The following is a 72,089-nucleotide window of genomic DNA, read 5'->3' as shown; positions in this document are numbered from 1 at the left end:
TGGATATAAGTAACTGAAAGCACATAACAAATAAATGGGAAGGCTATAGCTAGAGCTTATATTTTAACCCAAAGCCTACTTTTCTGTTTTTTTTTTCCTTGCTCCAGAATTGTCAACAATAGTTCAAGCAATCTTTTACAGAGCACTTTCTATGTCAAGCACTATGATGAGCTCTGGATACTCCATGTCATTTAATCAAATTTTTTTGTGCTTCTCACTTTGTCAGAGAGCAGGAATTGCTATTATTTGCATTTACTAAGCAAAGAATCTAAATCTTAAATAGAAGCAAGAAAAAAATACATCATGCTCAGGGTTACTTAGCCATCAACCAGTGGAGCTCAGACCTACAGCCACATCTGCCTGTGCTGAGCCTCTTCTAACCCTTTACCCAGGCAGCTGTTGTCTCTCTGGCAGTTGCCATTTACGAAGCTTGCCCTGCGAGAAGATTTTATTGAACCAAAAAGCAGCTTGACAAAAATAGCAAGGCAGCATAATAAAAGATCATGTACTATTGCTTTTAAGCATTCCTACATCTAAGATCAGAATGTGATATTATTTTATATAATCTATCCATGATGAGTTTAAATTCCATGCACAATGTTTTAGAGTATAGCTCGCTCAAGCAGTTTTTCCCAATTTCTACCTCATGGAATAAACAAAATAACAGTGTGATACTCTCACTTTCTCCCTCTCTGTCAATATCTCTTCTCTCCTCTCCTCTCCTCCCCCTCTCTCTTCTGTATTTCACTTATTTTATATGCTTACAAGACTGCCACTCAAGACAATGAGAAATATTATTCTAAAACTTTCACACAATTCAGATTGCCCTAATACATTCCTATTATGTATACATTTCATTATATATATATATATATATATATATATTCAGAGTGTGCAACACTTTTATAAAGCATTAATTTTATTTCCTACTACATGAACTCATTCATCCCTCTTTTCTATTTTTTCTGAACGTCTTTCCTCCATTCCTGTATTCTTTTCTTGCTTCTTTCTTTTTATATTACCAAAATTCAGTGTAGCCACAATTACAGACATGACCTTGGGAAACTCATTGTCCAGTGAAGTAAGAGACCATAAATGTGTTAAACAGCTATCATATAAATGCATGACTATGTATCATGGGCCACACATAATGCATTTATGTAAATTCACCATGATATCAAAGAAAGCTGTCTAAGAAACACTTGAACTCTTGAAGAGAAACAAAATACTTAGGAAGACTCAAAGAGAATGTTTTGTTAATTTCAAAAGAAAATCAATAAGTTAATATTAATTCAATCACATCTATGAGCAAATCATCCCTCCCACTTAAAATAACCACAGACCATAAGCAATTCTGCAGTTTAACATGTAGCCTTGCTGGTCTTTTTCTTTGCCTCTGCTGCCCCCTCTGCCTGGAATAGTGTCTCTTCTACTGCTCAAACCTTTGTGACTTTCTGTGAAAGTCAGCTCAAGGGTAAGTGAATAATTTCCTCTGTGAAGCCTAGCTAGTCTCTCTCGGTGCTTTGCACATAATTCCAGTTTTGGCGTTCATTACTTGCTGTGGAAATGCCTTCTTGTGCTGTCTCTATTTGTTGTCTAAATCCCAAAATATCAGCAAAGGAGAATACTTAGTAAATATATGCTCCAAGAATGACTAAATGCTATAAAAACATTTGTGAACTTTGTTATGTAATTTCTGTGGTAGCACAGAAGCTGTTAGAAATTGCATTTAATCCACATAATTCTTAAAAATATTTACTCCATAGCTTAATCACAAGAATTACAAAGGAAATTGTTGTGAATGTGAGAACCCACAGCAAGAAACAGACTATACCCAGTGTAAACAGCTAAGTGAAATAAAAATGCACACAGAAAGAGATAAATGAGGCATTCATTCAACAACAGTGTCTGGTTCCACTACAAGTGGGTTATGATTGCAGGGCATTGCTGGAGCAGCATGAATAAAAGATTAAGCTGTGTGTATTTTAGGTAGGTGGATGGGTGGGAAGTACAAAAAGTTGGATAAAAAAGCATATTCAGATTAGGTAGTCAGAAATATCTGATATAAATAATTCATTTCACACTGAATGTGAAGCCCCCCAAAAATGAGAGTTGCCAATAGTATATTTACCTGACACTTTAAAGAAAATTTGTTCAGTCTCCAGAACTCAAAAAAAAAAAAGAAATTTTGTGTAACTTCTAAAAAATGAAAGACAGAATATACACTAAATGCAAAGGATACTTCCTTCATGTATTAACAAGTATACGGAGACTGTGTCGAAGTGAGAAAGCTCATTCCCAGCCTCAGGGTAATGTTTACCATAAAACAGAGGCTGAAATAGGTCCAAGAATCCTCGATGCTTGCCTTTCCAGTATCACTGTGGTGAGCAGCACCTGGAGATGCGGCAGTTAGCGTGAGGAAGGGGTAGACTGGCTTTGTTTGCCATCCTTTTTTCAGATAAGGAAGCCTTTCAGAATGTAGAAAGATAAAGAAGCAAACCCCCACAGACCAAGAACTGCAAATGGCAGAATTGGAGCTAAAACTCAAGATGCCCAGCTCCAGCTTTAATGCTGTCTCTTACACTAGGCTACATCAAGATCCACTCAAAAATACTAAAGCTACTAGGCTTAACATTTTAGGAGTTTCTACAAGCAAATAGGTTTTGCTCAGTGTTTCAGTTCAGGTCTTTGTTTCCTTCTTGTTTACAGAAAGAACAGCACATTATAGTCTGTTAGTGACATCTGGTGGCTAAAATTAAGTCATACAAAATACAGGAGAAAAAAAATGCTATGCACTTTTGTTTTTAGTGAGCATTTCTGTAAGGTAAATGAATCCAAAGCTTGAAAGAAATATTGTACCATTTAGGTAGAATTTCATGTTTCAGCTCTACCTTAACATGTCTACAAGCACGGTAGTGTTTTTAGTAACTCATTTTTGTAGTAATGATAAATTATTGCTAATTATATGACATAAAAACCTAAATTATATAATCTCTTCAACAAAGATTTATAAGAATCTGTTATGTGACAGATGAAATTATAACTACCAGACACACTGCAATTCATTTATTCAGGATTCTCACACACTGACTGGCAAAATATACCCATCACAAGGGACTAGAAAATAACCTGATAACGGTTACAATTAAAGTATGTACAAAATATGCTGAGAAAGAGATCCTGGGCAAGAAATGATGCAAAATTCACTGATGTCTGGAAAGTCATGAAAAATTCTTTATTAATAAGACCTTCTTATTAATATGATCTTAACAAGGGATTTGGAAGGAATTCATCTGATTTAAAAAGAAGATCCAAACTATTCTTTAAATGTAACAAAAATGTAACAAAAACATATTTGCACTAAAAATATAAATATCCCATAAGTATGACAGTCAATGACATTTACTCATTATTAATTAATGTTCCTTGTAGAGAAAAAATATATACTACTGTTTCTGGTCAGCAACCTAGGGATGTAACCAATAGTCTCAATTTCTCTCATTCCTGCTTCTACTAAGTAGACCTGAGGAAAGGCATACAGAGACATCTGACTATGAAGTATTCAAATATTACTTATATGTGTCTTTTATGTATCAATAATCTTCATGATACTGGAAATAAAACAGCAAGAAAAAATTATGCTGTCAAAGCGTTTACATCTAGAGGGGAGAAAAATCAACGAACAAGTATAATATATAGTATGTTACATGGCTATATGCATCACATAGAAAATTTGTGCAGGGATGGGGATATTTAATAGTGAGAAACCATATAGAGTTTGGGGTACAGAGAAGATGTGACCTTATTTAACACAGCTACTCTGTTAACAATGGATAGCATGAGAGCAAATGCTGAATCAAAGTGATCAGAAGTCAAACACCGTATTTATTCATAAAACAGACTGGCCACCTGGGGAAGAGTTAGAAGTGAGAGTGGTATAATCAGATTTTTATACATTTGAAGGTATAATTAACATGATGTATTAATGGATTAAATATGCATGAGGAAATGAGAAAATTGTTTGGAAGGTCAGTGAGTCGTTTAAACAATTGGAAGATACTAACATTCAATGATAATTAGGAAATGTGAAGCAGTGAACAGATTGGGAAGACCAGAATCCCAAGAGTCCAAGTTAGGATACATTAAATTTGAGCTCTCTATTAACTGTGCAACTAAGATGGCTAGTAGTACCAACTGAATAGAATCTCAATTCAGGGAGGAGAGCATTTGAGGATTACCAATATCCAGTAGCATTTAAAGTCATAAAATTGGCTGACGTCTACTTGGCAGTGAGTGTGGATAGAGAAGAAATCTAACGACTGAATCTCAGTAAACACCAGAGGACAGATGAGAAGAACTAGCAAAAGAAACCTAAACGAACTTCAGAGCTGAATAGAAGAACTTGAATAACTTCCAAAGGTTTACAGATAAAAGTGTTTCAAGGCAGACGGAATGAACCACTAAATCAAAGCAACTGAAAGGTTAATTAAAAAGTGACTTACCATGTACTGTGGAAGTCATGGATAATCTTCAAAAAAGTTTCTTTTATCTTTTCTTCCTCTTTTTTATGTATGAGAAACCTTTTAGAGATAGATTCAAGTGAGAATGGAAGGAAAGAAAGGAGAATGAGTGAGTATATTTATGAAGTCTCAGATTTTGTACCTAAGGAAGCAAAGAAACCAAGAATTGAAGGTTGAAGAAGAGGGTTATTGATTTGTTTTAAAACTGTTAGATTTTTTTGGTGCAGTTGAGAGACAAAGACAGAGATGTAAAATGAAACAAAACAAAACAAAACTTTATAGTGGGCTGCAGGAGGGCTGCTCTGCTGGGGACTGTGTGGATCCTCAAAAGAAACAAAGCCAGGGAGTCGCTTTTATGGGATTGGGACAGGAGTGGAGACTATGTGAGGGGACAGGTCATCATGTTGGGAGAGGTCTGGAGGGCCTTTTGGTGCAAAGGGCAGAGACTACTTGAGTGGATGGTGTCAGGAGGGGGATTGGAGGACCTTTGGCACCCAAGAGAAAGCAGGCAGAAAGTTTTTTGTTTGGGGGCCAGAATATGAGCATGGGAGTTAGTGTAAGACAGATATGCTGTTATTTAAGGGGCCAGCACCATGTTAGGCAGGTGCCACGCGGAGCCTGGCGGAGTCTCATACTAGCAGAACCCATCAAAAACTATTAAAACATATTTACACAATTATTAGAATTATTCAATTGAAATGGAAAACTGTGTATAAGAAATAGTGGAAATCTAATTGCTGAAGTGAGAGAGAATGAGACTCAGTGTATCAGTGTTACCAGATGGGATCACATACAGTTCACCAAGAGTAACAAGAAAGAAGAGACCACACGCGTTTAGGTAGGACAGTTACTTAAAGTGGTGGTGGGAGGATGTCAGAGTTATCTGCACGTGGCCTCTATTTCCTCACTGAAAAGGAAGCAAATCCATAAACTAAAGTGAAGAGGGGTAAAGCAGCCTGGAGGTTCCGGAAAATCAGTGTTAGAATTGTGAAGGAATTGCAAGGGTCAAGTCCAGTTAAGGACTGAGCATTTAAACCCTGGGTTGAGAGACCAGTCAATGTTCTCACTTTTCTTTTGTAGAATAGCTGCAGAGGCTCCAGAAAAGAGTAACTAGGAAACTGAAAATAAATAACAGAACCCAGGCTTTACAAAACTAAAAAAAGTAAGAGAGAGCAGGATGCTTTCAGAGAGACAATGGATCATAGAATATTAAGTCTGAACAGACTTGTGAATCTTGGGCGTTAAAAAGATTTGGAAGAAGTGCAAAAAGCTAAAGAATTATAAATGCAGTGGAATCAAAGAATGTTTGGAGTCAAAGTATGAGAGGCAAGAGCTGAATTGCTAGGAAGTGACGACTGGTGAATAATATGCTGGAAATTACAAAGGTAGATGTGTTGGCACAAGCCTGTAATCCCAGCACTGTGGAAGTTTGAGGCAGAAGGGTCACAAGTTTAAACTCAACCTAAGCCACTTGGTCACTTAAAGAAAACTTCTCTCAAACAGAGTGGTTTTGTTGTTTAGTTTTGTTTTAAAGGGTTGGGGATGTAGTTCAATGCAAAATACCTGGACTCAATCCCTAGTAACAAAAAGAAAAAAAAAATCAAGGGCACAATTAACAACAATGAGACCTTCTAAGCGACAACCAATGACCTGATCAGGTGAAACAGAACTGAAGTTGTCTGCAAAGCAGAACATCATGAATGTCATAGGTTAGAATTTTGGAAATTTAAATCATTGACATTTACCAAGATTTGTGGCAGGAATGGTGTTGAAAGATTGGCAATGAAATACAAACAGTAAAATCTGAAGCAACAAGGAAAGGTTGTACATAATAAGATCTAAAGCAATGGGCATTGGGCTGAGAGATTTGGGGGAAAGTGGGAGAAATGACCTGGAGATATCCAACAGGAGAAAGAACAACCTCCACATCTCTAGATCTAGTGATTCAAGATGTGTTGGAAACAAAGCACAACCACTTGAGGGCACACATCCCCCATATTTGTTATTGTATTTGTATTTCTATGTTTATTGAACCACAAGCCCTACTTAGATCAAGAAATGTGAGCCTCTTAAATAAGGACTCCCACACTGTGGAATCCCACCATTTATTTTGATAGATTTTGTCTCACTCACATCGGTTGGTATCTACAGACATTTTAGGAAAAAATGGGCATTGGTATCCCTCTGTTTTATTCAATTTCCAATGCAGAAAACCACAATGTCTTTGTTCTCTCTCTCCCTCTCCCCCACCCCGGCCCCTGTCTCTCTCTCCTCTGCCTCTGCATTTGTTGGGATAGTCTTCTCTTGTGGATAAAACTTGTGAAATCTGATCTCTAATTTCAAATTATAATTATGCCTAGGAATAAGTCTGGGTAGCATGTAGTATGGCCTAATATCCTGAGTTTAAACCTGTGGCTAAGCAAGCCTCAATAACATCCTGTGTACACTGGAATGACCACAGGTGTTCTCAAAAATACGAGGATAAATGAAATCATATAAATCTTTATTCTAGCACCCGGCACTTAGTAAGTTTCAAAAAACTATAATGATCACTATTTTTGTACTTATTCTATTTCTCTATACTTCAATGAAAGAAACTACTAATGATCCAGAAAATCTTTCTCCACTCCTTTCTTGACCAAATAAAATGTTCTTTCTCTTTGCCTTCTGTTAAAATCTACTGCGCCTTGTAGGTTGAGCTCAAGTGCATTCTCTTGATGGTTTTCCCACATTATCCTTAGCCAGGAATTAATTGCTGTTGCTGCTGCTTTTTGCATACAGCTATTTCTCTCTTACTTGGCAATTATCACATATTTGTATGCCTGAAATTACTATTATAAAAATGTGGCTTGCCGTCTCTTCCTTCACACCGCCTATCATAATATGCAATCATTTTCCTTTCATGTGTGTTTTTAATGCCTCCACTCCCTGCCGTCTCCCATGGGGCACTGTAAGAGACAGGACACTCATGTCATGTCCAGCTTGTCATGGCCACTGTCCTGAAAAGTACACACTACGTAATTGTATTAGGCACCCAACCAATATTTGATTTTTAAAAAATGGATCTTAAGGCAGGCATCAAGTCTTATACTTGTACCCTTTACAAAAGGGCCAGAGAGTGTGTAAGGGGCAAGGCCATTTCTCAGCATGAGTATAGAGTGCAGTGTGAAAAAGATATGCCAAAGAAAATAAATCTGAAGTGAAAAAGATGAATTGTTGTTTTGTTTTGTTTTATCTTGTTTTGTTTGAGACAGCATCTCTGTGTACCACAGGCTGGCCTCAAACTTGCAGTGATCCTCCTGCCTCAGCCTCTGGAATGCTAGATTACAAGTATGTGCCACCATGCCCAGCCAAGAAGAGAAACTGTTTTAATGCAAGTGTTTTTGGAGTTTCCTAGGACTATCATAACAAAGTGCCACAAACTGAGTGCCTTAGGACAACAGAAATTTTTTATCTCCCAGTTCTCGCTAGAAGTCTGAAAATCAGTGTTAGCACTACTGGTTCCTTTTAAGAAAGAGTTGTGAAGGTAAATCTGTTCTGGGCCTCTTTTGTTGATTTGAGAATTGTCAGAAACTCTTATATCTCTTTGCATCATTCTCCCATTACCGATCTCAAAAAAAAAAAAAAAAAAAAAACTTTTGTAAGGACATCAGCATGGTGAATTATGAATTCACACAGATAGCCAGGTGTGGAGGTACATGCCTAATATCCTAGAATTATGGGAGACTGAGAAAAGATGACCGTGAGTTTAAACCTAGCCTGGACAATTTAGCAATTTAAAGAGGCCCTCCTTCAAAATTAAAATTAAGAAACTAAAAGAAGGAGGTGGATAGAAGTAACTCAGTGGGAGACTCTGTTTTTAAATTCCAATACCATAAAAAGAAGGAGGAGGAGAAGCAGCAGCAGAAGCAGAAGGAGAAGGAGAAGGAGAAGGAGAAGGAGAAGCAAAAGGAGGAGGAGGAGAAAAGAATAGCACTAATGAACTCACTTTTACTTGACTACCTTGATAGGTCCTATCTCCAGGCCCAGAGCTTCAGCACAGTGGCATAATCGCCTGCCTGGCAAGCTGAGGTCATGAGTTTGATCCCTGGTACCAAAAAAAAAGGTCCTGTCTCCAATAAGGTCACATTCTCAAGTGGCAAATGTTAGGACTATAACACATCAATTGGGAGTGCATTTAATGCATAATAGATACATATAAAATTGGCTGGAACATAGAAGTGACAAGTTTCTAGATCTAATAAAAAATGTGAGGTGGCTTACAAAAGATGTATAAAGCATGACAGAATGAAAACTAAATGATGCCATAAGATGTGTTAAGTTATGCTTCTCTAAAGTACTTTGGGATATTAAATGGTGTTAGAATTAGTAGTCAAATGTAATCCTAAACATTTTCACTTAAGTGGTGAACGGCAAATACCAGGCATCCACATTTCTGTCTGATAGGAGAAACTTGAAACCTCCATGAATCATATAACCTTTCTGTGAAGAGAGTGCCATTTTAAATCGTGTAGGCAGAATGGTGATCACATGCACACACGCATATATACAAAATGAAACCACTTAAGATGAGAGGGAGAGACAGAGACAGCGAATGAGCCAGAGGGAGAAAGTACAGTGCACACAATGAAGCGACCAATTGACAATAAAAAAAATATAGAATCCATTGGAAGAAATAAAACCTCCTCAGGAACAGAGGTAACAAATCTCGTGATATCTACAGTGCCCTTTGAAAATGGTTCTTTTTTTAGTACGAAACATTTAAATACAGATGAGTGTGGTTCAAGAACACAATATGAAGATAGGTAAAAAATTAGCAGGACTAAGTTCAGTGAAACAAGAGGAATTCAACCAAACAAAGCCCAGAGCCCAGAAGCTCAGTGTGAAGAGCTCAAGTTGCTCAATCCACACCGAATGCTGTGTGCGCCCACGGGGAGCTAGGCATGGCTACAGCCCACCACACAGCATCACCACTGTCTCTGACTATTCTGAAAATAATATTTTTAAAGTATGCATTTCAAACATTTATTTTTAAAGCGTGCATTTTAAACATTTATCATTTTCTTTAAAAGAAAGTAATTATTTCATTTTCCTTTGTAAAAATTCTAATTTTTAAATAAAAGCCTGAGTTATTGAACTACATGTGTTAAGTGGTGACAACCTTACCTGAGAATGTAGAAATATAAAGTAAGCTACTCACAAATAAATGAACAGGGAGTACAGCACTTGTTAATATAGTATGACAGAGCACAAAGACCTTTGCTGCTTGCTTATTTAATCAAAATTAATTTTCTGTGTGCATTTTAATTAAATGAAAGAGTTTAGTTTGGACTATGGTGGGCCTTTCTATTGATAAAACACTGTTTACTTGTGTGTAAAGTCAGTCAGTCATTACAATGAAAAAGAAGCCTTTATGACCTAAGTGTGAGTCTCTCTCTCTCTCTCTCTCTCTCTCTCTCTCTCTCTCTCTCTCTCTCTCTCTCTCCCTCTTTTTGAAACAAGGTCTCACTATGTAGTTCAGGCTGGTCTTGCACTCACCTTGTAGCCCAGGTTGGTCTTGAACTCCCAACAATCCTCCTGCCTCAGCCTCCCAATCTGCTGGGATTACAGACATGCAACTCCACGCCTGGTTTAACCTAAATCTCTTCTGTGGAAGGAAGAGGAACAAAACCTCAAAACTTTTCTGTCTTTTTCAGACTCTGGTTACACACCCCTAATGAAGGTGTGAAAGTTTCCTCTTCTGCTGCTTCCATTTCACCCTTTTATAAAGGAGCTGCTTTCTCCAGCATGCCTGACTGAGGGCCACGCCTGGGTGAAGTACCTACCCTGGGTAGTCCTGAAGGGTCCGGGCTATCGCACTCCATTTTATTCACATATGGACTCTATCTGCTTTCCCCGGAAGGCAGTCATTGAGAGCTCATTAGAACATCTGGAAGGATTAAATGATTTTTAATGAACTGAGGTTAAAGGGTTATTTTGCAGAGAAACCCTGGTTCCACTTCACACCAACTTCCTTGTTACTAAATTTTCTAAATGGGGTCCTCCTGGGGCTTATCTTCTTAGGGATAAACTGTTTCTCTATTTATTTAGATTTTAAATCTGGCCGTAATTTTTCTGTAACCTTAGGTAGGTCAAACCTACAATTCTTTAACATGCAGCAATTAAGTCAAAACCCTTTTGAAGGAAGAAAATTTATAAAAGATCAGAATAAAAATACATTTTAAAATGATCTGTATCCAAATTTAAGTTCTCAAACTGTGTTCTGAATGGTTGGCATAATTTTCCAGTGTTTCTGGAGAATGTCACCTGGAAATTTCCCTTTCTCTACGACTCCCTGCTTTCTTGACTTCCTGCAGAGAGCAAGAGCTACATCAGAACAGATCATTTCCTCACCAGAATGAGCAAGAAATCACAAACTGGATTACCAGCAGCTGAAAAAAGAAAGCTTATGCCAGTATCACTTCATAGGGTCATATCAGATTCACAAGTGGCTGGGCTAATCCTGCCAAAGGCACCATCTTCCTGCCGCTTCTGAAGGTAAAGTCGTCTTTCTCCTGCAAAGCTGACCTACCTCATAATCTTACTGGGCTTTGAGAACTTTTTTGCATGTTACAACTTAGTACCTTGAAATATCTACTTTTTTTAGCTCATGGTAGAAGAGAAGGCAAAAATTCATCTGGAGTTTCTTACGTAAGATATACTCCATATTAGAAATGAATACTATCATAGAATAGATATTTCTAATAATAATAAACTATACTATATACCAGAAATAAAATAGAAAAGTATATAGTAGCTGACAAACAATAATAAGTGCTCATATTATTGCTTAATAAACTCCCACACCTACAGAAATTCCCTAAAGACCTAAATAATTTGCAACAGAGCTCTCTTTGGAAAATACCCAGTAATATTGGGTTAAAACCAAAAATCTCAAGTTGATAGGTAAACAGGTTTCTCTCTGTGTGGGGAAGTTAGAAATCAGTAAAGGAGAAGGTGGAGCTGAGGCCAAGAAAGAAAGTTTATACAAAGAAAAAACAAACAAAGAGAAACAAAGAAATGGGAATAAGAAGTCTCAGGTCTACTGCCGTATTCTGGCATTGTCACCTAATTTCATTCCTCCAACACACCAAGATCTTTTCTGCATAACAGTTGTGCATTTAGCAACTTCTGCTAGAAATAATGTTTCTCTCATTTCTTAGTCTAGACAGGGTATGCACTGGGCCCAAATAAAGTGAAGCTTTGCAAGGAAAATCTTCCATCTCCAAGAAGGTATGCCACTGACAAGCCCACAGGCAGCTCTCTCATTATATCCTCTATCTCCTCCACAGCACTTCTGAAAAACATTAATGATATATTTACTTGTATGACTGTTTTCTTTTTGTGACTATTTTCTCCATAAATGGTCATCCTATTGAGGTCAGAAAACAGATCTATTTTCCTTACTATTATATCTGCTGTACTTGTCACAGTTTCTGATGGACAGAAGATACTCAATAAATATTTCATAAGTGAATAAATTAAGGTCAAAGGAGCTATTGTTTCCTGACTCCACTTCTTCCTCACTTTAAGCTATAAGTTTATTAATGCTATAAATTTATTATGTCTAAAATTAGGATCAAGGTGTAGTCAAACTAATTCCTGAATCTCATTGATAGCTTTGTTGTATAGCATAATCTATTTAACTAGATTCCCAAAGCTTTTCATGTACAAAAGACTGTCCAGCCATACAGCTGATATAAGGTGAACGTGTAACACATATAAAGCATTTAATACAGGGCAGGGCTCTGTGGTTGATGATTCAGTTAATATTAGTTGTTAGTATTATGATTTCTAAAGAGCATTTAAAAGTATTGAAAGAACAGAGGCATCAATGTTTTCACCATATAGGGTCACAGGAGATACTGTAAAGAGGAAACCCAACTCATTTTTCCTACTAAATTCATGATTCTCACTGTTAATCTCTTGCCTGGTCATATGAAAATGTTATCAGGGAGACAGAAAATGTTATCAGGGAGACAGAAAAGACAGAAAGATGGATAGATAACAACTGTCTACAGAGGCTCCCTGAGATAGTCAACTTAGAATTCAACATAATACAGAGCGGGGAGCCCCAAACAGAGGGAGACGAATTCTTTCATCCCAAGAACTTAAGGTGAGAAGAACAAACCAAATATACAGCCTGAGTGCTATCATTGGGACTGTTAAAGGTTCAGTGTTCCCACTGCAGTGGGCAACTTGCCGACCATCTGAGGTTCCGCCACTTCGACTCACTGGAGGTGCAATCACACTGAGGTCGGAGGTTGGCCAGCCAAATGGAGAGCTGAGCTGGCAGAGAGCCTGCATAGACCTGTGGTGATGGGAGTGGAATTATTCCCCAGAAAGGAGGGCTCCAGTGGATGACATTCTAGGACCAGGCAGGCCTGGCAAGTACAAGGGACAGCAGTGACTTCAGTCAGTTGTTCCCTTCCCAAACGGGATCGATGGAGTGAGCTAGGCCTGGGTCATGCGACCTGGCTGAGATCCAGTAGGTTATCCAAAATCAAGTCCCCACAATGGCAGTGCACACTAACCACAATAACCCAGTGAAGCCTCAGAAGTTTGACTGACCCAGAGGGAAGGTGCAAAGTAATACAGTGCAGGCCACAGCAGCTTGACTGGTCCAGAGGAGAGGTGGCACAAAGTAAAACAGTGCAGGCCACAGCAGCATGATTGATCCAGAGGGGAGGGGCCAGTAAACTCTGTCCCTGTCTGCAACTCACTAGCACACAGCAGTGGGAAGGGTCATATAGCCAGCATGCTTTAGAAGAATTGTAACCAACAAAGAAAGAAACTGGTGCCTCCTGGAAGAAGCAAAAAAGATGGGAAGAGGAAGCAACAACAAAAAGTCCCCAGGTCCCAACCCTGAGAACATTGGCCCAGGACAGGTAAATACAAAGGAGAATGAGAACAGCAAACATGCGATATCAGACATGGCACCAGTGGACATAAAGAGATATATTTGGGACCTCATAGACAAGTTCAAAAGTGAATTATTTAGCCAAATAACGCAAGATATAAGAAGATTAATAAAAGAGATACTAAGCACCCCTCAAGCAGACACAGACGGAACACAGAAACTCAAACAAAAAGAGAGAACCATTTGATGAAGAATATAAAAAAAATATAGAATACATGAAGCAGATTCAAAGAGATTACCAGGAAATTAAAAACTGTATGGAAAGATGGCAAATCTGCTTGAAAGAAACTAAGGATAGATTATCCAAACGGGAGGACAGTTTTTCAGTGTGGGATTATGAAAGGGAAAACTTGAAAAATAACAAGGAAACAAGCAGTAACAATACAAAGGCTAGAAGACAAGAGCGTCTACAACTTGAGAATAAAGAATGTGAACGAAGAAGCAGGGGTACAAACAAAGGAACTACAAAGGCTATTCACAGAAAAAATTATAGAAAACTTCCCAAACATTGGAAAAGGAAATGATATTCTGATATATTAGGCATACAGAACTCCAGCCACCTACAACCAACACAGAGCTACACCCAGGCATATAATAATCAAGATCCCAGAAAGTCAAGGTAAGAACAGAATGTTAAAAGCTGTTAGAGACAAGAAACAGATCACCTATAAAGGAAGGCCCAACAGAATAACAACAGACTTCTCGACACAAACCATCAAGTCAAAAAGAGCCTGGAGCAAAATATTCCAAGCCCTGAAAGAAAATAACCTCCATCCCAGATTGATGTACCCTGATAAACTGTCTCTAGAAATTAATGGAGAAACAAGATGCATCCAAGACAAAGAGGAACTTGGGAAATTTGCAACCACCAATCCAACTCTACAGAGAATACTGCAGGTCATTCTAAAGAGAGAAAAGTACTAAGATTCCAGGAACAGTGGCAGAGAGGCCTCAATGAATGGAGCAGAAAACAGAATGAAAAAGATAAGCAGAAAACTTATGGCAAAAAAAGAGCATAACAGAAATGAGGCAGAGAAAATTTTATTCAAAACTGATATAATTGATAGTATCAAGTCTGAGAGTATAGGCAACTACACTGAAGATCACAAGACTCTACATTCTGGTTTGATAACTGCCGGTTTTTGAAGTTCTATACTGTATACAAAGTTGTTTTTTCATTAATACTGCTATGTACTGATATATTCAATTATACTATGTCTGATGATATAGCCAATTCTATTGAAGATAACAAGAGACAACACAGGAACCACAGGAGAACTCTTTGTACAATGGTCTTATATGTTTTTTTCATTTTATGCATTTATAGGAATATGTTTTGTTTTGTCTTGCTTTGTTTTGTTTCTCCCTCTAATATAGAAAGGATACAAATACATGTTAAGACTCATGCATGGGTAGAATCTATAAACAATTTATGAGAACTGATCTTACGACACATGATGAAATGAACAGATACTTCAAAGAAAAAGAGACACTAAAGTACCCAGTGCTGATCCTGGAGTGTCACAATGTGAACCCCAGCAATAGTATTATTCTTTGTTCAGAGTGATCTTAGCCTGCTTGCATTTGTTCAATCTCTACATAATTGAAGATATGTATAACTTCATGGATGGTTAAGTGTATAGGATTGATAATCATATTTCTAAGTTTTTGCTGGATAATTGAACAGAACTTGTTGCAGTCTCACTGTTTGAATCCCCACTTTATGTACTCTTCTTTAGTATCTTGAATAATTATTTGTAAGAAGATACTCTGTAATCATCAACTAGTGATTTCTTCCTGTTTATTTTTTCTTTGAAATTATGTATTATTTCTACCCATTTTGTGTTTTGTTTAATCTTTCTATAAATTACATTTTAAAAAAAGACATTACAGTACCCAGTACTGATCACGGATGTGAAATCTAGCAATATTATTATTCTTTGTTCAGAATAATTTTAACCTGCTTTAGTTTGTTTAATCTAAGCATAAATGAAGATATGGATAACTACATGTATGTTTAAGTGTATAGGATTGACAACCATGTTACTAAGTTTTTGTTGGACAGTTGAACAGAACTGTTTGCAGTCTCACTGTTTGAATTCCCACTTTATATGTTCCATTTTTTATTTTGAACAACTATTTGTAAAACGACAATATGTAAACATCACCTAGTGAGCTCTTACTGTTTATTTTTTCTCTCAGAATATATGTATTATTTCTACCTATTTTCTGTTTTGTTTAGTCTTTCTTTAAATAAAATTTTTAAAAAAATGTTATCAGGCCAGTTTTTAATGAAATGAATTGCCAATAAAAAGTATTCCAGGTCATCTTTTCCTCAAGTAAATAATTGGACAAATCAAGCCAAAAACAGTGCCAGATGTTTATTTGGAAAGTGCGGGGTAAATGAGTAATGGGAGAAACCAGCTCTGGAGGGTGAACTTGTGCAAAACAAGAGAAAAATAAGGTAGAAGCAAAAATAAAAATATATGATTCATCTGGGAAGTACAGCACTGGCTACCTTGGGAAGTCATGATAGTGAGATCCCCAAAGCATCTGGTCTTCTTTTATGTTGTTCACATCTCATGGGAGCTCACAAGAAGTTCTACATGTGGGGTCTTGGGATTCCCCTCAGATTTGGTGATCCTCTTGTCTCAGCCTCCCAGAGTGTTGGGATTATAGGCTTACACCACCACACCTGGCATTAGGTATTCTTTAAAATGGGTGATCTCTGGAGAGAATGGCTATTATCAAGAAATCAACCATTAACAAATGCTGGAGAGGAAAAGGAACCCTTTTCCACTGTTGGCAGAACTGTACACTGGTACAACCACTGTGGAAATCAGCGTGGAGATTCCTTAAAAACTAGGACTAGAGGTCCCATTTGACCCAGGTATTCCCCTTCTGGTTATCTTCCCAGAAGAACTAAAAACATCATACCACAGCAATAAATGTGCTTCCATGACCACAATTTGTAACAGCTAGAGCTTGGAAACAACTTAAACATCCATTGACTGGCGAATGGATAAAAAGATGTGATAATCAGTTTATAATATCTAAATCTTGGAAGCAATTGAAATTCCCATCAACTGCAGAATGGTTTAAAAAGGTGTATTTTTATACAATGGAATATGACTCAGATATGTAAAGGGATAATCTTGAGGCTTTTATAGATAAATGGAAGCACTTGAGACAATACTCATAAGTGAAAAAGATCAGACTCACATTTGTAAATATTGCATTGTCTTGCTAGTGTAAATAGTAGTAATAAACTGAAAGAGTAATAAGATACAAAATATAAAATAGATATTGTAATAATAAAAGAGAAAGAAAATGCTCAAAAGGAAAAAAAACTGGTCTAGAGGAAAGGAGAAAGGAAGAAAAGGAAAGCATTATATGCATGTAGGTGTACACATGTGTCTGTATGCATGTATATGTGTGCAAGATAGACAACCATACTACTAATTCCATTAGTTTATCAAAAAGAACAGTTTGTACTGTCATTGTTTGATTGCTTGATCATTTTTATGCCTACACCTTGTAATCTGATTAACTATTTCTAAGATAACAATATGCACTATGTTAAGTAGTGCCACTTTCTTTTTTTTGAAATTCTGTATTATTTCTATTCTTTTTTCTGTTTAGCTTTAAGATAAAAAAATTTTTAAAATATGTGATATACAGTGGCTGGGGATTTAGCTCTGCAGTATAAGTGCCTATCTTGCAAGCATGCGGTTGTGAGTTTGATCTCCACTACCCAAAGGGGGGGAAAAAGATGTGATAGTTTTATATAATGGAGTACTACTTAGCCATAAAGAAGCATAAACTGGCAACTTTTATAAGTGAACAGATGCAACTTGAGACCATACTCATTAGTGAAATAAATTATACACACATGTGTAAACATTGTATTGTCTCACTAGTGTGTGAAGCTGAAACATACACATATCTGTGTATATATATGTATGTCTGTAAAAATAGTTAATATAGTTATACTACTTATTTCTCTGAGTTTATTGAAAAGAAAGATTGTGCTGGTACTGTTTGGATGACTGAATTCCAATGTCTTGTGCCCTGGAAGAATGATTTGGGGATGACAATGTGCAGTGTATGTACCATTATTGCCTCCTGATTGACATGCTTTGAAATTTTGTCTTGTTTTTTGTTTTTTTCTCTTTGAAGTAAAAAGGATTTTTAAAAATACACAGTAAAAATAAATAAATAAAATAAAATTGGAGACCTAAAACGTTTTGACTAAAATTATTCTTTAAACACTTTGAATCCATTTCTCCAATTTAAGATCAGATTCCTACTCTTTATCTTATCATCTAAGCTAATTTATGGATCTACAATATCTTTAAGGGGCTTTTGTGTGATGAGTCTGGAAAGAAACAAGCCTCATGAGTAAAGATCTGGAGCACAGATACAGGCAATCCTGATTAATTGAGTGTCCTGAAATTATTGCCTTTTTAAAATTATGATTTTAAAATTATAATTTTCCTTGTCTCCTTTCTATCTTTATTTCCTTTATCCTACCTCATCATCCTACCTCATAATCAGAAATTTTAATTATCTCTAATTGTTTATCTTTTAATCCAGTATGACTGACAGCAGGAAGAGCGACTTCTGAAAATATTTAAATTCCAGCTGAGGCCCAACCATAAATTCACCTTCCAACAATTTCTAAGTGAACATGCACAGGGCATTCACTTCACTTCCCAGACTTTCTAGGTGTACATGGCTACACCTAAAAGGAAAAAAGAAACGTGCAGAATTTCTAAGGAAGGAAAATAACAGGTCTGAAAAACTCGCACCTCTTGACTTTTATTGCTGACAGTTAAAATATACAAAGGGATACACTGAGGAGTAACCCAAACAAACCTTCCTGCACTCCAAAAAGACCCATTAAAATATTAAACAATTAAAATAGATGTCATTGGCTAAAACACTAATCGGTAGGATGAACACAGTTTCTTTGAAGTATTCCTTAGATCATTGGACAAACATGCATACACTATGTTAGCTAGTCAGAATTAATTAGCCATTTTTCCTGCCCTGAGTCACCCTAATGAGAAAGAAACACTTTCAATAATGATGTCAACTTCTTCCTGCTGTTATATTATGTTGATATAATATAAAATCAACATAATATAACAGTATTCTGTGCTGACAGCACAGAATAAAAACATGTTTAGTGAGAGTCTAGAATAAGATGAATGCAGAAGGGACACTTAAGACATAATATACAGTTAAGTGGCAGTGAGCATCACAGGCAGATGAGACAGATTTTGCTAACTCCTAATGCTACAAAATAGGTAAGACTTTAAGAAATCATGAACCTTTTCTCTCCCTCAAGTGCTGGTGATCGAACTCAGAACCTCACGATGCTAGGTAAGCTCTCTACTACTGAGCTGCAACCCAGCCATGGAAATCGGAGAGTGATGAGTTCAAGAGGTGAAACTGGTGATCATAATTATTCAAGAGTCTGTATTTCAAGTAAAAGAAATGAACTCATTAGTTTCAGCAAAATGCAGAAGGAATAAGAGAAGCATTATAACCACAAAGCGTCTCACAGAGCCCAAGACAATAGGTCTCAAAGATCTGGTTCTAAGATCTAGCAGGTCTTGCATCCAGGGAGTGCTCCATTTACAATTCTGTCTCTGCTTTTCTCTGCTTCATTTTACGGGATTAATTAGTTATATATGTAATCTTTCAGGCACAACATTTACTGTAGTCAAATAACTCTCCCATGCTGAATTAGATATCTATGTACTGTTTATCACATTAACTGTGCCTACCTACGTGCATACGGTTATCAAAATGAGTATCTAATACCAGGACACCAGAAAAGCTTTGTATAACAACACTTACACATTTTGATGATGAATTTAAACTTTATTTTATAGAGGAAAAAGAGAAAAAGCAAAAATTTTCAAACAAAAGATGGTCCTGCCTTTTTTGTTGTTCTTGTTTTTTAAATTGCATTAGTGATAGTTGGATATGAATAAAAAAAGTCATGTTTTGAGTAGCAGAAAGAAATGTCATTATTCAGGCAGGGCAGAAAAGGAAGTCTGGCAATAGGTAGAAGCAGGATGAAGAGAAAACAGAGAGCACATTTCTTGGGTAGCAGGGAGTAGACCAGCTTCTCTTTGACTTTTTGAAGTGGGATCTGTTTAAAAAAGCCTCCAGGTATGGACTTTAATTAACTATGAGGACATAGTTAATTTTGAATCTCTTCCTTTCTTTCCTTCTTTGAGCATTTTTCCCCACTTCCCGATATCTATTCCACATTTTGCTCCTTATTCACACTTTCAATTTCTCACAAGAAAAAAGCAATGCGGTATTTAAACACAGGTGCCCAGTTATTTCACTGAAAAATATGGTCTTGAGGTGTATCTGTTTTAGACATGCATCAAGCTTATCTTTCTTTATGGCAGAGTAGTACTCCACTGAATGAAAACTCAAGAAAGAAGTCTGAGCCGTCAAAAAGTATGAAAAAACAAATACGGGTTTCTTCTAAGGTTAGAGGTTTTTAGTAACATCAGCTTTGGTATGGTAATAAATAGATCTATTGAGTTAAAAATAGTTTATGTTTCACATCTATGAGGTACTGTTGGGCTTTACTGATAGTCCCTAGCAGTGATTCAGGAATCTAAATTATTCCATCTTACGGAGAGGCCATCCTCTATGGCCTGATTTCTCCAGTAGATCCTACACATTAAACAAATGATTGGGATTAAAAGAAGGAAATTGTACAGAAATATTTTATGGACTAAGTATGGAAGTAACATACAGCCTTTCCTCCCATATTTCGTTAGCAATAACATGACACGGTTATCTTCCAGGGAGACTGAGTCATACAGTCTCATTCTGGCCCAGGACAGCAGGGAAATGTGTTTGTTGAAACTGCACCCAGTTTCTGGCAGAGTACAGATGGCAGAGAGAGTCAGATGGCACTTGAGGAGATAGCACAGAAAGGAGAGCGCACAGGGCCAGGGGGCCTGCGGACATCACAGCACTTGGGCCTCCCGCAAAGGCCACCAAGAAGAGCTGTCAGTCAGTGTGAGGGGAGGGGCCCATGGTCATACAGTCTAGGAGGGGAGCTACAATGACAGAGTCAATCATGAATTTTAACACATTTCTCAATATCTGCACTGTGACACTTTTTAATCTTCAAAGGTAGGTTTATATATAAAAATATTCACTTTTACTTAGACTTTTTTTTTTTTTGCTACGAGAGATCAAACTTATGACCTTGTTGTGCTTGCCAGGCAGGCACTGTGATGCTGAGCTATATCCCTATCCCTACTTTGAATTTGTAATTAATATTAGCTTAACTGAAGATAGAAGTTTTTTTAAACATACAGCACCAATTGTTCTTTAGTTTAAGTTCAACATGAATATTTTATTCTATTTATAAATCTAATAAATTTTAATAAAAACAAGCTTTTATTAATTTTATCTAATTTGTACTATAAAACATTTTAAATAGTGTTTATAATTTAATATATTCTATTAATTTTTAAGGACTTCAATTGTCCTACAAACCTTCCCAAAAATTTAAAATTAATTCAAAACTCCAATAAATTTAATTTATAATTATGGAGAATTTTAACTTCTTTCATATATTCCACTAATAATGCATATAAATATTATAAGTAATTTCAATGTTAAACCAAGAAGATGAATTCAATTAGCCAATTAAGAGCACTTGAGAGGCTGAAGCAGGAGGATCACTGCAAGTTCAACACCAGCCTGGGCTACAGAGTGAGCTCAAGGCTAGCCTGAACTGCACAGCGAGACTCATCTCAGAAAGATAAAAAAAAATAATACTAATGATAATGATAATAATAATAATAATAATAATAATGCCATCAGAGGTCTTGAGGATATTCTCTTAGATGTTTGAATTTGCTTACTGCCCAAGGAATCTACTCAGGACAATGACGCTCATTACTGTCATAGGACTTCACTGACTTAGTCACTACATCAGTGCACTAAGTGACCTTCCTGATCACATGGTCCACATAGGTTACATGTGTAGGTTTGAACTTCACCAAATTCTTTTTTTTTAAGGAGAAAAAAAAAGAAAAAGAAAAAGGTACAAGTTACACAGAATTTAAAAAAAAATAACCAGTAGGAAATACTAGTTAATAGATTACATATTGTCATCTTAGAAATAGTTGTTCAAGTTACAAAATTAAAGCATACAAAGTGGACATTCCAACAGTGAGACTGCAAACAGTTCTGTTCAATGATCCAAGCAAAATTCAGTAATATGGTTATCTATCTTATTCGTTTAAATATACATGCAGTTATATTCTTTAGAGCACTTTCTTTTCCTCTCTTTTTTACAACGACAATTACACATTTTGAGTTTTATTACTCCCACAGTTCTTATTACTTTTTTTGAAGAGAATAAAAGCAAATGTGACATGACAAAACAGAGTCAGTCAAATCAAAAGGATGGACATAGTACATAATGTAAAAACAGAATACAAGGTGATCAAGAATGGTTACCATAATGCCTCTTGCTATCTTAAAAAGAATTGCCTATATCATCAGTTATAATAAAATTAAACAAAACAGTAAAGAACAAAACCATAAAACCAAAACATTGGAGACATTACAGGACTTCAAAAGAAGATAATAGTCAAACCAAAATGGGCATCATAGTGAACCTTATTGTCTTTACAGTTGTTGCTTATACTCTCAAACTTGGTACTATCAAGCAAAACAGAATAGAGGAAAATCAGTCAAAACAAGATGATGAGAGCAACACAGGGTTTCAAATCAAGTTAATAGGGCATCAAAGTGGGTTATTATAATATATCCTGCTATTTTTTATTTATTTTTTCCCTTAATTAAAAAGATAAAAATAAAAAATAATAAAAAAAGGAGATGGAGATAAAAGAGGGCGTAACAACAAAACAGTGCAGAACATAACCATTTAAGCAAAATAGTGTTCACCAAATAATCTCACAGGATTCTTTAACTCAAGCAGTCAGTTATAGGACTGGGTGTTTTTTCTTCAGCTTTTATGTTATTTAGAATATCTTTCTACAATAAAGGACAGAAAATAGGAAAGAGAGAGAGAGAAAGATAAAAAATTATTGTTATCATCTCTAGCATGGACAATGTACCTGAAAGCATACCTTGATTTAGTACAATCATCTCATATTTTATTAGTTTTTTTTGGGGGGGGGTTATTAGTCTGGTTCTTAATATATATATATATATATATATATAACTTTATAATGACTTATATGATACATAGTGAATCTGACGCTAGCAAAAGAGAGAGGAAAGGGGGAAAAATTGAGTTGTGTTATTTACCTGTACCAATTCCCTATAATGAATGTAATTATTATGTATAGCAAACACGTACTAATAAAAATTTAAAAAATAAAATATCTTCCTACATAAGTACAAATATCTCTGATTTTGATGGAAATCTACATGTCATGTCACTGTTTCACACAGGATTAAAAGCTGATAGTCAACTTAACACCAGCTGAATTAAATCAGCATGGTGCTGAGCGTAGATGTTCCACCTGAGGAAAGTTGCCAGCATAGAGAGAGAGATGGAGAAAATGAGTGAGGTGTTGTGAGTTTCTCTAAGTGCTGCTGTTTGAGCCGATGGTTCTCCTGGAGGAGCTCTTCATGACTAGCTTCCCCAGTGTGACTGTCATCAGAGGAGCTCAGGACCTTTTGGTGAGAGTGGCTATGGTTCACTCTGGGGAGCTCTGGTCCTTACATCAAGCATCACTTCCTGGTTACGGAGAGGCAGACCTGTGCCGTGTAATCTCCAGGATAAACTCCTCATGCTGGCTTTCTGGCATGTACTCAACTGTTCTTATCATTGGAGGAGCTCAGGATCTCTGTGTCACTGTGGATGGATGTGGTGCAAAATCTGAAGTTATTTAAAACCTTTCTACAAAACTAGGTAGTATTTGCATATAATTTACACATAATCCTTCCATGTATTTTAAATAATCTCTGGGTTACTTATAATACCTAATACAATGTAAATGCTACATTATACTGTTTAAAGAGTATTGTTCACAAAAGTTTATACTTGTTCAATATAAATACAGTATTTTTGTCTATATGTGGTTGAATTTGAGGATGTGGGACACTTAGATATGGAGTACCAACTCTAGTAGCAATTCTGATGTTCTTCAAGAGCCATTTTTAAATTTGCCTCACTTACAGTCATATCACTTTTTTTTTTTTTTTGGACAGGGTTTTGCTATGTGGTCTAGGTTGGCCCTGAACTCGAGGCAATCCTCCTGCTTCAGCCTCTCAAATGCTGGAATCACACCACCACACCAGGCTATATTTTATCCTAAATATATCCATGCTAGCCAAGTATCCTGCAAGTTTTCCTTTGTTTTATAGTCTCTTTTAAGAGATCTTATAAGAAAGAGATACTCTTAAGTTTATGGAATAGCTGGCATCCAAGGGCATGTAGCTTTGACATAGTTTTGGCCTACGTGGTTCCACTCCAATGAGACTCCTTCCAATACTGGGAATGTCCTGAGTTTGTGGGAGGCCATATAGCCACGTGGAGCAGACATGGTACCAGGTCTCAGCCTTGGGATGACTTTACACCATCTCATTGCATGTGTTTTTCATGTAAAAGCCAGAATGGTTTCTACGCATTTTGAAAGGCTTCTGTTGTCGGTGTCGCTCCCGGCCGGCAGGAAAGACACACGACAAAGTCTGGCGGTGTGCAACCTTGCCTTTATTTGTCTCCGCGTGGGCCCCGCGAGGCCTCCTCTCTGCCACCAGCCTTTTCTCGCCGGTGGACTTTCTCTATCTCTCTCTGTGCTTTCTTTCTGTGCTTCTTTCTTATGGCGGGAGAGGCATTTACTTTTATAGGGTAACAGTGGCCAATCAGTTCAAAGCGCGCGATGCGGGCTGATTGGCTAACATCAGTTGTTGCTAGGCAGACTATCTTACAGAGCGGGTTGTTTAAGTCGCCAGCGCAATCAGGGGGCAGGAAGCAGGCGCCAACTTGGCTCACTCGATGGGAGGGGCAATCTAGCTCAGGCTCCGCTCCCACCCACAGGCCCTACGTCCGCCAAGTAAGGCGACCGGTGTCGGCCGCGGCTCCCAACATTCTGTGATTGACATATTATTGCATATATATATTGCATCGCTCATACTGATTACTGTAAGACTGGTGTGGTGGCACACACGTGTGATCTCATCATTCTTGGAGGCTGAGGCAGGAGGACTGAAAATTCAAGCCCAGCCTGAGCAATTTAGTGACTTAGCAAGACCCTGTGTAAAAAAAAAATAAAAGGGCTGGGATAAAACTCAATGCAAAAATCCTACGTTCAGTTCTTAGCAACAGAAAAGAAAATAATGCTCGATGAGTATCAGTTATTAATTTTCTGCCATTCCTGATTACAGCTGACACTAGGAACATTAAAAAAAAATAAAATAAAACGAATGTAGGATTTTGTTAGCAAGGTGTTAGCAAACTGCTTTTCCCAGGTTATGCAGGAATTGTCTTGGTTAACAGTTCTTCACTTCACTCTCCATTAATTGTTCACTTTGATAAGTCTTTAGCAAAGCACACCAGACTGCACCATCTAGCCCATCTTCTGCTACTTTTGCTCTGCACTTTGCTTTCCACACTTTTCAAAAGCAAGTTATTTGCTGTTCATTGACTATAAAGAGTTTGGAGTCTTTGTCTACCTACCTGTTCCTGGCCCTTAATGTTTTCCATGCCCACTGGTTCAAACTCTAACTCTACTTTTTGGTCCAGTTAAAAGCAACTTGGGGGGGCTAGGGATTTAGCTCAGTAGCATAAGTGCCTGCCTGGTCACGAGTTCGATCCCCAGTACCCCCCCTCCCCGCCGCCGCCAAAAAGGGTCTCCTTCGTGGACTGAAAGGGTACACCATAAAGCACCCGTCTAAGAAACAAAACGATGATTATCCCAGTTGATTTAGCAATGATTGCTTTGCTGTCTATCATGAAAGAGTGGTTAAACACAATCATAAATGAAGTTTCTGTCTTCAGCAGCTTCCAATATTACTTTTTAAAATGGTCTTGTTATGTGAATAAGTGGTAATGCCCGGTTTATAAATAATACTGGCACTCATTAAGAGAAAGCGCACAGTGGTCGCTCACCCTAAGGCCGACCCTTGCTGGCCACCCGAAACAATAAGGGACCAGTTTTTCTGCTTGATGCCCTGAAGTATTTCATGGGCCTCCCGAGCTGAAAAGTCCCGGAGAGATGGCAGGAACCAGGCCGGCCTCGCTCCCGCGCAGACAGAGCCAGGAGGGCGTCCCGTCGCCTGCAGCCCTGGGGAGACCTCGTCTCCCCCATTTCTGAAGAGGACCCGAAACTTTCCCGGAGGCTGCCCCCTCCAGCGCCGCCCCGAGGGGCCGGGGCGGTCTTCCGCCGCAGAGATTTCCTCCCCCAGCTCGGATTGGCCGGGAGAAAGCCGGACGGACTCCAAGGGCGGAGACGCTGGTCCGCGCGGGGCGTGCGCGCGGCGGGGCGCAGTCGGAGATGTGGAACCCGCTGCAGGAGGCCGACGCGGCCGCGGGGGCCGGGCGCCGCTCGCGCTGGCTGTGCGCCGGGGCGCTGGGGCTGGCGGGCGGCCTCCTCCTGCTCGGCTTCCTCCTCGGTAGGCGGTAGGCGCTGCCCGGGGCTTGGGGAGGGGCGGCTCCGGGAGGACGCGCGCCCGCAGGGGGCGCAGGGGCGCGGGGCGCGGCGCTCCGTGGAGTTGTGCGCAAACTGCTCGCGGGACGGGGTCTCCAGGATCCCGCGCAGACCGGGGGGAAACTGGAAACTGAGCTTGGAAAGGTTCCCCAGGCTGGCGGCTGTGGAGCTCCGGGCACTCCGGGCACCCCGGCAGTGGGGACTTGGGAGGAGCTGAGGCACCTTTGGGAATCGGGTGGAGTTGTTGTCAGAGCTTGGAACAGATCCTTACCTCCAGGCGTCTGTGCTGCTTCTCGTGTACTGATTTACAGGCTTAACCGAACTCTCAAGAACACCCGAGCTGCCCAAGGAAACTTAGGCTGTTGAATTCTAAGTTTGATTCTACCACTTTTTGAACCGCTAGTCTCAGCCTCAGTTTCGCAGTTTTTGTGATGCGGATAATACCTACCCCTTACTGATCCTGGTGAATGAAATACCGTGCAAAACTCTTAAACCATCTTGGCGTTCTTGGCACTTTTTTTTTTCTTTTTGGTACTGGGAATTAAAAGTCAGGACCTTTTGCTTGCCAGGCAGGCGCTTGTGCCACTGAGCTGTCTCCCCACTCTCACACTTCATTTCTTGATAAACAGATATTCCTGACAGCAATCTTCTAAGGCAGCACCAGGTAATCAGGCGCTACTCTGATTTCTGGATCCTCGCTCAGATTCGGAAGACCAGAGCCTGGATTAGCTAGGTTTATTTAAATTCGATGTTTTCTGCTAGATGGTGGCGTGATCGTGGAATTCTAAAGAAACATTTGAGACATAGACTCTGCTCATAACTAACATATGGATTAGTAGCCACCTAAGGTTGCTGCTAACTTAAATGAGGTAGCATTCCAAAAGAATATGTTTCAAATAGAGTTTCCATTTTATCAAATGCAAGGATGGAAATTAAGACTTGGCGAGGTTGGTATGGTATTTTACCTATATGTCTTGAAGGCATCTTATTCTTCCTAGTGTTTCATTCTGATTCATACGTGTTCAGTGACTGAAAAAGAACAGATTTCTTACTTTTTTTTTTTTCTTTTCTGTTTTCTTAGTACTCTCTCCTCTCTCCTGCCTCTGAGGTGACTGTGCTCTTCTTCAGGTTCATTTTTTAGATCTTAGTTTACACAGCTCATCCTCAATGCCTTCCCGATCCTACAGTCTAATCCAAGTACTTCAGTTTAATGCTTATGTACAATCGATCATACGTTCCTGTGTCCAATCACGTATTTTAGTGTGCATGATCATATGCTTATATGTCTGTGTATAATGAACAATAATTTGAAAGCCAAGTGCTGAACTTGTAACAGTTTTATTTCCAGATCACATAATTTACCTAGATAAACCCTGTAATAATGCTCATGTCTTTCAGATCAAAAACTAACTGCAGAAGTTGTTTGCACCATCTAGGTTTCTATGGCCTCTGGCCTTATTCAGTGACCACTAAATGCTGTGCAGAGGTGCTAGATACATTGTAGCTTCACTATGGCTTTCTCTTCTTCAACTTCTCAGCCTATTTTGGCTGGAAACACAAAATCTTAGCAGTTTAGTTTTAGTTTGAGAACCAAAGCGAACTAAAGGCCGGAATTTTACAGTACTATGAAATAATTTGTGAACTTGGAATATATTCATAATTCATTATAAACATTAAATGTGTATTTAAGTCACCAATCACTGGAGAAGGAAACTATGAAGAAAGAAGGTAGATCCTCTTTCTGCCTTCATTTTCAAAAGATAACTTTTTAAAAAAACCTTGTTTATCTCTATTAGTTGAAACTTATTTATTAGGTTTTTTGAGACACAGTCTTGCTATATGGATCAGGCTGACTTGAAGTGACTGTAGCCCATGCTGGCCTCAAATTTTTGGTGATCCTAAATGCTGGGATTACAGGCTTGCACCCCATACTCAGCAGGCGATGCCATGTGTATTTGAGTGCTGATTTCCTCATAAAATGTTTCTTAGAATAATAACATGTATCATTGAAATAGGAATAAAATATATTGCACTTGTTTTGTAATTTAAAAATCTCTTTGCATCATCTTTTTTCAATTGAAATAGGAAATGGAAATTAAACTTTAGAAAATCAGAGGTAATTGATGTTATTTTACATGTGTCAGTAATAAGGAAAAATAAGAAATGCTTTTGTGCATGTATCTTACTTCTACATTTTGATTCATTTTACAGGGTGGTTTTTAAAATCTTCTAATGAAGCTACTAACATTGCTCCACAGCATGGCATGAAGAAGGCATTTTTGAATGGGTTGAAAGCTGAGAACATCAAGGAATTCCTATAGTAAGCATATGCTTGAAAGTTTATGCACAATTCATTTCAGACATTTACTCCATTGAGAACTTTTGATGTAATGTTTTGTATTCAGGAGCAAAAGTCAGAAAACTTTTTGTGCAGCAGCTGATCTCTGTCATAACAACTCAGCTTTGCTATTGTAGTACAAAAGAAGCCCTAGTAAATACATCCACAAATAAGTATGTCAGAAGTGATAAGATATTATTTATGGTCACTTAAATTTGAATTTCATATATTGACGTTCCACAAAATGGTTCTTCTGCTGTATTTGCCGGTTTAAGTGTCAAAATCATTCTTTGTGCACTGCAAAGAGAGGCAGCTGACCAGGTTGGGTTGAGGGACTTTAATTTGCTGACTTGGACATTCAAGGAAGACAATGTATTGCAGTAAAAAAATAAAAAGATAAATAAAAGTGGACTTTGGAGTTAGAATTGAGTTTGAATTCCATCTTTATTCATTAATTGGTGAAGTAACTGGGTAAATGTTTCACCTCCCTGAGTCTTCATTTCCACATATATAAAGGAGAATAATGATAGTACTGTGACGAACATGGAACTGGGAGTTGGGCCTGGTGCCACACCCCTGTAACCCCAGCACTTGGGAGGCTGATGCAGGAGGATCTCTGTGAGGCCATTCTGGGCTACACAGTGAGTTTAAAGCCAGTTGGAACTACAACGTGCGACCATCTCAAAAGAAAAAACAAAAACAAAAAATTCCAGAAATTGGAGAGAATGTTTAGCGTATTTTAAAAATTTATTCCTGGCTCTTGGAGAGATAAATGAGTGTATTATAAAATATTTACAAAATAGCTAAAAACAAAGCACTTTCATATGATTAACACAATATTTTATTAGAATGCTTAGTTCTCAAAGCATCAAGTCTTTTTTCTTTAATACTAGCTTAGTGCATATGTCTAAAAATATCTGAAATCTCTTTAGTGACTGAAAGATTACCTGAGGAAGACAAGTTGTAATTTTATAGAAAAGACCATTCCATATACATGCATACATAAATATATACATACACATAAATACATCATATATGTATCATAGATATGCAAGCACAGTCCTACAGACACTCAAGTCTACATTAATTTTCAACAGAATTAAAATTGTGCATAAAAATTTGCTACAACACCCCTCAGGTTTTGGGGAGGGACCCTTCAAGTATAAGGCCTGAATTTAAACTCCTTTGCTTTGTGGAAAAACCTCCTCTGCCTTTTGTACTTATTTTATTGTAAACATGAATAATAGGCATTATAAAAAAGTGAAAGTTTTGTTGATGTGGGATAAAAGCTGACTAAACATTAATTTTTAATCACTTTCAATTTTTGTTCACCAGCAATTTTACACGAGTACCACATTTAGCAGGAACAGAACAAAACTTTCAGCTTGCAAAGCAAATTCAATCCCAGTGGAAAGAATTTGGCCTGGACTCTGTTGAGTTAGCCCATTATGATGTCCTGTTGTCCTACCCAAGCAAGACTCATCCCAACTACATCTCAGTAATCAATGAGGATGGAAGTGAGGTAAGAAGAAAAGGGATTGACACAAACCTTTCCTCTGTCTGTTTGTTCAGGTACCTGTTAAGAAACTGCCCAATTTCGTCTCCAGATATTAATGGAAACCAATATTATTGAAGCTTGTGAATAATAATACTTAATGTCTCATCACCAATGTCATCTGCTCTCATGTTATTTTAATTGAATGTGATATTGGGAAGATTCTGAGAAACCAATACTTGATATTATTTCCATCTTTTTATTATGATACAGTAGTAAGCATCCAAGTAACTAAAATAGATTGTTTATGTCTGTGCCAAAAACTTGTATGTATACATTTGGAAGACAGTTTTGAGGGAGACTATAGAATGATATTTACTCGAAAGAATTTATAACTTTATATGCAGTTAAGGGCACATCCTGGAGAAAACAAAAATAATAGATAATTGAAATCTTTCTTACGATATGTGTTCCTTGTGAAAACTTACAAACTGTAACTCAGATACTCATTCTTATTTAGTTTTAGGGTTTCTATTTCTAGCACAGTTCTTTTTAATCTATTTCTGTGATTCTGAACTGTATGCTGTATTTTTCCTGTAGATCTCCTAAATTTGTCAGTTTTCTCCAGCTTTGTTTTTTACCTGCACATTATTTTTCATTTAAATTTTAATTCAGTATCGTGTACAATAAATATGCCTGTGCAAATGTGATTTCACTCTCTGTTCTTTCTCTTGACTCTTTTCCATTTCCAAATACATACTTTGTATGTATTTAGTGATTTAGCTCTGAGTTCTTTTGTGGGGTTCTTTAAGGCCTCAGCTAAAGTTAGTTCCTCCTGATAATTTTTTCCAGCCCCTAGGGACATGACAAGTCCATTAAAGTGATTATTTCTCAGCTTGAGGCATTTTGTTCCACATAGGTAATAAGTGGAAGATTTTGGGTTATGAATCCTGTGGGTCTTTTCTCTCTACCTGAAGCCATCACTTCCTAGAGAACAAGTTTATTTCTAATTTACCATTAAGAGTAAAGAGCATTTTTCTTTAGAAACCAGCTTTGTACCAGGTTCTCCTGTTTAGACTCCATTATTTAGATTGGCCTCAAACTCTGAATTACTGTGTCCCTTTTGTGGGGCATTGGGCTTTGACAGATGTTACGGTCAGCTTTCTATTTCTATAACAAAATATCTGAGGTAATTAACTTAGAGAAGGTTTCTTTTGGCCCCTGGCACTGGAGTTCCCAGCCCTTTATGAGGGGAATCCCATGTCTTGGGGCCTCTGATCAGACAGGACCTAATGTCCGAGCATGTGTTGAAGCAGCTGCCAAGCCGTGTGGCCAGAAAGCAAAGAAGAAGGAGGCTGGGCATGCACATCACCTTTAGTGACCTGGTACCACCTGCAAGTCCCCATCTCTTTGGCCTCAGGTCTCACCACCTCCAGATACCTCCACACAGGCCTGAGCACATGGACCCCGGGGGCTCTCAAAATGCAGACCACAGCACAGACTTCAGTGCTAATCTCAGGATTCCTTTGATGTCTTTTTTTTTTTCCCTTCTCTTTTGAATTCTGAGTGTTTCTTACTTTTTGTACTTCAATCCAATGTTACACTTCCAAAGATACATACTTTTGTTTTGTGTGTGTTTTTAAAATCATTGTAAATGTTTTTCAGTATATCCAGATACTATGGATATGAGTCTGCCAATTATGTAAATTTTTAAATTGAAATTAATATTTAATTTGTTCCTAGGTAATGTTAGCACTGAGTCCCTGTGACTGCTATACAATATGTATTTGTTTTGTTTTGTTGTTTACTAAATCAAAAGTTAGCGCTTTTAGCTTCTCTAAGGGGCCTCCTGGGGAATTTACTCCCCCTCTTCCGTGAAGCAGCTGTTTCTATAGCAGAGTGGGAGATTTGCTGCTTTCCCCAATCTATTGCTAATTCTTCCTGTAAGATACAGTATCTTCTCTTTAGATAATTGCTCTCCTCTGAACTTCTTTTTCAGTTATTTATTAACTTTACCCTATACTTAGTTATTATCTGGTTGTTGGGTTTCCTTTGTTTTGTGGCTTGATCTGTGTCTCCTTAGTGGATTCTGAGAACAGATCAAAATTTATTCTTCTCCCCCCCCTCCCACTTTCTAGCACAGTGCTGGGGATCTGGTATCTGCTCTCATAATACTGAAGGATTAATTAACCTTCTACTGACAGAAGAGATGCTTTGCATTTTGCCTTATTTGACGGTAGTAACCAGACTTCAACTGATTTACTTTTTGATGGTGGCATTTCTTTCTCTAGGTTTTCAACACCTCATTATTTGAACCACCACCCCCAGGGTATGAAAATGTCTCAGACATCGTACCACCTTTCAGTGCCTTCTCTCCACAGGGAGTGCCAGAGGTAAGCATGCAGCACGGGAGAGTAAGGGTCTCCCTTCCCTTCTAACGCAGCCCTAATTAAGGGGTAAGAAGAGGAGTTTTTATAGAATTCAAATTCATCCTTTTCCCACATGTAAGAAACTAAGAATTTTCAGTAAGTAAAAGGACTATTGATTTTTGTGTATGTTTGCACAGTGTTTGTTTTCAGATAACATTTACCACAAGGAAATACACAAACTTACGCTTTTGTTGGCTGTTGGAAAAGCCGTATACCTATTTAATATAAACTCCTTAATATGTAAATTAGCATTGCTTCAAAAATGTTCTCTTATACCCCTTGTTATGCAACTCCATACACCCCAGAACAAATATTACTCCATTATTAAACCACTATATATTAATTTTTCCTCTTCTAGAAACTTACGTAAATGACATTGTGTGACATCAATTTTTTTATTATTTTAGACATCAGTTGTTTTAGTCTAGCACAGAATTTTAGCAAGAATCTAAAATTTCTGTGTTTTAGCACATTAGTATTTTATTGGTAAATAATTTCTGTTTTGTGAATATCCTACATACTTTACTGTAATTGTGAAAACTGGTTAATTTTCAAAGGGCTTAAATAATGGTATTATTTTTATTTCCAAATTAAGAGAGCATGCTTGTACATTCTACAAAATTGTTTGCAGTTTCCTTAATAAACTATGCATGAGTATCATCTGAAATTTTAAAATTAATCTCCAGATTCTTGCACAGTACTTGGCTTTTGGTGAGTGTATAATTATTTGTTCTTCTATAGCAAAATACTGAAGACTAGCTAATTGATTAACTTCTTGGTGATTTTTCAAAAAGTGACAAACAATAGAATATTTTCTGTTAGCTGTATGAAATTTATTTAAAATAAGCAGTTTCCATTGTACTTAATAATACAGTGTTAAAATGTGTGTTCTTTTAAAATTGTCACATAAGCCTGTGATGGTGGTACAGCTACTTGGAAGATGGAGAGAGGAGGGTTGCACGTTTGAGCCCAGTGTGAACAACTTAGCAGACCCTGTGTCAAAATAAAGTAAAAAGGGACAGGGATTTGTTTAGTTGTAAAATGCTTCTCTAGTTTGTGAGAGACTCTCTGTTCAATCCCTCGTACCTCAAATTAAAAATTGATGTAAAATAAATACGCTTGCCATCATTATAATTATTTCATAATTGAGATAAAATGAAATAAAGGGTATAATGGTTGGGAATGAAGAGAGTATGTTTTGGGTCTCAGATATATTGATGTTACCTAGATTTACTGTGTTAAGAATCTGACTCTGTGAGGTCCTTTATTTACTTTGTTTTCACTTAGTGTCTCATTCTTACTTTCCGTCCCATTTTTCCAATCCTCTCCCCTCTACACTCATTCTAAGGTGTTTTGTCCTTAAATACGTATGTGTTTTTGAAGATACATGAAGTGCGTGTGTTTGATGCCCTTTACATGTATGTATATGCCGTTATACTTTAGACCTTATATGATTTCTTAGTATATTCCATCGTAATCTGTCTGTGTGGGTTTATGCAGGAGCAGATCATTAGTTTTCACTGTTGCATACCTTTTCATCTTCTGTGCACACCACAATTAACTCTTCCATCCTCTTAGTGATGATCACACATCTTATCTCTAAATTCCTATTATCCCAGAAAGAACCACGGTAAATACACTCTTATATGTCCAAATAGAGGCCTGCAAGGGCATCTCTGTGGGCAGTAAGCCAACCACAGGATTGCAGGGTTCTAGCGAAGCCTTCATTTCCAAAGAGCCACCCAATGCAATTTATACTCCCACTGACAATGAATGACATTCTTCTTTCCTCGGGTTTTATAAGCTCTTCATAAATATAACTTTAGAATTTTTGACCATTTAATTGTTTTTTTGTTTTAACTCACATTTCTGATTACAAAGGAGGGCTATTGCCACTAAACATAGACATAAATAACTACTCTGGCTTATATTTTTGTGAAATGATTGATGATTGCCTGCGACTTTTCTTGTTGAAATTCTGGCCTTTTGGATGTTAAGTTGTATGGGTTTATTAAATATTTTAATTATTAATCCCATATTGGTTTTAGATATTGTAAATAGTTTTCTGTTATTTTTCAGTTCTTTGTTCACTTTGTGTGTGTTGTCCTTTACGGAAAAGAAGCCCTTAATCATGATTCTGTCAAATTGTTTCCATATATTTTTGTCCTTTGGGTTTTTTTATTCTTTCAATTATTTACAGTAATATATTTATATAACTAGAATATACAAAAATATTAATGAAAAATCTTCATTTAAAAATAATAGACTGGATAAACATAGACAAATAATATTTAATATCACAATATGTAATGAGGGAATTTTATTTAATATAGTTATTAAATCAAATTCACTTTAAAAATCTTACTAGATAAGTGTGAACCAGTTGGAGAGCAATTAGCAGAGCATGATAACACTCTGCTGTAGTCCCAGCGCTGTGGGAGGCTGAGGCAGGAAGATCACAAATTAGAGCCCAGCCTGGACAAGTAAGCAACACTTTGTCTCAAAATAAAAAATAACACATGGGCTGGGGATATATCTTAGTAAGAAGCCCTTGGTTTCAATCCCCAGTACTGAAGAAAAAAAGGAAAAAGAAATACAATGGAAAATGTATAGAACAGTGAAAAGATTCTGTATGTAGAAATACTTTATGAATTAAGACAGGAAGACAGGTTGTTTATGTAGGTTTCTGAAAAACCAGTTAGCATCCACTAAATCAGTTTTAGATCTTAATATAATCATTTTGCTCATAAGAAAGCATCATTGAGATCATAATCACATTTCTTTCAAGTATGCTTAAATAGTTTCAGAGTAATGACAGGATTGAAGGAGTACAGTGATACCTTGATTCATAAACTTAATTCTTTTGCTTCTGGTCACAGAATTCATTTCACGAATCTGATTACATCTATGGGCTTGCAGCTCAGTTGAAACGAGAACTGTGGAACAAATTCTGTGACCAGAATCATGGAAAGAATTAGGTTCATGAACCGAGGTACCATTGTATGTTATTTGACGTGGGACTGCTATTTATGTTCAAATGTCAAATACGGTGGCTGGCTTGTATGCTTTTCAGCCAGTAGACTGCCACTTCTCTTATAAGTTAGGTATTCCTATATGTGTGTAAGACACTTCACCATCCGTAATCTTTGAATCTATGTCCAACTTCCCTGGAATGTTGAGTATAGGGCCCTGCTTTTGACAAGTTAGTCTAATCTAGTGATTCTGTGTTTTGTATTAAAGTGGAGGCTTTCTAAGCCACAAATTCTGATTTCTACCTCTTAAGCCTCAGTAGTCTGGGTGAGGACTCAAGTCTGTGTGTCTGACAAGGCCTACCTACATCATGCTGGGACTGTGCTTTGGGAACCAGCTCCTGTCGCCCACTTCTTTCTCTCTCTATTAACAGGGCAGGAAGTTAGAACCTTGAAGTAAACAGAGACAATTCTAAGTCAGTTTTGCAAGATTGTATTTATTCATAGTCACAGAACAATAGTACAGTGTATATCAGACAAGAAGGCCATTGTCTGGGAACAAAGCTTTTTTTCTGAGGAACAGTGACAACTGCCATCTGAGAAGTGCCAAGGGGACTTACCTATCACTTGTTTTCATTTTCAGAGTTTACTGTCATTTTCTAACTAATGTCTTCTCCAGTCCCTTCTCTATCGTAATTTGTTTTGTGAGGATTGTCAGTCTGTCAAAAGATAGCCACTTTAGAGAAATTGAAAAGTCGGTGATAGTCATTCAGGATGAATTTCAAGTAGGAAGCTTATTTTTTTCCTGAAATCAAATTGGTTAACAATTTTGTAGCCACTGTTAAAATAGGAAAAGAAGGTACTGTAGTGTGGGTTAGCACTTATAAATCAGATTACAGTGTTGTTATTAATAGCACAGTAATATTACATTGATTTTAGGAAAAGATGCAGTAGCTAAAAAGTATTCCTGTCAGTGTGATAAAGCAAGCACTTGGGAGGCTAAGGCAGGAGGTTTGCTGTGAATTCGAGGCCAACCTGTAACCAAACTATTCCTTTAATAGAAGCAAAGATTCAGATGTCATCACTGCAATATTTCCTTCTTAATTAAAAAATTATACCTACTCAAGTACTACCTCATTTTTTGCATGTTCTCTTTAAATTAACTTTAGTTTTTCTATATATCAATATATAGAACTATATATTCTATATATCAACTTTAGTTTTTCTGTGTATCAATCTTTACTAAATAATTTGCTTAGAAAGTAACTGTAGTGTTTATCTTCTTATTTTCCTTCATCTACACTGATGAACATTCCTCAGCCACAGGGATTTGTGTACTGCCTGGAACTCTGGCTTATAAGTCTTCAACAAATCTGTCAAATGAATCTTAGCTTCAGTTTTGAAACAGCTCTGTTTTAGTACGTGGTGTAAATTTAGCATGTGCATACTATGCAAAATGTAGTCAAGAAGGAAAACTATAACCAAAATAAAATTACAAGATTTTGGAAACCGTGTGGGACAGGGCTTCAAAATGGGGAGCATAAAAACGCCCCACTGGCAGGGATGGGGCCCATTAAGGAAATTGGTTTCCGGGTCATCAGTTGCCCAGTGTACTCTGTTTTGGAATTGAGACTTGGCTTGTGGTGAGACCCTGCTGCTACTGTGTCCCCACCTTTCTATTTACAGTCACTTTTTCCTCTTGGTTTGCAAATGGCAAATGTCTCCCACTTATCCTACAGCACTTATGAAGTATTTCTTTGATTTGTAAGAATCTCTGAGACTGCAGAAAAAAGAGACTATTAGAAATGTGCTCAATGTTAACAGTGAACAATTCTGTTACCTGGGTTGCAAATTTGTTATCCAGTCTGATATTTTGCATTTAGTTTGCAAATGAAAGTTCAAACCAATTAAGTTTCCAGCTAACACGTTAACAGTAACTCGGAAGATAGGTCAGTGTGTGATTTTTGGGTTGTTATTTGACTAAGGTTTATGCATATAACAATTTCATAATAAAACTTTTCTCATATGTTCCATGTAGAAACAAGAAATGTGAATAGGACTGTTTTTGATGCTTGTCTTACTCTAGCAATAACTCATTTATACATAGATTTATAAGACAATGTTTTATCATTCCATTTATCGTATTAAGAGATTTCTCATTAAATTTTGTTATCTATTACTTATAGAACTCTTCAGGGACTATTTGACTTATTTTGATATAACAATAATAATGACATGCCATTGAAACATTTTCTTAACGTGCAGCCTGTCATAGGAAATAGAAGTTTCAAAGCTGCTTTTATATATATATATATATATCTCCAAGGAAATTTGAGTGATTAATAGAAGACTTTCAAGCATACCTGGATCCAAGATAATAAAACTTGAAATGGGGTTTGATGTGTTATATGATAATTAAGGAGTGTTCCTTCGTAGTCTATGTCTGTGGCACAGAGGAAGCTGGGTTAGGCAGAGGAATCAGTCACACTGAAATGCTAGCTCAGGGACAGCAGAGCTTTGGAGTAGCCTTCACAATCGTTCTGCATTGGACTGAGATGTTCAGGTCTTCATTTGTGCATCTCAATCAGTTGTTAAATGTTTGGCATCTGAAAAAGAGCTGTGACCTTGAGCAAGTTGGCTGCAGCTGAGGCAGTCCCTAAAGGAGTCCTAGTTGGTGGCAGTGCCCAGAAAGTCTCCCTGCAGCTGAAGCAAGAAGTCCTTCATGGAGGCAGTGTTCGAGCAATGCATCCTAGAGCCATGGAAAATACACTGTACAGTAACATGCTGCAGGAGAAAGGAGACAAAATACAAGTTCATGGACAAAAAGCATTCTGACAGTAAAGAGGAATGCGTGCGTGTATTTCTTTAAATGGGTGATGTTGAGTGATACATAAGTACACACAGTATTCACATTCCTTTGTATACATAACAAAAATTATAAGCTTCTGAAATTATATGTGTGGCTACAAATGTTAATATTGATAGTGTGCTAAAATTACATTCTTTGCAGATACTTAAAAGTATGAAAAAATTTAGATGTCTGTAAAATATATGGATGAGTACATCACTTTTCAAAATTAAAGAGTAGAGAAACAAAATTGATGACAGATTGCTGATCTAACTCAGCATGTCATTTTACAAATGAGAATGTTGAGACTCAGAGGTTCTCCAATAGTTGCACAGGCTCTTACTAATGGTGGAATCCAGACCTGCAAACCTGTTCATTCTTCCTCACCTGCTGGCTGTGAACATCCATACTTATGGAAGTACCCTAAAGAAAACAATGGTCTCATCAGGGCGTCTTTACCCGGATGCTTGACCTCTTCTGACTGCATATGGTAGTGTTTATGTGCATTTTTCTGGGGAAATGCATCTGTATCTTTATAGGTACTAAATAAAAGATTAAAAACAACATGTACCCCCCTCCAAAAAGAAAGATGATCAAGAGATGGTTGGAGGAGGGAAGGAGGGAAGGGAAAATGGATGAAAGAAGGAATTTAGGTGACATGTGTCAACTCCACACAAGAAATGTAAACATTATAAATACACATGCACTAAAAAAGATGATCAGAGAAAAGGATAGTGCTAGTTTGTTAATAATAAAAATTTTACCTAATTCAAACGTCTCTAAACAACCTACTTTCTAAATTTAAATTAACTTAATTCTGTTATTTAGGTTCATGTTTGACCCTTTTGTATGGTTTTAATTCTTCAGTCTTTCAAATGTATCAAACATCCCTCGACAGAGGAACCTACTTTATAGTAACTCACTGCTGATCTCAACAGGGGGATCTAGTGTATGTTAACTATGCACGAATTGAAGACTTCTTTAAACTGGAGCAGGACATGAAGATTAATTGCTCTGGGAAGATTGTGATTGCCAGATATGGGAAAATTTTCAGAGGAAATAAGGTACAGGTCATCTTTCCTTCTCTTCCAATATAAAGTTACCTGACATGTGGAACTGTATTTTTTAAAATTTCTGAGGGCTGTGACCACTTTATATTTTGTAAATGCCTACATTTCAGACCCAACACATGTAGCAACTTACAGGCAGTGGTTTTTTTTTTTTTTTTTTTTTTTTTTTTTTGTCTTTTTCATTTTTATCGGTACCAGGAATCGAACTCACGACTGCCTGCTTGCAAGGCAGGCGCTTATGCCGCTGAGCTAAATCCCCAGCCCCCAGGCAGTGGTTTTAAATCAGATCACCAGAATTCAGCCAGTGTAGGGCAGCGTGGACACAGCAGATTTTTTTTTATTCCATATCGGTGATTTTTCATGTGACTACAAAAAAAAACATGCACTGGGTTTCTTGTTAACTTTCAATGTCTTTGTTTTAAATATTATCTTGAAAAACATTTGCTAAATTAAATTTGAATATTAAATTTAAATTGTTATAAATAATGGAAGAAATTTTCACATAGCTATTTTTGAAGTTACTGTTGCTTGATTGGTTATTTTTTTCCTCTTGTGAGAATGAAATTTGAGATACTTCCCTTTAGCCATGTATCAAATAGGAATCCAGCCCGGGAGTCTTCTTGCTTACTGCACTTCTGGACTCGTGGAAGGAAGCAGCAAATACTTGCTGACACAGCAATTTTCCAAATCCGCTGCTTTGAGGGCTGATCCATTTTTAGAACGTGAATTAGAAAAATGCAAAAGGCAATTCTCTGTAATGCATTCCTTGTTAAGTAAAACAACAAAGTGTTGGAGACAAACCTCCACTACTGGTTTAAATATATGTTGGGAAACCAGTGTTACCAAATCTAGGCAAATGGCTTAAATAAGAAAAGGGCGCCTGTTTTCTAGGTTAAAAACGCTCAGCTGGCAGGGGCCAAAGGAGTCATTCTGTACTCAGATCCTGCTGATTACTTTGCTCCTGGGGTGGCATCCTATCCGGATGGATGGAATCTTCCTGGAGGTGGTGTCCAGCGTGGAAATATATTAAATCTTAATGGTGCAGGGGACCCTCTCACACCAGGTTACCCAGCAAATGGTGAGTGGTCAGGCCTCAAACATTACCAAAAGTGTAACAGCATTTTAGGTTTCCTTTGATACAGTGTACTGAGAATATCTGTTTTTTTAAAAACTTGTATTTTGGAACATACACAGTTCAAATATAAGATTTTTTTCTAGCTAAACAATATGGTACATATACTATATAATTCATATCACTGGGACAGAACATAAGAAACACGTATATAAAAATTTTTGTACCACCTTATAGGAATATTGGCAGAAAGTAGGGGTAAGAAATACAGATAGACACATGACTGCTCAAGTCAGATTTTGGTGTCACATGAGAGTTTTATTGACAAATTCAACCTAATTTAATAGTTTTCAGTTTTGGAGTTTTGTTTATGCTCATTTGTTCGATTGCTTTTCTAGTTCATAAGAAATAGGAAAACAAAAAAATAGAACAGAAATTCTTATATAAATTCATTAAATGGCAGAGTATTCAGTCTCCCAAAAGGCACATTGCTTGTGTTACTATACAAAGATTACTGTCCAGGAGTAACTGTCCGGGTGTGTTTCCTAATGCCACCACTCTGTGTGTATTAACCTTAGGGTGATAGATGGCGGGGTGGTGGGGTGGTGGTCATGATCTCTATTTGACAGGGGCGGGGAAAGTGAGACTAGGAGAAGTAAGCAGTGTCCCCAAGATAACCACACCCACATGGAGAGCTGGGATTAAATACAGGAGTCTGGTTTCAGGGCTTCAGCACCATGCTTGTCCACTGTTGAAATAATGCCTTGCAAACCACTAATAAAAAGAACTAAATTATTTTGGATGGGCTCCACTACCTGATGATGATTACAAGTATCTGTGATCATTTATTTCAAAACAAAATTTGTATAACATAGACAAAAGTTTGTTAGAGTATCTGTGGCATTTATATATTTATTCATCTGGTTTTTCTATCAAGTTGTAGATTTCCTTAGGGCTTATGTGTATTTTTGGCTTTATAAATTCTCCTAAGAACAGTGTCATAGATTGTTTTCTTTTTTCACATAACACATACTGTTCCATAATAAAGCAATATGAATCTGCCTGAACTTTACTTACTCTGCTATTTTATTCCCAAATTTTAAAAAGGTGCAACTTCTCAATTGTTGCCTATAAAGAGCTAAACTCGTGGAAATTACAGAGATCAGCTGAAATATTTCTGTTGATGATCTTTATATCTAAATTAGGGAATCTTAGAGGAAAATATATTATTGTATGGGGCTAACATTTAATTGAATTCCCTTGTGTTCCATTACATTTTTTTCTTCTTTTTTAGTTCTGATTACTAGGTAGACCTCATATATAGGAAAATAGAGATAGTAATCACCATTTTGTCTACTGTTTTGACCTATTCATCTTACTCTCACTCAGTAACAGTGAACCTTTTAGGACTTTTAGTGGTGACAGACAGACCACTGTGGCATGTGTGCCATGGCCTTTCACCACTGCTCTGAAAATTAGAAAACAAGTTTTATCCAGTATGTCATGTCATTTTATCCATAAAAAATAGGCTTGTATAATTGCCTAAATTTTTAATTAGGTAATTTAAGAACTTAGAGGGAAAAAGGAAAAATATAGCTCTAATTTTTCTTAAATTTGAAAAATTGTATCAGAATATACTTACTTTGCAATAAAGTTTGCATACACTAGAATCCATAGTTCTTGAGTTTAGTTTTGAAAAATTACATAAGTTTTGAAAATTGTAATCAATTTTGGAAATCTGTGTCACCCAAAATAAAATGTCACTTCTATCACTTCAGAAAGTTCTCCTGTGTCTATTTCTGGTCAATTTTCAATGCACCTCTTAAAAGCAACCATTTTTTTATATCTAACAACATGTATTTGTTTCTGGCTTTGCACTTAAAATGGAGTGCAATGGTAGATGTCTTTTTGAGCAGAACTGCTTTACTCGGTGTAATCATGTGAGATTTTCCATGTAAGCACACGTTAGTTTTAATTGTTGGTAGCACAGTGTTATGGTACCATACATAAATTGGTTACTTGTCTTATTGTCAGAAATTTGTTGGATAATATAAATGTGACTGCTTTAAATGGTTCTGTAAGATCCTTTTGTGTATATAGATTTTTTTCATACTTCTTGTGTTGTGTCATAGTGTATATTTTAGTTTAACGTGGCTTTTCAAACTCTGACAAGCGATACACAAGAATTTTAATTGCTACACATTCTTGCCAACATTTGGAATTATGAATTTTTCACCATTGCAAAGTAGAAGCAAAATTAAACTGTGTTTAATGTAACTTACGGGTGAAAGGGATTGAGTTTTAATTGGAATGTATTCATTATACTTTCAGAATATGCTTATAGGCATGGAATTACAGAGGCTGTTGGCCTTCCACATATTCCTGTTCATCCAATTGGATACTATGATGCACAGAGGCTGCTAGAGTAAGTTCACAAGGAACAAACAGACAATTTGGATGATTCTCATTATTGGCACTTTCCATATGTTTGCTTTTATATACTTTTTTAAAGGGATACTGATATTTTTGGAGATGAGTGGAACATGTAGTTGCATCATCATTATATAGAATATGGATTAAGTTCTGTAGTGTACTTAATAGATGGGTATCTAGTGTATAGCAGCATGAAAATGAATCTATCAGATCTCCAACTGCAGGGGGTGTAATTGATCCATTTTTCCAGCCACCGTACTTTGAAACCCCTCATCCTGTTTGCATCCCAGCTGTGCTTCCTCTAGGTGATCCTAGGCAATGACTCAGTGAGGCAAGGAGGCTAAGATGAGTCTATTCTGGGAGGCACAAGACTTTTAAGATGCGAAACGCTGGCTTGTGGAGTCCTTAACAACTTTGCTCTACTAGATGGTGCGCCCATGGCTCCATCTCTTCTTCCTTTGCTCTCTCCTTTCTGCTGTGTCAGACTTGCGTTGCATGTTGATAGGTTCCTTAGCCTTCCCTAGCACCCTGCTTATTTCCTTCACAAGCTTTTACTGGTGCATTTCTTTTATTTTCTACTTCTTGAAGAATCCAAAAGGATACAGTGTGATAGCTACTCATATTTTATTTTTGAGTCTTTGTCTCTTCTTTCTCTGCTTTTAATACTGAAATTTCTACAGATGCATTATTGTTTAAGCTGACATGGACCCGCTTTCCCCTTTCCTCCCTAGTTCTTCTGTCCATCTGTCCTTCCTTCTCTGCTACCCTTTAGGAGGGGAGAGCACAGATTATTCTGAAAGCATCCGTCCAGTTTGTCCTTTTTCTTTTTTGAGTTCAAAGCATTCCTGCCGTTAGTCTAGATTTATGAGAAAGCATTTTATGACTCCTTCATTGCAGGGCCCTCATTTTTTATAGATGAGGCGGTTGATATGCAGAGAGTTGGGACTATGTGTCCAATTTAAGGACAGTCTGAGGAAGTGTGCTAATCTTTTTTTGTTTTGAGGCTCTTATGCGTCAGCTCTGTATTCTGTTTCATATGTTGTAGTTGTTTTTATATGTATCTTTTTGAGTGGCTTATAAACTCTTGGGTAGAAATACACAATTCTCATACATATTTTTTATTCCTTATTGAGTAGAACATAGCACATTTAGCATAGTAGATAGTAAATCTTTGCCAAAGGTCAAGTCAAAATTAATATGCTACAGATTACCGGTTTTTAAATTCAGTACTATTTATACATATTTATGGAACATCAGTCTTTCAAGTCTTGTCAGAGATGTATTTAAATTTTATTTATATTGTCTAATGTTCTTAGGGTTTGATAATTTAATATTCAATGCTTTCATTTTCATTTTCATATTTATTAACTTATTTTGCTATACTGGGTATTGTGACCAGGGATGCTCAACCATTGAACTCTTATCTTCATATATTTTTATTTTTTATTTTGAGACAGACTCAAAATAGTCTTTGAGTCACTAAGTTGCCTAAGCAGGACTGAAACTTACAGTACTCCTGCTTCAGCCTCTCTTAGTGCTGGCATTACAGATGTGTACCATTCTGTCTTCATTTTTTTTAATTGATGGAATAAGGGATAGACCTAAGTACATGTCTGTCTCAGTAATATATATTGAGTAAAACCTTCATTTTTTCCATGCATGTGTTGTATTTCCTTTACTAATGTGTTAGATCATTGTATGTAACTATTATATTTTTTCTAACCATCTGTTTACCTTTCCTTGTGGGACCAATTCAATCTCAGCATTTTATTTTATTGTTTTATGATTTAGATGATTCTCATTAGTGGCAGTTTCCATATGTTGTGCTCATTACCCCTGTTGTTTATAATACATCGTTGCTTATTCTTCCTGATTATTTTATTTTTTATGTTTCATTTTAAAAAGGAAACAAATTTACAAAACTAAGAGGTGGAGAGATTTACAGCAAAAGTTTACTCTTTATGTATTTCTACCCCAAAGAAAACAGTATTATTAGTTGATAATATTGCACAAATATTTTTGGTGTAATCATACACATTTGCCTTGTACAACTTTTTGAATATTTAATACTCTGATGCTTTGATGGATTTACTTTCTAGCTACAAAATACTTCTAATAATACTTGATGCTCTTTATGTGAAAATATAAATAACTTTATAGTTATTTACTTAAAATTCTGATTTTTAGCTAAATTCCCTAGTGAGACAGGCAAAAAAGAGAACAAATTTACTCTCCTGTAGAGCTCTTTAAAATCAAATATTATGTCCAGTTATTTTTTTCATGAGAAGCTAAACTTACTGATTGTTTAATTATTCGAGGTCAAGCATTCACATTGCCTCAAGCACCTATATACAGAGAAGGGAAAAACCAGGAGCCTGTAGCATGTGCCCCTCTCCAAAATGTAAAGTGCAGGGATTTATGACAAGAAAACCGTGGAAGATTTCAACTCCACATTTCATATTTAAACGTTTCAGTATCATTTCAAGTAACATTTATCCAGGCATTATTTATGGAAATGCATTTAAGGTTTGGATATTCTTTCTTAATGGCAACAAAAAGGCTCTTGCAAGCCCAAACGAGTCTGTTTCTGCCTTACAGCTGGACTTTCATCAGCACTTACAGTTAAGGTAGAAATTATGCACTTTGAATCCTGGGTTAGTTTCCTAAGTTTGTCTGTAACATATTCGTTTGTCTGGTGTGATTCACAGAAGGCATGTTTAATGTTCACGCCCAAACCAAGACTTAGGTGGTCTACGCTCTGAATACAGTGAAGACAGACACGGTAAAGTGAGGTGACAAGGACTCTAGTTGCCATCTTGCCAGTGGCAAACCTTAGCGTGATGTTTCTTAGTCACCTGCCAAGACATTACTGGGGGCTACTGGCACATTGTAGCTGATCACTTAGTCCACATCTTCACATTTAGAAAAATAGCGTGAAGGTTTAAGGAGCTGTTAGTTAAATCTTTCCTTTACTCTTGTCTTCCTACCTATGTGTGAGAAAGTACTGTAAAGTTGGCTAGATACATATTTGAGAATAGGGTTATTAGAAGGAGAAATAACAAAATAGAAAATTTCAAAGTGGTAGACATCAAGCTTTTTTTTTCGGAGCATGTTCTTCGGAGCACTTTTAATATAATTTATTATTGGATTCTAGTAATAGAGAGTTCAGATTCATGCCAGTAGGTGCATGACTTCAGGCATATTATCTAATCTTCACCTCATGATGCTCACCTGTAAAGTGGGAATAATAATAAACATTAAGAGGTTTAGTAAGGGTTAAATGCTGTATATAAAGCTCTTTGTACTATCTGTCACTCACAGAAGCTATTAAAAGCTGATGCTCAAAAAAGAAAATTGTTGGACATTTTAACTTGTTATGTATAGATGTTTCTTTCTGTGTCCAACAGACACATGGGAGGCTCAGCACCACCAGACAGCAGCTGGAAAGGAAGTCTCCAAGTGCCCTACAACGTGGGACCTGGCTTTACTGGAAACTTTTCTACACAGCTAAGAGATTTTAATTCTCTTACATGGACCCTTTAAAAAAATTATGATAGATACTGTAAAATTTGCCTAGTTCTAGCAGGAAACAGAACCAGAAGTTGAAGAGGGCAGTTATTTCAGATCATTAAAACTGGCCAGTGTAGATTTTGCTTTTGTACATTAGAAATTTTTTAAGCAGCGATGGGAAATTTCAAAACGTGTGCTGCTAATCTCTTAGCTAATATGTTGATGTATGTGTCCTTTATGTCTGCATTAGGAAAGTCAGGATGCACATCCATTCCAGCAGTGAAGTAACCAGAATTTACAACGTGATCGGTACCCTCAGAGGAGCAGTGGAACCAGGTAAGTGAATCATGGGCTCAGCAAATACTGATTGAGCTAGGGATATGTGCCGTGTACTGCTCTAAGCTCTGCAGTGCAAGGGGAACGCAGAAAAGCACATCTTTGCCTTCACAAATCTACCTAAGCCCAAAATAGATAAATATTACTTATTATTGTATTGTTATGCATGTTGTAAAAAAAAGGAAAGTGAATGTTTGTGCAAGGTTGGGCATGTGACCAAGGTGAGTGCTAACTGTGTGTTTCAGTTGAAGGGTCAAGGGAAGGTGAGCAAGGAGAGAGAGTTTTGAGGTATTTTCTCTGAACTTTCTGGTTTTGTTTAGCGTATACTTTGCATAATGACATATCTTCATGGTGGCTATAGCTATCTGTACAAGAAATAGCACTCAGAAAATTAAGGTAAACTTGAATTAAGGAATTCTTTATACAATTTTATTTTATACACTATAGTTGATAATATATAGACACATAATTTTTGTGTGATTTTGGATGACATGCAGATTAATAAATTTTATATGTGGTCTTCACTGTGTTTCTGTGTCTGAAGAACTAGTTGATTATATGTCTTCCCAAATCGGATACAATTAAATTGCCTGTTACTTACGGCATATACATTCATTTAAGAATCAAGAATAACCTTACAGTGATGGTTGAACAATATGTAACCAGACCTTTATGCTTACTGGTGTAGGACCGCTGTGCTAAACATTGGGAGCACTGGGATTTTAAGAAACCTGGGACAAATGGACAAAACTCACAGTTTGGCAATGGACCCCACATAAATGTGAAAAGATCTGGAGAAATCTGAGATCTGACCAGGCAGAACAATTCTCCTGTCCCATAGAAGACAGAGAAAAGTTCATAGAGGGGGAGAAGTTTTTGATCTGTACCTTGAAAATCAAATCAGAGTGGGAAGTGGTGAACTCTGTTCTCTTCCTCTGAAACACAGGAAACAGCGTGTGAGGGGTGAAGAGCCAGGTTAGGGTAATTTCATACTTTCCTGCAATTACTTCTGTGCTTAGTCTTGAAGTATAATTCTCCTGTAGGACTTTCATGCTTTCTGCAGATGGAGGAAACATACCAACATCAGAGCCAAATGATAAGTTGGAAGAAGCCTTCAGGAACCTTGTTGTTTTCCTTGGGTTCTGAGTCCTGTGTGTTGAGACATTTGCAGTTTGTGAGGTGATTAACCCAGAATAACGGGTAATCGTAACATGTTGCTTTTCAGATCGGTATGTCATCCTTGGGGGCCACCGGGACTCGTGGGTGTTTGGCGGCATTGACCCTCAGAGCGGAGCTGCTGTGGTTCATGAAATCGTGAGAAGCTTTGGGACACTGAAAAAGGAAGGTAATAAAAACGAAGAGGAAAGACTTCCTTTTGAGTCTCAATTTCCTCTTCTGTAAAGTGAGTCTAAAAATACCACTTCAGCCATTACCAGGTACTGGTGAAAATATCCACACACGCATTAATGTCAGTTAATTACATTGTGTACTTATTTTTCACTTATAGAATATTTGTATTTTGGTGTGTATATATTAAGGTATAATCTGAAATAAAGGAATGAAGGAATTAGGTGTTTTAACTAACCGTGAAGATGAAAGCGAGAGGGGCCACAGCCCAGCAGTTGAAGCCCACGCTGCCCGCAGAGTCCACTCCCCAGCTCCTCTGGCCCCATTTTCTGTCCTCTTTACAACATCGATTCATTCATTTTAGAATCTCCATATAAAAACCGAAATAAAAACTTAGTTCATATGATTACCTGTTGAAATGATTATTACACAGTGAGAGCAGAAAATCCATTCTCTTTACTGATTCTGTAAACAAGGTTTTGGGAACTATAAAATGTAAGCCATATATTTTTGAGCAACCATAAAAAGGGTAAAAACGTCTTTAGTTTATTTGATAGTCATTTTCATAGGAAAACACAATGTTTGCATGTGTGAACTATTTTGAAATCACAGCAAGCAGAGAAAGATCTATCTAGTTATTTCTGCTCTCATTTTAAGGATAAGTTAAGCAAGATGCAGCAAATTAAGTGATTTTCCCGGGGTTATGTAAGTCCTCATACTGTCTGACAGAGTGAGAAAATAGATTTCACACTGTAATGTATAGCTGCCAGTCCACAAAAACCTGTCACCTCTGTTTAAAATAAAATGTAGAAGACTGGGCGTGGTGGCACAGGCCTGTAATCCCAGCCTCTAACAACCGAGGTAGGAAGATCGTTGCGAGTTCAAGACCTGCCTGGGTTGCAAAGTGAGCTCAAGGCCAGCCTGAGCTTCAGACCCTATTTCAAGAAGACAAAATAAAGTAAAATACAGAGTGTCTATCATTTTTTGCTTACAAAACTGTCATAAGAAACCAAAGAATTAGCGATCTAAATTTATATACTCATGAGTTAGGTACTATTTAGTCTTACTAAAAAAAGTTTTATGATATTTCAAGAAAATTCCTGTGAAAAACGCAAACCATCACTATAGTGGTATAGAGTAGGTTATAGGAATGAAATGATGAGGAAAATTATATAGGAAATTTGAATAGTGCATTAAGAAATATCACAGAAGTGAAACCCTGGGTCAACAGCTATAGTATAAATATTCTTAATAAACACACTTAAGACTTTTTTTAACATAATGACAACTAAAAATTTTTGAAGCATTTATTAATGCTTTAGAAGCAGTATTTTCCATTTAATCTTCCCAGTAGTCAAATGATGTCTTCTCCTTCCCTCTGTTATTTTTCCTATACTGGGAAGAAACAGAGACTGAGTCTGAGTAAGTTCCCTCTCTCTGCTAGTAGGTGAGAAAACCAGAACAAGATCTTTCTTTAACTAGGCCAGTATTTTTAATTTCCAAGTCATATGACTTCCCTCATGAATATTCAGTTTCCCATAGCAGCCAGCATTGCCGTTGCTAACTAAATCCCAGTGGCTACCTTTGTCAAAGAAGAAGATGAAATCACACGACCCGTTCCACTGAGCAGCTGTTCACAAAGTATCAGAAAGGGAGCGGTCTGCAGGGTTTCTCCCAGCTGGCTTACTACCCTAACACTGGCAGCACCTGCTGATGTCATCTTTCACGTTAGGCAGATGTCGCCCTGGTGGCTTCTGCTGCAGTCAATCGGAGTAAACCTGCTATTGGAATATCTTAGGACCTTGCAAGATTTTCCTGTGTCTACATTTTCCTCTTTTTAATACAATCATGCAGTTTTCTTTTGAAAGTTCACCTTTAAAGTCTTTCAAAAAAGAAATTTGTAAGTTTTTTGTTTTGTTTTACCACAATTCATGCTTCTAGCCAACAAATGAAATTCTTGTTTTTATTTTCTCACCCATTTAGGCTTCAAAAACGTCTTGTGTTTATTATGCATTTTCCAGCACTTACGTGTTTGTATATGTATCCATATATTTTAGGATGGAGGCCTAGAAGAACAATTTTGTTTGCAAGCTGGGATGCAGAAGAATATGGTCTTCTTGGTTCTACTGAGTGGGCAGAGGCAAGTTGGTAATTCCCTACAAATTTCCCTAATACCAAATAAAAAACAAAAGGAAAAGAAAAACCATGTTAGGACCTTACTGTCAGTCATATGAAAAAATGCAATGAAAAAACGTTCAAAGTTTTTTCCAAAAACATTTGAAGCAGCATAAAGTTGTTCAGAAGTCAACAAGAAAAATCATCTCATCTAAAGAACTAAGTTTGTTTTGAACATTTTTAGAGATGCAATGCCAACTGTTAAACTTAACTTATCTTCCTGGGCATGGTGGTATATGTCTGTAATTCCAGCACACCAGAGGCTGAGGCAGGAGGATCACCATGAGTTTAAGACCAGCCTGGGCTACATAGTGAGTTCAAGGACAACCTGAACTATATATAGTAAGACTGTGTCTCATAAAATTTAAATAGATAATGAAAATAAAATTAATTTATCTTTATTTTATAGGAGTTTCATAATAAATAGATATGCTAGAAGCCAAACAACAGTCCATGCTTGGTTTCTATCATGATTCTGTTGTGCTTGGAAAATTGTTGCAAATACTAACCATCCTTAAATGCCCCTTTGGCTTGTACAGTAAATTATATAATTTTCACAAATACAGTAGCTTATAATGATCCACTAGATATTAAATAATGTTAAAAGTGAGGCAAAATGTCCCATCTCACCATATTTAGTATATCCTTGAATAGTAATTTTATCTGCGTTTATTATAGCTTTACGTAATAGAAGTGTAAGATATAAAGTAAGTATATGTGCTGTGTATACCTGCTTGGCTCCTATTATGGTCCAGATGTTATATAAAACTTCTTAAATTTCAAGTTTCTTTGAGAAAGATAGTGCTCCAGTAGACCTAGCTGTAGCTTTTACGAACAAAATGCATGCTGGTGTCAGGAAGAGCCTATTTTCAGGGTGTGATTTGTTTCTTTCAAGTTATTTATATCGTTAAGGATTGAATATTGTTTTCCATTTTTATCTCACAGTAAGAATCCTTAGGAAATTACATGTTTTGGAGAATCAAAATCTTGATATCTCAAAAATAAGTTGCTACATTTGTTGTGTTGTAAAAAGATGCAGTTATCAATTGTAACCAGTAGGTGGCGGTATCCTACAAGAGAATTTGATCACATTCCTATGATTTAACTTCATTAATTTTTCAGCCTTTGACTTTCAAATAGCTTGTTCCTTGTGAAGCTAGCAAGGTTTTCTGCTGAAAATAATGATATGTTTGAGGGTAGATTTCCACTTAAAAGTCTCTTACAGCATTCGCATTTGTTGAGTGAATGTTTTGAAGGGCAAAATACAATGCAGTTAAAAAATTTCATTCCTTTTCCCTTTGCTACCTATAGGTGGATAGTTTTATGTTAAATGTGAGTTTAAAAAGTCTTGCTTATTGTTTAGCACTAGTAATATGTATGGGAATTTTTCATATCGACTCTCTTGTGAATCCTGTGTGTCAAATTTGAGGTTCATATGAGCCAGCTTAATTTAGAACATTGCATGCAATAATTATAGATTCTGCAGAAACATGAATATAGGTTTATAGTTGTTTTGTCTTTTTATTATAGGAGAATTCCAGGCTCCTTCAGGAACGTGGTGTGGCTTATATTAATGCTGATTCTTCTATAGAAGGTAAATATTATTGGCTTCATTTAAAAAACATGGTCATGTTAGAAGCAGCCGTTTCATTAGTAAGCCAGGTCCTCGCAGAGGAGGTAACCCCTTAATTTGTCATCAGGGAATCTGCTGCCATCTTTGACTGAGCTGTGCATAAGCACTAGAAGAATTTTTCTTTGTTTTTGTTCTTTGAAATTATCTATTTGCTTTTCACTGCAGAAAGCTGATTCAGGAAAGCAGCATTTCTTTGATTAGTGAACACTTGTTGAATAAAGTCATTAACTTAAGAGTTTTATGATTCAGAATGGAATATTTGTAAGTATCCTTTGAATTTAAGACTCATCATGATATCACGTATGCCAATTTTGTAAAAAATACTGATTTCCAAGATTTCATCTTTCACCAAATGTTTTTAGTTTTGCATTTTTCTTTAATTTAACCAATAATCACTGAGTACATCTTCGGCAATGTACTTTTCCAAGCATTTGGGGGAGTCAGTGGTTATCAAAGAATGTTCTGAAATTTGGATTTTATGCTTCAGCACAGATAGTAAAATGTATCAGTCCTGGATTACAGTCTGTGCAGGCACTGTAAGAGGGATTTAATCAAACCGCTCTGGGATTTCAGAGGCGAGAATAAGAGCATCTTCAGGCAATGGATGGCAACTGATGGAAAAGAGAAGGAATGTGGCTTTCGTAAGCAGAAGGTTAGACTAACGGCTCTGTTGGGTCGGTTTCCACTAAAATGGAACAGAGCTTGTCACTGCACCCCGGCCTCATGACGCTTTTCTGTTCCTCGGTGCTATGCAGCATTTGAGGTGTTACCGCCCGCCGTTCTCTGCACTCAGGTTAATCTGTGGTACACCCTTCAGTTTGATTCTTCCCATCCTTGAAATGTTAGCAGTCAGCAAAGCTGTAACTTTGTGGCACTCATTACTTACATTAAATCAGTATTTGTTTTACAAACTGCCTGCCTTGTTAAACTGTAACCTTTATCAAGGAACAAGCAGTATTTTGGTTTCCGCCCCTGGGTTATTTCTCTCTCATTAAGAAAGTATCTACGGCATGGATGTAAAAAAATGGAAGAATAAACAAAATGAAGTTGTTAAAATTATTTTCTTTGGAGCATTAGAAGTATATTCGTGTCAACTTACTGGCGTAAATTTGGAGTCAGCTCAGCATGTACATTTTTTTCTTTGCCATTCTAAGCCACGCTGTCTCTGGAGTGAGTTTACACAGCGCGTTTCAGTTCTGCTACTCCTTAGATTGGGCTGATGGCCCAGGCGTTTGCGTTACGTTGCCTGTGCTTATTGCTGGCCCTGCTGTTTCCCACTTGTGTGACTTCTGTCACCTCTGCAGTCACCAGGAGCACTTACCTGAGAGACTGTTGTAAGGACAAAAAAGGTTTGTATTTGCAGTGCTCCCAGTCCTTTGCTTTGTGCAGAGTAAGTGTTCATCTTTCTGGTTATGTTACTCCTATTTAAACTAACTAATCAGATGGATCGTGTACGCTCCACAGCCTCGGTGGTGAACTGTGGCTCACATGCTGCAGCTGGCACACGAACCACACTGCGATGACATCACGGGTTGCCTGAGATGTTTTTTCTAAACTAAAATGTCATTGTGCTGGTTTAGTTGTGGTGGTGGCACTTTGTGATAAGCAAGTGGGTTTTAGGTTAGAGTTTGGGCACTTGGTCTGTAAAAGGTTCTCCATCATGGCCCTGCAGCATAAATACTCGGAATGTTTTTTTTTTTTTTTTTTTTTTTTTTTTTGAGAAAAGAGGAATATTCTCAGTATTGTTAGCTGTAAAGAATTGACATTTCATGCAGTTTTAAAAATCGCTGAGTTTACCTTTTTATGTCATCACCCAGAACTGTGTCCTCACAATTTGCAGAATGAAAAAACAAAATGTCACGTACTGTATGATTGGGACACCATTTGCCTCACTTTGTTTTATGTTTTAGAAAAATTGTTAAATATCCTTTCTCAGTACAATATGTAATCACTCTTTAACGTCTTACATTAGAAAATTTACAAGTAAAATACTCCCTACAGAAACCATTCTTAAACCCTTCTCTAATAGGGAGTAAGTCCTACTGTGGTCTTCAGCTTGTGGTGTTTCCCCAGGTTGATACTCGGATTCACGATTTAGCTCACACAATGTGCCAGCAGTATAGTGGTTACCATCTTAAATGTTTTACCTATTAAATTTTCTTTAGCATTCATAATTTCCCTGTGAGGTTAAGTGTTTTTATTATCTGCATTGTATTTAAAAGGAAACAGACTCAGAGAGATTAAGCAACTGTCCCTAGGCCACACATCTGGCAAGGGTCCAGCTTACATTCTGAACTAGTCGGTCTCAACTTTATCCTTGTAAGTTTTACATGCCATTGCTCTTGCTACCTCGTGTAGGTGTTTGGTACCATGTTACAGCTAAATAGTTGTACAGCTTCTGTTTCCTTCAGTGGTCTTTGTAGACATGTTGTACAATACCTGCCTTATCCGTGATCCCCAGTGATCTACTTCACTTACAAAGCAAAACAAGCTGAGCACAATGAACACAGCTCTAATTCCAGCTGCTCACAACACTGAGGCAGGAGGATGGCAGACTTGAGCCTAGTATGAGCAAATTAGTGAGATCCTGTCTCAAAATAAGAACATTAAAAGGGATGAGATTAGCTCAATGTCACTGATTTCAATTACCAGTACTGGGAGAAAAAAAAAAAAAAAAAACTAAAATGAAAACACAAACAAAGGCTTGACGGACTTCTGCAGGATATTCTGTAGCCCAAATATGAGGCAATTCTCTATTTCATTTTTCTCCAGTAAATATAGTTTTATTTTCATATCTCAATGTCTCAATCTGTGTAAGGTAAGAGGAGGATACAGAGCTACAAGTATAATTGTGTGATCCTAGAATATATGCACTTAAATTGTAATAAATACTGCCAAAGTACTCCCCTGTCGGTTTACACTCTTAAAGGCAAGTCTTTCATTTCTTATTAGTACATGTTTATAAGACATAATGATTGCATTCGCCGTGGGAAGGTGGTGCATGTATCTAACACATCTTAATTCTTTTTTCTCTGTCTTCTTCCCCTGTCCGCCTTCTCCTCGCCTGCTCTTGAAGGAGCACTTCTGTATTTACACAGCTACTTGTTGGTATTTATTTTTCCAGGTGAATTTTTGAATTCGAAAATCACCTTTCCAAATTCTATAACTTGGGTTGTGATTATTTTTAAAGCCTCATCTTCGGCTTTTTCCAGATACGGTTGTTAGCTTTGGGTTAGGTGACTTGGCATCCTCTGAGTGAGTCCTATGCTTGTGCCATTTCTGCACATTGGTATGGAGGCCTTGTCCATAGCTGGGAGTGCCGTTGCTGTTTGCACCAAGCTGCCAAAACCTTTGGGTTCTTGGAGACTCAGACTTAACTAAAGGCTTGTGATGCCCCCCGCCAGTGTCCCAGAGGCAGCAGCTGCCACCCCCACCCCCTGCTTCCCTCCACAGGCTGCAGGGCTCCAAGATGCTTCTCTGCACCCAGCAGCCCTGCCCTCCTGAGGTGTAGGAGGTGTCCTTTCTACTCTCTCCTGAACCAGCTAGAGAGCAGCTGCCTCACAAATTCTTTTTTACAAGGGATACACTATCGGGTCCTGACCTAGATCCCCGATCTCCCAAATGAGTGTACAGTGGAGGCTTAAATACATTGAGACAAGTTATATGATTTTAGGGCTCCAGGAGGGTCAAAACCCGTTAGCTGAGCTCGAGACTCTGAGGGTTAAGACAAAGACATCCTGGATCAGCCCACTTTTATTAGGACCAAGCACAAAAGTTGGGGAAACTGAGGAAAGCACGGGAAATGAGCAGGACCTTGGGAGTCATTTCAAAGACTTCTCCAAGTAGTAAATTACAGCAATTTAGGAGAACTGTTCTATCTCCAAGTTGACATTTATGGTAGGAGTGTGACTGCAGGAGTGAAATTCCTTCGCTGCAATCTCTATTTACTTAGTTAGTGTTGGAGCCAAGGTGTCTTCAGCTGTGGCCTTATCTTGCCCTCTGAAGTATCTCTGGCCTCACAGGCCACTGCAGGCCTCAGCCAGGACCAGTGATTCATAGAGGTTCACTTACTATGAATCAACTCCCGTCGCCAAGGCCTAGAACAGACGCACAGATAAACATAGAAAGCTAATTAGTAAAATTTAAATCCTACTCAGAGCCACTTCGTAGTGGTCTCCAACAATACATCAAGTCCCCCACTTAGGAGCATTCTAGCTGTTTCACAGATGCAAATGGACTTCCAGTTACAACACTCACAAATCGTGGAAGTAGCTCGTGTGTCTGCTGGGTGTTGTCAGGGTTTGTGCTTCTGTGCTTACTGTACCGTGTGATGGGGTACTGTTGTAGATTTACTGTATTTGGGTGTGTGCATTTGGTTTTTTTGTGCTGTACATTGTATGTTTGTATGTGAGGTATAAGCCTCACTTTGTGGAACTTAGGAGGGAATCCGATTTGTGAACTTTCTGCCAGAGCGGAACTTATTCATAAATCAGGGACTTCATGTACTTCCTGGGTAAATGCTAAATACTGAAACTGTTGTAAACATGGGAAGGACATGGTGGCGAATAAAAGACAGCACCCGCTCCATGAAACTTACAGACTTGTAGAAGGACTAATAACAAGACAATAAGTATTTAATGTATTAGATAGACGAGTAATGTGGAGAAAAATAGACCAAGGATTAGAGAAGGAAGTAGCCAGGCTAGGGCATAGAGATTGTGCCATTTCATGTAGCATGGTCAGGGGAAGTATCTCAGAAAACGTGAAACCAAAGAAGCAGTAAGTTATGCAAAATGAGGAAACTATGTGCAAAGATCCCAAGGAGGTATATTTGGGCAGAACGGGAGATAAAGATTTGGAGAGATGAAGTGATTGTTTCACATCTGACACTGCAGGCCGTGGTGAAGATCATGGATTTCACAGCGTGAGATGGGAACACTTGGAGTTTAATTAAATTTAGGTTTTAAAAGGATCGTTCTGCCTAGGGAGTTAGCAGTGGTCTTAGAATAACAAAATGTAACAATAAAAAACAATTCTATTTTTTCCTTATCTTTCAGGAAACTACACTCTAAGGGTTGATTGTACACCACTGATGTACAGCTTGGTATACAATCTAACAAAAGAGGTAAAAATAATTACATATAAGAAAATCTGTGTTCTACAAGTGATGCTTTCTTGAGATGTCACTACTTTTGTTAACACTGATGGTCTTTTAGAACGTGTGGTCTTTTTCATGTAACAAATATCCATGGAACATCACCTCAGCTTGTTTATGTACACCGCTTCCTCTCTTCCCACACAGCGAGGCAGCCTGCGGATAGTACTGTGTCTGCCGTCCCCCACTTAAAAATAAGGAGACCAAGCTCAAAAAATACTAGTTGCTAAAGTTACACAGCTTGTTCTGTAGCTGAACCAATTCATGGTCCTGCAGTCTAACTCTTTAATTTCATAACTGCATTATATTCATTGATTCCAAATAACTCAGACCAATGCACAAAAATAGCCAAATGTTCTAAATGAGAGTATGCATAAAAATACTGCCAGTTCATCTTGCCAATTTGGCTGAATTAAGAGACTCCTGGAGTGGTTATTGTCTTAGGGGCACTGCACTCATGAGGAGATTAATCTACCAGTGTTCATAGCTGAGGGGAAGCCCAGTCTGAGATGGATCACAAGGGAGTGCGCTTCTGGTGGGGGTATCTCCTGTTAGGCTTCTGCTTCCTGATCACCATAAGGAGAGCAGCTTAGCTGCACGACACCCTTCCACCATGATGTTCCCGCCTTGGAGCCAGCAGCCATGGACTGAAACCTCTGATACCGTGAGCCAAAATAAATTTCTCCTCCTTAAAATTGTGAGAGACAGATGTTTCATCAAAGCTAGAATAAAGCTGACGAATGGAAACACCAAATCATTTGGGGGCAGAAATTAGGTGAGGTCTTACTCTTCCTTTCCAGACTTACGCCTTGGACTGCAGTCATCCAGCCCCACTGAGGCTGGCAAAACATTTCATTGTTAATCTTGATCCTCTCAACAGCAGAAGGCATGGAACATGGCTGAGAGGTTATACATCAGTTCCTGTAGAATAGCATCTCTTCACTTTAATTCTTCATATTCCAACTCCGTTGTTCCTAATCCAGGTTAGCCAAAACTAAGGAGTTTTTGCATGCCAGATTTTTTTTTACTACTAATTAAGTGAAAGTGACTTGAACTAAAACGAAAAACAGCAGAAAAACCATTAATTAGAATTACCAGTTAAAGGCTGGGCACGGTGGTGCACACCTGTAATCCCAGCACTTGGGAAGCTAAGACAGCAGGATTGTTATAAGTTTGTACCATCATGGGCTACAAAGTGAGCTCAAGGCCAGCCTGAACTGGATAGCAAGATGCTGTCTCAAAAAAAAATAAAACCAACTAAACAAAAAGAATTACCAACTAAGTGTAATTTCCAGTAACAAATTAAAGTGCTTCAGAAAAAGATTGTAAATAAAACATGCATATTATTAAGCTGCGGTTTCAAAAGCAGAGAATTAATTAAATATTTTCTCACATTGGAATGGACAATTTTAATTAATTTGAAAACATGTACTTACTAGTAATTTGAGAGATCCATCATTTTCCTGCAGTTTTATCAATCACTATGTAACATAAAACTTTAAATATATGAATCCATGCTATTTCAGAGAATTACCACAATTCAGGTAATTTAGAATAAACGCTGAGAGAGCTTAGCAGTTATTGTTTACCAGTTGATTTGGTAGCATCCTGTTAAAATTGGTGAAATTTCTCAAGGTCAGACTTGAAATACATGATGCTGGAAGTTTTTTGTTTCATTTTTTATTTTAGAAAAATGATGTGCAGTTTTTTTAAGTTTTGCTGATAAGTTGAAATTTTAGTATATATTTGAAAGGTACATTTCTTATTTCAAAGGTACATTTCTTAGTAAAGTGTATTGTCCATGATAGCAAAGATTTGTGTAAATTTATAAACTTGAGTGAAGTATTATTTCTTTTTATTCATATTTTATAAGCTAAGAAGTTGGCATAAGTTCCAGTTTCCAACTCTCTTCACGCCCTGCAAATTTAACTTCTGTCTCTGTAAACATTTTTAGATACATCTGTTACAGCACATAGCACATTGGTTTCCACATTTTGTGCTGAACATTATATGTGTCTTACTGACGGACTTTGTATCCTTGGCATCAGCAAAAAAGCCCCTTAAATAGTGTAGGTACTCTTCAAACTTTTTGAATTGAATTTGATCAAAAATATTACATTTCACTTACTAAATTTTCATATCTAATTTATTTCTTAAAACATTTCATACCATACATTATCTAATTTTGCTAAATAGTTTTGGTACATAGAATACTGAATCTAGAATTCAATAATTAGTTACTTTGCTTCTTCAGTATTTTCTCTATGAAACCATAAAATGGATTTAAAGCCATGTGATTAACACAGTTAGAACAGATAACCACTTATTTAAGGAAAATATTAATTACAATGCATATTACTATGCATTATTTAAGGAATTTGACAGTCTTACTGTCAAGAAGCAGTATAAAAGAACTATCTTGCCTTAACCAGCTTGGTTCTTTTATTTCATTTTTTATGGAAAGCAGAAACATGTCTATAAAAGGAGTACCCTTCATTTTAGGAAACTGCACATATACAATCATAAATATGACTAACATTTCTGAAGACAATGGTTCAGTAATGTTGTGCCTCATGTTCGTTCCTTTCTTTTCTTTTTCTGATTTTTCCCTGAGGCTGGGAATGGAGCCCAGGGCTTTGCACATATTTGCCAAGTACTCACTGAACCATACATAGTTCTTAACTGACAGCTGATAACAGAGATCACATCTTCTGTCGTGCTGCTCTGCAGTGTAGCTGTTTACTCCGTTTAATGGACACTGGAGTTTGAATACTTCTGATATGTAAGGGTTCTCTTCCCTTTTTGATGTGTGCAGCTGCAGAGCCCCGATGAAGGCTTCGAAGGCAAGTCTCTTTATGAGAGCTGGAGTGAGAAAAGTCCTTCCCATGAGCTCAGTGGCGTACCCAGGTAAACACCCACTCACACTTTCTACTGAATTTCATTGTTGGGTGGAGTGGCTCTGAAAATAAAAATATTTTCTTTCAATCATTTATAAAATTTCAAAAAGATTCAAAATCTGCTAAAGTAAATTCAAACCTAGTTAAATCAATAGTCAAAAAACAAAAGATTCTCGTTACAATAATACTTACGATGTATGATAAAAAATACAGTGACTGTTTCAGTGTCCTAACAAATTATCAGTGTATAAGACACATCACCATTAATCTCCCTCCAAATACTCTGCCTCACCTGGGGCCCCTTCTTCTGGCATTCTTGCCACTGGTTCTGAAGCAGTTTTGAAAATCCTGTTTCTTGAGTGTTTTTAGTTTCACTGCCTGGCTGCCTTAATGTCCGAATCAGTTGAAAATGCTTACCTTTTGTGGTCATTGTAACTTCTGGGACGAGCCAGAAGTTGCCTGGTGAACTGAGCGGATGAGGACACACTGGTGTCTTTAGGGCGTGCCTTCCTGTCGGATGGTGCTCAGCAGCAGCACTTGCTGTGTTTTTTTTTGTCACATCTCATGGAAAGAGGACTTCCGATCTGTTTCACAATGTGGCAAGAATGAAAGGACAGTGGGACAAGGATGCTCTGAGGAGGGGGACAGTTTTGAGGCATACTAGTGACATTATGTCTTTTAGAGTAATCTTTACTTAAACCCACACTGAATTCTTTAATCATTTTATACTTTGTGTACTTTTAAAAATTTATAATGGAGATAATGATGATGCCCATTACATTGCTGTCACATTGTCATTGTATGGTTATTCTTTTTTGCTTAACATAGAGTTAAAATGTTATTCTAATAATATGAGCATCATTCAGCAAAAGATGAGGCACAAATATCTCAGTAGTTTATAAATGTAGTTATCAATAGTATGAATAATTTGAATTATTTAAAAGAGTTTATCTCTATATTATTTGAAAAAAGATTGCTTTTCACTTTATAACATACAACAAAGATAGATGATACGTAGAATGAATTAATCTGAAGGAAAACATTTTCCAACTTTAGGAATATTCTTTAACATATGACATAAAACAGTCACCTCACAGAATAGTTACAGAGAAGTGACTCTTTTGTACTTGATGAAAAACTTATTCTGAAATAATTCTGTTCTTTTATTCCTTAAGGATTAGCAAACTGGGGTCTGGTAATGATTTTGAAGTGTTCTTCCAGAGACTTGGAATTGCTTCCGGCAGAGCACGCTATACTAAAAATTGGGTGAGTCTATTTCTTTCTTTCTTTTTTTTTTTTTTTTTTTTTTTTTTGTCTTTTTCCTTTTTATCAGTACCGAGGATCGAACTCACGACTGCCTGCTTGCAAGGCAGGAGCTTACGCCGCTGAGCTAAATCCCCAGCCCCAGGTGAATCTATTTCAATAAATTCTTCAAAATTATGAATCCATTTGAACTATATAAAGAAGTTACTTCAAAAAGTGGCTCACTCGCTAGCATAATAGAAGACTTTGAAAGCAGAAGGAAGATGCTTTTGTGGTTAGTGGTCTTAATACTACATAGAATTGTTCCTGCATATGGTGTCTTAAGCCCATAATTCAAATGCCACTTGCCACCAATACCCCTGCCTACAACTTTTAACTTTTTTTTATTGTTTCTGAGTTATTTGGTGGCATTACATCCACTCAGTCATTTAAGTTAGAAATACAGAATTATTTTGACTTTTATCATTCAAAATCAATCTATGTAAGATCTGAAAATATATGGATGTTTATCTCTTCTTATAGATCCATTCATTAAAACATTCACACATGGTTAAATATCAAGTGAAATAATGCACAAGAAACACTTAAAAGTGATGAGGGTTTTTGATGTGTTCGTGTTGATGATTTTAGGTTTCATTTACGTCAAAGTACCATAAATACATGGTTTCTAAAATCTCGAGCAGTTTTATAACAGCTTATAACTAAAAACAGTGGTTTCTTACCTCATTTCAATATCACATACCTGATGTCCAATCATCAGATGCAGTCTTGCAGTTTTGGGTTTTTTTTTAATTGATACCTACCTACCTCCATGTTTATAAACAGTAGTTCATAGTATTATTTACTATGTTTTGTATGTGATTTTGTGTTAAGGAGTATTCTGGTACTCATTTTATGAGAGGGAGACTTTATTCAAGACCATTGCACCTCAGTATATTGCAGTAGGGAGATGAGACTGAGCTCTTTGCAGATTTCCACTGAGCTCATGTCCCAGAAGAAAAGCAGGAATTTACAAACAATATTAAATATCTGTAGATCTTTCTTTGTCTAGTTATTTTTCTCAGACAGGAAATCCTTAACCTCCTGCCCTTGGGACATTAGGCAGCATTCCGTGGGGTGATAATAATAGATATTAATATTACCGCCATTTTCCTTATAAGAAAATTACAGCAAAGAAAGGTCAAGTGACCACCACAAGTTTTTGGTGTCAAATCTTTGGATTCAAACTGTGGCTGACTAACTGTAGAACATGTCTCTTCAGCACACCACTACATAAAGTGTTCTTTTGTATCAGCTACAAAAATAAGCAATTTGAAAAGTGATTAAAAGGCACAAATTAGGAACATGTGGTTTAATTTGATATGACTTTTATGCATGTTGCCGATTGTCCTCATTCCTATGTGAACATCCCTTCTCTCGCCTTGGTGAGAGTTTGGGTTCACTACTGAACCCCTAACTGCTCTTTCAACTCACTGTGCTTGGAGATGCATTAATGTACAGAATTTCCGTTGTTATTAAACACGTCGGCATACTTTCCTATGCAGTATTACATAATGCTTCCTTACTCTCACCCTGGCAATTTTCTGGCTTTCTAAAATTATTTTTCTTCAAATGCAGCACTTGAAGTGTTTCAGCCTTCACATTTCTCGTTTCTCCTTCTTGTGTGTGTGTGTGCATGTGTGTGTGGTATTTGGGTATTAAACCCGGGGCCCTTGGGTTGAGGCACATCCCCGGACGTACGGATAGCTTTTTTATTCTGAGATACAGTCGTTGCGCAAACTGGGCTCACACTTGTGATCCTCTTGCCTCAGCTTCCCAGAGTGCTAGGATTACAGACAGGTGGCTCTGCACTGGCTGGCTCTCATTAGTTAGCTTATTTACATATCTCCAAAATAATGTTTCAGTAATATCGTTTATACCATGTAGTTACGTACTTTATTTGGTACAAGCCTAGAATATATTATAGTACTATAATATTAGCCCTTTATTAAGTAACTTACTGATGTGCTCAAGTGTTTTTTCTTTATTCATCATTGATCAAATATTCTTACAGATAATACTAGTAAATACAGTGCTATGCATTTTGTTATAAGCTATCTTACGAAAGATGCGTTTGTGGTTTTTTTGTAGGAAACAAACAAATTCAGCAACTATCCTCTATACCATAGTGTCTATGAAACTTACGAGTTGGTGGAAAAATTTTATGATCCAACGTTTAAATACCACCTCACTGTGGCCCAGGTTCGAGGAGGGATGGTGTTTGAACTGGCCAATTCCGTAGTGCTCCCTTTCAATTGTCAAGATTATGCTGTAGTTTTAAAAAAATACGCTGACAAAATCTACAATATTTCGATGAAATATCCACAGGAAATGAAAACATACAGTGTATCATTTGGTATGTTACACTTCCTCTTTGAAATTTGTTATTTGTATGTTCCCATTAACTTCTAAAATGCAATAATGTACACTAGGTCATTTATTGTTTACTACTATTCTTCATGGCCAAATATTCTGTTTATGTCTCTGAATACATTCATAGAATATATATGTATATGGATACATCATAGATACTAACATATTGAAATACTCAAAATATAATGCTTTATAAAACACAAAAACTTGTCTACTTGTCTATTCCAATTTTTAAAACTAAAGAAAGATACTATTAGAACTTATGTTCTTAATTTTTGATGATTCCAATTTCTATTTCAGATTCGCTGTTTTCTGCAATAAACAATTTTACAGAAATAGCTTCTAAGTTCAACAAGCGACTTCAAAGCTTAGACAAAAGCAAGTATGTTCTGCATGTATGTATATCATAGATAATTAAAAGTTGACACCTTTATTGCCAAAATATCTTCAAATGAGATTCTGCTGGTTTCTGTCTTCCTCTGCCCCAGTGCACCCTCCACACGGGTGCTGCGTCCCTCCAAGACCTCTTTCTGAATTCTGAGTGGGAGTGTGCCAGTGAGAGGCACAGCACCTCCTCACTGCCAGTGAATGAGTGTCAGCATCCACCTCTTAACACTGAGCGCTCTCTGCTGTGTGACCCTGGCTGTTTCCACTTGTATTTCTTGCTCTTTCACTGTCTGTACAGCGTCCCTCAAATGATCTTACTCCTAGAGCGTATTGCGCTTTTTTTTTCCTCTTCTTGAAGTGGTTATTGCCGTATGGAAATACAGTGATACCTCGGCTCACAAACTTCTTTGCACCATTCTGGTTGCAAGCCAGTTGAAGGAGAACTGAATTTAATTTCCCAATAAACTCAGTGTTGAACCTAACTGTTAAATTTGATTCTGTGGTTGTCAAATTCAGTTTGTGATCAAAATTGTTCAAAGAATGAAGTTTCTGAGCTGAGGTACCATGTGCTGCACTCAGTGGTGCCCCCAGCTGGCAAAATTCAGCTTATCCAGAAGAGTAAATATTGTGAAGCCATTTGTTTTGGAAGTGCTAAGCATTTAGGATTCATTCTTTATAAAATCCTAACTATAAACCATGATTTGAACATAAGTTTAATGTAGAAGGGAAAAATATATCAGTACTAAGGAGATGTCAGTTTAATAGAAGCTGCCACAAGCTCTGTAATTGCTGTGGTAACCATAGATACCCAGGTCTCCAAAGAGTGCCCAAGGCGCCCATTGGCAGCCAGTTAAGCCCTTCCAGGCATGGCTTGACAGGATGACAGTTGTGACCTGAGGTCCAGCCACATGTTTGTGCAGTGGAGCTACACTCTTGGCTGGCAGGTCCAGGGCGGCAGAGGCTGTAAGCCAGCACTCAGACCTAGAGAGGAGCTTGAGTCTCCACTGGCCCCAGGCGGCTTTGGCTGACTAAAACAAAGTAAAAAGCACCTGTTGGGGGAGGGTCAGCCATCCTGTTCTGTCTCTTTAAGCATTTACGTCTTTCTTTACTGCAAATTGAACTCTGCTCCACATAAGGAACATACAAGGGTTTTGAAGTATAGCCACAGAATCAGAAATCCAGCAAGACAGACAGAGGCAGAGATGGAGAGATGTGAAGGGAGCAGGGAGAAGAGAGGGTTGGAGGTGGGGAAAGGAGACAAAGTTGCATGTGTGTGTTTGTGCATTTCCACGTATGTGTGTCGGCGTGAATTCTTGTTTCATAGCAATATTTGTGAATTTATCTTTCATTTAATCACCTCTTATTTATATGAGCTGCTAACAAATCTGGACTTCTTTCATACAATTACAAAAACTGGTAAATGATGCCAAATAAATACTTTTTGAAGATAGTTTACTTGAAAGGCTGAGGAAGAAAGATCACTGTGGGAAGGCCAACCTGGAGCACACAATGAGACCCTGTCTTAAAGAAATAGAAAAGAATATATGTAGCTCAAATCTAAATTGTAAGGTCTTTAGTTATTTCTGTTTTCATTTTGTCAACATAGTACACTGAAAGAAGAACATTTACCTTCTGTTTTACTCCAAAACTTTGTTTGTGAACTTGGGCCTGTTGATTAACAACCTGAACTTAGTTTATACAGTACAGCTCTTCCCCTGCAGCTTGTAGAATTGTTCTGAAGATAAAAATAACACATTGTATAGACCTTAGGAACAGTAGGTGATCACTGAGAGCTGTTACTAAAACTAACTTAAAAATTAAGATCTAGTTAATAAGCATATTCCTTATTTTAATAGTTATTTCTCATTAATTAGGCAGAGTTAGTATATTGAATTCAGTAAGTCATTGTTGAACTACTCAAGACTGGTTGACAGAAGTTCAATGATATCGTTATTCCTAGTATAATAACAGCTTCACCACTAGCCTCTGGAATTGAGTGAGCTCTGTGGGAATGTTTGAAACATTGCAGATACTTGAATATCATTGAAAGGATAAAGTAAATGCTTATGTTCATGACAAGTTTAAGAAGAAGAATATTAACTGTTTGTCTTTTGCGAACTGTTGGTAACTTTCCAGGAACCTAGTGAATATAATCACTGACTAATGAGATTAGTTCACAAAAGCATTAGTATTACTTATGATGTTATCAGGATCTCTTATATATAAATATCTGGGCTTATCAATTATTATTTCAGTACACCTAAAGTGGGTTATATTTTCCACTGCCACAGCACTGTTTTATAAAGCTCTGAAGAATAGTATTTTATAGGATTTTTAAAATTTGTATTTTAAATTTTTAAAATTTATAATTTAAATTATATATGCTCCTGTTATTTTTGCTGCTTTTTAGTTTGCTGAGTAGTATATAAATGTACGTGATGTTATAATCATTACATTTACTTTTTAGCCCCATACTATTGAGAATTATGAATGACCAACTGATGTTTCTGGAACGAGCATTCATTGATCCTTTAGGGTTACCAGACAGACCTTTCTATAGGTAAGGAAAAAAATAGTATCTAGTCATTCTAGTATCATTTTAAAATGTTTTTGCACTATAGAAAGTATATCATAGTTGATGTCCTTCACCCAAATAGAAAATTTAAAACTAAATGTAATAGGCAATAAATATATTTTATATAATATAATATGATCTACACACGTCTTTCTTTCTGGCATGTTGTTTTTCATCTCTGATTACAAAAGAAAATTTTTAAATTTAGAAGATTCAGAAAGACTCAGCAAGAAACACAAATTGCCCCAATCTCATCAGCTAAATATTGTCATTTTTATATTTTGATATTATTCAGTCTCCTATTTTAAATATATTGGTGTTTATTTGTAAATATAACAATAAATCTATATATGGATATGTGTAATAGGAAATATATGTTTATTCAGTCCTTCATTGCTAACATTTAAGGTTTCCCTCATAGATTTGTTTTTTAATCGGTACCAGGTATCAAACTCATGACTGCTTGCTTGCAAGGCAGGTGCTTATACCACTGAGCTAAATCCCCAGCCCCACCCTTGTAGATTTTTAAAAGTACATTTATACCTGACAGGTACCAACTGTTTTTGAATTGATTGTATAAGTGTTGCAAAATGAGAGCATCAAACAGCCCCGTCTTTCTGTGTAGGCAATACCAGAGGGCTGGTGTTGAGAGTAAGAAAGCTGTCATCCAGATGGGGTAACTGGTTTGCAAACAGCAGCGTTCCTGTGCCTCTGCACCTCTCTGATTTGCTACTTGTCCTCTTCAAGGGCTGGTATATGAACTTGCTTGCCCCTTCAATGGAGCAGCCTTTACCTAGATCATGTGGAATGTTACAGATTTATTTTAATGACTTTTCATGCTTTCAGCAAAGCACTGTAACATGTTCATATGCCTTTTTTCAAAAAGGAGATAAATTCAGTAGTAAGTTGGCTGGTTGCAAACAGGACTTAATGATCCCAGTGATACAGTCAGGAGGCGACTGATGTCAATACTTATCTGGAGGGCTCATTGCAGCAAATATTTTTTAACTTCTCAGACCTCAGTTTTCTCCTTTGTGAAATACTAATACCAACTTTGTAAAATTTATTACTGGGAATTTAAAAAATTGTAGCTGGCGATACAACTCAGCAGTAGAATGCTTTAATTCTTTGGCTAGCATACCCAAACCTGTGCTTAATATCCAGAGTGACCAAAAAAAAAAAAAAAGTTCAAAATTTATAATTTTTAAAATTCTTTTCTTTTTAAATAAGTTAATTCTTCCATGCTGAACATGATCAGTAGTGGGTAAACAGCTATTACTGTCATTAAACATTTGGATTATTTCTTTCATGTAAAAGTGTGATATGTGCTCATATGTTTTGGAGATTAGTGTACGTGGAAGTTTATATGACAAGTGGCTTATTCAAATCATAAATCAGGAATGTGCTATCCAGGATTCCAGAGTACTCTGGATTTCTCTTGTATATTGTTCATGCAACTAATTAACAGAAAGCTATTTTATTAACAGGCACATCATCTATGCTCCAAGCAGCCACAACAAGTATGCAGGGGAATCATTCCCAGGAATTTATGATGCTCTCTTTGATATTAAAAGCAAGACAGATCCTTCAAAGGCCTGGGCAGAAGTGAAGAGACAGATTTCTATTGCAGCCTTCACAGTGCAGGCTGCAGCAGGGACACTGAGAGAAGTAGCCTAGGAGAACACTGGAAAGAGGTCCTGCTGAATGGCTGTGATACACTGAAAAATAAAAGTGTGAGATTATAGGTATATATATGTGTGTCATAAGTATGCATGTGTAGACATATACTTTTTTCTTCTCATTGTAAACCATTCAAGAAAAATGGACAATTGTTATTGTATAGTTATAGAATGCATTCTGCAGTTGAAAAGTTGAACTCATGTTAAAACTAAGAACAGCTCCATCTAGCAATGCTTATCTATCACATCAGAACATCAAGTCTAATACAGCACTTCCAGATCTAACCATGTCACTGCACACGAGAAAAACACCAGTCCTGAGCACACTGTGTCAGGACACACACAGGGCAGCTCCCCCAGATGCCTAGGCCCTGGGGGACCTAGACACCCCAGCATGGGAGGATTTCTCCCCACCATACCTACTGGGAAGTTCTGAGCTAAACCCACTTCTAGTAAATGTAGCCACTTTATACTGTAAAGGACAATACTTTTTTATTATTTATTTAATCTGTTCATCTGTAGTACATAATGTTTATGTTTCTTGTGTAGAGTTTATGCATGTACACATTTTAATTCCTTTATTTGTTGCCCTTCCCTTCCCTTCCTCCCTTCCCCCTCCACTTATCTCTTGATCCCCTGCCTTTTTTAAGAAACATCTAGCCAGGTATTGTGACACACACCTATAATCCCAGCACTCCGGAGGCTGAGGCGAAAGGGTTGCTGAGTTTAAGGCCAGCCTGGGCTACATAATGAGTTCAGTGCCAGCCTGAACGGCATAGTGACACACTGTCTCAAACAAACAAACAAACAATATATAACATAAATAAATAGATAATGTAAAATAACAAAACGGACATTTGTAAACTAAATAGCCCTATTGAAAAAGGACCATTTTCAATTGTTGTTGATTTTCTTGTGCTACTGACTAGTGTGCTTCTTGTGCCAGAAATAATCAATTTCTTGAATTTTATATTTATTTCTTGTTTTTATGAATTTACCACACATGACTGTATCCCTTATGTTTCAGCTTTGTATATATTCTGATTTTATAATTAAACTCATACTATGTGCATCTTTTTCTGATACTTACGTTTGCCCATTCACATTTAAGGTTTCAGCCATGTATCTTTCTGTATCCCTCGTAACAAGCATTGCTGTGCCTGACAGTTACCCTTGTCAGTCAAGGTCCAGACAATTCTCTGTAGAGGTGAAAGATAAAAGAACCGGCCACAACACAGAGGGCTGAGCTACAACAGGCGGTGAAGAGCCGTCCCCACCGTGGGCCTCACTCGACAGCAGAGTTGCTGTGGGTCTGTGCTAGGAAAGCCTGCTGCACACCTTCTGGAGCCCCCTCGAAACTTGTCTTCTCACAACTGTGGAAAGTTGAATTGTTACACTTAAAAATAACATACATGATTAATAGGCAAAAAGGAAACTAGAAACAGTTTCGTTAAAGTCCATTCTGACACTTAGGATATTTTATCCAAGACATCTAAAAGTGTTCCAAAGACAGTGTTTCCTGTAAATTGGAGGATTCTATGGAACAGATTGGGAGCCCAGGTAATGAAGTAGTCTAGGTATTTTTAGTTTTTATTTGCGCCGTTGGGAAATTTTGAGCAGTCTTTCAGTCTAGACTTGTTGACAGTTAAGATTAACAAGCACATAAGACATCCACCTTGTTTTCCCCGAGTCAGAAAGGGTCTTTTCCTCCCAACCACTTCTCACTCTCCCCAAATGGGGTTTCTTGAGTATCTCTGAAAATACTTACAAGCAGAATCATTTTCAACTCTCTTCCTAGTGTTAGGAGCACTTGTATCCCAGACATATTAGGAAATACAGTTTGGAAGCTCAGTCTCAAGATAACTGCTATACTTGCAAATGTGCATTTAAAATCCACTTTTATAGACCTTGGGCTCCCACATTGAAGTTTGTGCTGTCCAGCATATTAGTGAGGCCAAGTTGAAGGACCCCAAAAGCAGAGTAAGAGTTGCCAGAGGGTGGGGGGAAGATAGATGGAAGTTAAACGTTAATGGATATTGAGTACCATTCTTGGAATGATAGAAATGTCCTATAAAAGACAATTAATGGTTGTACAACTCTATATACTTTTAAAAATCATGGAACATTTTAAAAAGTTATTTTTAGGATATGAAAATCTATCTCACCAAATACATTTTCAGAAAGGCCATTGCTGATAGGAGATTATAAATCTCTGTGCACACTGTGATCCTAGCTACTCCAGAGGCTAAAGCTAAAAAAGTGAAGGTCAGTCTGAGAAATTAAGCAAGACACTGTGCCAAAAGATACCTTTAAATGTCTGGGAGTGTACAATGTTAGAATGGATGTCTAACACCTGGGAGGCCGCAGATTCAATCCCCAGCACAGACAGAGAAAGTAAAGGAGAAAAGGGAACTGTGGGGTCTGTGCTGGTTAGCTAAGCACTTGGATAGTGAGTGAGGAAGATCACAAACTCGAGCCCAGCCCAGGCAACATAAAATAGGCGCCACTCACAGCGGAACCATGAAAACTGGGCTGGGAATGTAGCTCAGCACAATGCTCTCAGCTCAATTCCTAACACAGCCACAAAAGAATAAGAAATGAGATCCGTCATTTCTGGAAGAGAGCTTTTGTTGTTCTCTAAGAATCTCATTATTTCAAGTTATACACATGAATATGTAGACAAAATTCTCATGTGTATCTAATGCATGGCTTTAGAAAAAAGTACATGTCAGAATGCACTTCAGTCCTGTGTAGAAGTAGATGTAGGTTTCAGTGTCTACAATTTGGAAATATTCCAGATTTTCATGAATTTTCCTGACTTGTCTCAGTGCTAAAGCTCTTGCAAAGACTGGTTTAGAGCGACAAAAAGGAAATGAAAGATTGTGTAACTTCAGAAAAAAAAACCCATAAAACTAGTGAGAGAAAAAATATCCCTACCTCTTTGCTTATAACTCTGCATAGGTGCAGGAGCAGACAGCACCAGGCAAGATTTCTTATGTAGTTTCTTGTTGAAAACTTGCTTCGCGTATCTCTGATGAAGATTTATTTAATTACGGTTTATTCTTGGTTTTCTGAGACCATGTCTCATGATATGGTTCTGACTGGTTTTGAACTCACTGGGCAGCCCAGCCTGGCCTTGACCTCCCAATAATCCTGCCTCAGTTTAGAGTGTGAGTTTTATAGGCATACACCACCACACCCAAATCATGATGTCTTAAATTAACAGTTTGGTTTTTTAATGAAAATCAATTTGTAAATTGCAAACTGACTGGAATCAAGTTCCTCAAACTCTAAAACAAGCACAGTCTGTTTCTTCAATTTTCTCTGCATTGAAATTGGATATTTAAATTTTTTCTTCTGTTTAATGATAGCTTTTTTTCCTTTCTTGAGGAGTTAAAAATTACTGAATAATTACAATGAAAAAAAATTTGGCAGAGCAAACATTAACTAGTACAGTTTCACTTCCAGCATCCCTGGCCAGCCTGCCTGGCCAATGGCAAATTGTGACTCTGGAGGGCTTGGGTGGCTCCACCCCTCTGGTGCTGCCTGTGGTTGTAGCTCAGGGGTAATAGGGCTGCGAGAGGTATCCTCATTGTTGGTGTTAAGTAAAATCACAGACATCTTTCTGCACTAATATTTTGCTGGAGACACAATAAACAGACCAGATTCACAATCTAACTGGAAGGGCTGAGAACACAGCTCAGGGTGCAGCACTGGAAGAACTGAGTTTGACTCCTACACCACAAAACAATTTGAGATGGTGACACCTATCTAATGCCAGGTAACAGGTAGTTGTGTGGCAGTAGTATCACAAATTCAGAGAAATCCTTGAGAACCTCTCTCCAAGTCAAATAAAAATGGTTATTTAGGCAAAAATATTCTCATACATGTCTGAGTCCTGAAGGAT

At 37.2% G+C, this 72,089-nt stretch overlaps 1 protein-coding gene across 3 annotated transcripts; it reads left to right on the top strand.

The window, feature by feature from the left end:
* The first annotated feature begins 25,966 nt into the window (after nt 1-25,966).
* Folh1 (folate hydrolase 1) lies at nt 25,967-69,254 on the top strand. Of its 3 annotated transcripts, none has more exons than XR_001200978.3 (19): nt 25,967-26,124; nt 28,371-28,479; nt 29,833-30,019; nt 32,284-32,385; nt 39,177-39,302; nt 40,200-40,386; nt 42,712-42,805; nt 46,221-46,319; nt 46,574-46,659; nt 47,885-48,004; nt 50,064-50,146; nt 51,712-51,775; nt 56,872-56,939; nt 59,785-59,876; nt 61,042-61,132; nt 63,260-63,524; nt 63,842-63,936; nt 66,396-66,488; nt 67,991-68,251. XR_001200978.3 is itself a non-coding variant. In XM_003468600.5 (19 exons), exons 1-19 carry the CDS (start codon nt 26,007-26,009, stop codon nt 68,178-68,180), a joined length of 2,256 nt encoding a protein of 751 aa, XP_003468648.1. In that variant the 5' UTR covers nt 25,967-26,006; the 3' UTR covers nt 68,181-69,254. The 3 variants fall into 3 exon arrangements, 2 of the variants coding, with proteins under 2 accessions (XP_003468648.1, XP_003468650.1); XM_003468600.5 differs by having other exon boundaries at nt 63,842-63,923; nt 67,991-69,254; XM_003468602.5 differs by lacking the exon at nt 46,221-46,319 and having other exon boundaries at nt 63,842-63,923; nt 67,991-69,254.
* Nucleotides 69,255-72,089: the final 2,835 nt, after the last annotated feature.

Source organism: Cavia porcellus, unplaced genomic scaffold, assembly GCF_034190915.1.
Source record: "Cavia porcellus strain 051 isolate PalLab524CR breed Dunkin Hartley unplaced genomic scaffold, mCavPor4.1 scaffold_9, whole genome shotgun sequence".
NCBI classification, from domain to species: domain Eukaryota; kingdom Metazoa; phylum Chordata; class Mammalia; order Rodentia; family Caviidae; genus Cavia; species Cavia porcellus.
The sequence above is the reverse complement of the archived record's forward strand: the minus strand, read 5'-3'. Positions and strand labels throughout refer to the sequence as shown.

Bases quoted from the DNA above. Each gene is read 5' to 3' on its own strand.
- Folh1 (XM_003468600.5), top strand. From the start codon at position 26,007: ATGTGGAACCCGCTGCAGGAGGCCGACGCGGCCGCGGGGGCCGGGCGC. The intron at 32,386-39,176 runs GTAAGCATGCAG...TGATCTCAACAG, and splicing joins CTCCACAGGGAGTGCCAGAG to GGGGATCTAGTGTATGTTAA. The intron at 39,303-40,199 runs GTACAGGTCATC...CCTGTTTTCTAG, and splicing joins AAATTTTCAGAGGAAATAAG to GTTAAAAACGCTCAGCTGGC.